General features: G+C 39.1%; 2 protein-coding genes across 4 annotated transcripts; one reads left to right on the top strand and one right to left on the bottom strand.

The window, feature by feature from the left end:
- The first annotated feature begins 30,893 nt into the window (after window positions 1-30,893).
- LOC311055601 (uncharacterized protein) lies at window positions 30,894-37,927 on the top strand. 2 transcript variants are annotated; one of them, XM_084071854.1, is made up of 10 exons: window positions 30,894-30,983; window positions 32,849-32,907; window positions 33,102-33,246; window positions 33,464-33,574; window positions 33,850-33,937; window positions 34,284-34,400; window positions 35,039-35,180; window positions 35,592-35,746; window positions 36,048-36,140; window positions 36,552-37,927. In XM_084071854.1, the coding sequence occupies exons 4-7, from the start codon at window positions 33,569-33,571 to the stop codon at window positions 35,173-35,175; spliced, it is 348 nt and encodes a 115-aa protein (XP_083927980.1). In that variant the 5' UTR covers window positions 30,894-30,983; window positions 32,849-32,907; window positions 33,102-33,246; window positions 33,464-33,568; the 3' UTR covers window positions 35,176-35,180; window positions 35,592-35,746; window positions 36,048-36,140; window positions 36,552-37,927. The 2 variants fall into 2 exon arrangements, with proteins under 2 accessions (XP_083927980.1, XP_083927981.1); XM_084071855.1 differs by lacking the exon at window positions 35,039-35,180.
- A 12,703-nt stretch (window positions 37,928-50,630) lies between these two features.
- LOC311055836 (histo-blood group ABO system transferase 2-like) lies at window positions 50,631-60,873 on the bottom strand. Of its 2 annotated transcripts, XM_084072102.1 has the most exons (10): window positions 60,762-60,873; window positions 60,613-60,658; window positions 58,616-58,639; window positions 57,687-57,746; window positions 57,099-57,149; window positions 55,205-55,240; window positions 54,920-55,054; window positions 54,727-54,778; window positions 54,252-54,509; window positions 50,631-52,281 (listed from the first exon to the last, which is right to left on the bottom strand). In XM_084072102.1, exons 1-10 carry the CDS (start codon window positions 60,769-60,771, stop codon window positions 51,898-51,900), a joined length of 1,056 nt encoding a protein of 351 aa, XP_083928228.1. In that variant the 5' UTR covers window positions 60,772-60,873; the 3' UTR covers window positions 50,631-51,897. The 2 variants fall into 2 exon arrangements, with proteins under 2 accessions (XP_083928228.1, XP_083928229.1); XM_084072103.1 differs by lacking the exon at window positions 54,920-55,054.
- Window positions 60,874-72,089: the final 11,216 nt, after the last annotated feature.

Here is a 72,089-nt window from a genome sequence, read left to right as displayed (position 1 = left end):
TTATATTAAATCTTAATGTTTTTGCCAAATATTTAGGAGGAGAATCACTGGTTTGAATTTCAACTAAATGTAAGTTGTATGTTAAACAAATTATTCCCCTACTTTATGGAATTGCTTTTCTTTTTTTAATTTACTTTATGAAATTAGTTTGAGCTTGTAAGATCTACAAGCTCAAACTAATTTCATAAAGTAAATTAAAAAAACGTAGATTTTCATTATTTTATTTTATTTATGGAATTTCTTATTTAGCATTTTCTTAAATTACATTATTTTGAATGTTTTTCTTTATTTTGTGACATTGATCTTGTAGATCGGCTATTTTCACTTTTTATAATGTTTTTTGGACATCAACAATATTCCAATATGTCATATCTGCTCCATTCAGAACAAACCAATGTCATTTTCAAATGTATTTAATACATTACAATGTTCAATGAACCGTAATCCACAGGCCAATCACCTGCTGGAAGCTTTGATTGAATACTTAATTAACAGGTTGCGGGGGGTGGGGGGGGGTATTTACTCATGACCCAAGAAAATGTGTCCACGACCAATTTTTGAGTCCCGACCCATAACTTGGGAAACAGTGGACAATTTGGTTCCATGTGTTTCCTTAAATATATGAGGTTCCTTTGAAAAATAACGTTTTATTTCTGTACATTTCTTTCTTTCTTTTTTATTGTAGGAAACTAAAAGGAAAAAGAGGAATATTTACTGACTGTAGCTGGTCTCAAAAACAAAGCAAAACTGGCAGAAAAAAAGACTCCCTCCACAAACTCCTTAGACGGAGACAAAGAAAAGCTATTTTTATTTTATTCGTTTCATGATCATAAAGTGCTCCAAGGGATCAAAGTGAAAAGTGCAGCATTTAGGTCATAGGACCATCGTCAGTGCTATATCATCAGATCTAATCATTTGCGGTTAAAGCTTCATTACGTCAGTCCACATCACATATGACCATAGTGTATGTCTGGTGTAGTGTAGTGTAGTATGTGATGTGGATTTATGTCGTTTCATTTGCAGGTAAAGCTTCATTATTCACGGCGGTCAGTAGGCGAGGCACTGACGATGGTCCTTTGACCCAAAAGTTTGCTGCTGCACTTTTCACTTAGCTCTTGGAGCACTTTATGAGCATGAACAAATAAAATGCAAATATATTTTCTTAGTCTCTGTCTAAGGAGTTTGCCTTAAAGTTGGTGTGGAGTGAAAACATGGCTACCTATTTATGGCCTGTTCATGACTTTTCCATGGCCAGTCATTTGGGATCAATAAAAGTAGGAAAAAAGGCTGTTATTCTAGTCCGGACTTGTCCTTTAACATGGCAGCCTTGTTAAGTGGATAAACTAAATTGGTAAATGGATGAACTGTGACGGGATAGATGAGGGAGGTCAAAAAGAGTTTTTTTTTGTGCAAATATTAATTTGAATATCTGTTAGTTTATTGTATCTTATCTGTATTTTGTTTTTCTCCTTTTTTTATTGTTGTAATGTTAATTATTGACATGTATTTTGGGTTATTGTTTTCCTGTTTTCTTCTTGGTCGTCATGACTTCATAGGCTTGTCAAAATTACATAATAGCATTAGTCTTTGATGGATAATATCATTGGAAATTATGTAATATTTGCACAAAAAATATTTCAGTTGTAATGTATGTTTTGTTATAACTTCCATTTACTGTATTTTAATGTGATGTTTTTTTTTTGTATTTATTTGTTTATTTATTGCTTCTTTTTTTATAAAGGCGCTATATCACTAAACATTACCGTATCTGATCTCAATAGGCTCATTATCTGTAACTGTACAGCTGTGCTGCTTCAGGAATTCTGTGACCAACAGCGTAGCTCATCATTGTTGTAATGTGAAGAGACTCATCTTCAGACTCCACCTCATCCTGTAGCACTTAGATGCATTTTGAGCTTGTAGATCTGCTATTTTCAAATGGCCAACGTTTAAATAGGGTTAATGTTTGTATGTTTTGTAGTAATAATCAAAATCTACAAAGTAACTAAAGGTTTCAAATAATTGTAGTGGAGTAAAAGTACAATATTTGCCTCTGAGGTGTGGTGGAGTATAAGTAAAAGTACTGAACATTGGAAATACTCCAGTAAAGTAAAAAATACCTCAGATGCTGGGTTCATTTGTTGACCCGGCATCCTATAGTTTCTATGTACAGATTATTAATTTATTATACCGTTTAGACTGATGCTAGGTTCTTGGTTTACCTGTGATCCTAGTTTGCTGAGACACTACACTGTCTTTGTTTTCTATGTATGTGTTTACCTTGTTTATTGTGAGTCACTCTGGACAAAGAGTATAGATGAATTGAAAAAAGTTACTTTACTGTTGAAATGTAAATGAGTGAATGTTACCATGTGATTTGTAAATAACATAAAAACAAAGGCTCTGGTGTGGTTCTCCTGGTTTACCGGGATGGGGTTCAATTCCCTGCAGTGCCCTACTCATAGTGTTGTATTTACCATTTTATATGGTCTGTTTTATTTATGTTCATAGTGTTGTATTTACCCTTTATGGTTTTATGTTTTATTCTTTATGTTCATTGTGTTGTATTTACCCTTACATGGTTTGTTTAATTCTTTGTTCATAGTGTTGTATTTCCCCTTATGTGGTTTATTTTATATTTATGTTCATAATGTTGTATTTACCCTTACATGGTTTGTTTTATTCTTTATGTTCATTGTGTAGGGTTGGGATCCTTCATTATCATTATAATTGTTGATGACCAAATGGACCATTACATGTCTAACTCTTTAGTGTACAAATGGAACCAAATGGACCCGTTATGGTGGTCCTCGAAATGTAAAAGTTTGAGGACCACTGGTATTGTAATGGTTTATCAGACGTGAAGTCCACACACCAGCTCTGACAGTGTGATGGATACGGTTCCAAACGCAACTACAAGCTCTTAGCCTGTCTCAAAGTGGGGTCCGGGGACCCCCAGGGGTCCTTGGGGGGATTTCAGGGGGTTCCCAGCTAAAGTAGTTAAGGTAGCATCATAAACATTTTAACCACTCTATCCATTTATATGTTTATCGTGCCACGCTGTGAGCTTGGACATCTGCTATTTTTTGAACATTTTCGAAGGCCCGCTCTTGTCCCCAGACAGCCAGGACGCGCTCGCCTCTTTTGCCGTTACCACGCTATGATCCCTGCCGAGACAAAGGGAAGATCTCCCACCACCCAGCTGGGCGGAGGGTTTTCTGCGAAAAAGTCCGGAATTCTGTGTACGATCGCTGTGCTGATGTCCAGAAGTGCTTGTCTGTCATAACTCCTTACCCGACGGTGTAGGAAAAAAAGAAAAGGCTTAGAAATATTAAAAAGGAAAAACGCTGCCACGCTGAGGAGTGTGTACGGAAGCAGCCTTCCCCCTCCATTGGCGCTCCCATATAATGATGTCACAGGTGTACTTTTTATAGAATGTCATATCAGAAGACAGAGCCTTCCAGTCAGAGCTCCTATGTCTTGAAGGACCCATGTCCGTGTTGATATGATTTATAATAACCACTAGATGGCATCATTACTACCATCTATGCCTTTTACCCTGCCAGCATACCATGCTATATATAGGCCACGCCTACAAACATTTGCAGAACTAGTATATACAAGAGACATGATGAATGCTGTGTGCTGCCAACTGCCAGTCTTAAATAAATGAACTTGAATGAATCTATGTTTCATCATTGATAGATAAAAACATTACATGGTACCAGGAGTGGTCACGAGTCGTCAAGATGGAAAGTGTGAAGCCGCCAGACGCTGTGAATTGGACTGGTAATGTTGACTACGAGTGGCGTTCATGCTGTACCTGATGGCTGTAGGACTGGATACAAAGGCGGATACAGGGAGGATTGCACTGCTTCTGACCGTCACGGGACAACAAGCCGTGGAAGTATACAACACATTTGTGTTCGCCGACGCGGAAGACATAGACAAGTTTGACGAGGTTGTCAAGAAGTTTGATGAACACTGTTCACCAAAGAAGAATGAAACCTTTGAACGGTATGTTTCGCTCGAGAATGCAACAGCCAGCTGAAAGTTTTGTTGTGTTTCTAACGGACTTAAAGCTAAAAGCTAGAACGTGCAACTTTGGAGTTGTGCAGGATTCTATGATCCGTGATCAGCTTGTGTTTGGCATACAAGATTCAAAACTGAGAGAGAGGTTGCTAAGAGAGACAGAGCTAACCCATGTATCGGCTGTGAAAATAAGCCACGCCAGTGAAATAGCCATGCAGCATGCGAAAACATTCGATGGAGACGCTAAAGATGGCGCAGAAATCGCCATGGTGTCACAGAAGACGTACAAAGTTCCGAGGCAGTTCAATCAGCGAATTCAATCAGACTTTTAATTGCAAAAGATGTGGTGGGCGTCATGCACCAAAACAATGCCCAGCATATGGAAAAATGTGTCACAAATGTCAAGGACAGAATCACTTTTCCAAACAGTGCTTTTCCAAGGGAAAACCAGGCAGAGGGGAACGTGTACACACAGTGGAGGAAAATGACCTGTGTGATTCCTTCTTTGTGGGCATGGTGACACAGGATGTGGACAACATGTCTGAAGAGACCAAACAGACAAGTGTGAATCGAGTGGAGCAGGACAAGTGGACCGAGCCATTGCACATAAATGGAGCTGTTATTGCTTTCAAACTGGATACAGGAGCAAAGGCTAACATGATAAATGAACTTCACATCAGGGACATGAAAGTGAAGCCACATATTCGTCCTAATCCAATTCCACTCAAGGCCTACAATGGACAACCCATCTCCACAAGAGTAATGTGCAGACTGAAGGTGAGAGTTAAAGGCAAAGAGCATCACCTCATGTTTGTAATATACTGCTCAAAAAAATAAAGGGAACACTTTGATCCCTTAATTCTTTTGAGTTTTTTCGTTAGCAGTATGTACACAGTTCATGAAAAAACTCAAAAGAATTAAGGGATCAAAGTGTTCCCTTTATTTTTTTGAGCAGTGTAGTTCCAGATGGACATGACTCACTGTAGGGAGATGAAGCATGTGAACTATTGGGTCTAGTGAAGAGGATGTATAGCATCAAAACAAATGCACAGAAAAGCGTAGAGACAATAGTGGATCAATATACAGATGTATTCCGAGGGTTTGGTGTCTTACCATACACCTACAAGATCCAACTAAAAGATGATGCACAGCCAGTCATTCATGCTCCCAGGCGGGTTCCAGCACCGCTCAGAGAAAAGCTGAAGCAAGAGCTTGACCGAATGACGTCACTGGGAGTGGAGGAGCCCACAGAGTGGGTGAATTCAAGGGTGTGTGTCAAGAAACCAAACCCGTGTGTGCATGGATCCAAAAGACCTCAATGGAAACATTAAAAGAGAACATTATCAGATTCCAACAAGAGAAGAAATAACAAGTGAAATGGCCAGTGCAAAGTACTTCAGTAAATTGGATGCTTCACAGGGCTTTTGGCAGATCAAACTGCATGAGGACAGCACAAAGTACTGTACATTCAATACACCGTTTGGTCGCTACTCATTCCAGAGAATGCCTTTTGGAATATGCTCTGCACCTGAAGTGTTCCACAGAACAATGGAGCACATATTGGAAGGTGTAGAAGGAGCACAGGTGTACGTGGATGATGTAGTGGTGTGGGGATCCACACTGGAACAGCACAATGAGAGACTCATCAAAGTGTTGCAAAACATCAAAAGGCATGGACTAAAACTGAACAGAGCAAAATGTCAGTTTGGTGTGGGAGAAATCACCTTTCTGGGAGACAAGCTTTCGAGTGCAGGTATCGAGCCTGACATCCGCAAGGTGAAAGCTATACTGGAGATGCCGAGGCCTGAAGATAAGCAAGGTGTGTTGAGAGTGCTGGGAATGATCAATTTCATTGGAAAATTCATACCAACTTTATCAACAAAAACAGTGCACCTCAGACAACTGTTACAACACAAGTGTGACTTTAAGTGGACTGACAGTCATGAAGAGGAGTGGAAAACACTGAAAACCATTCTCACAACAGAACCAGTGCTGACGTTTTTCGACCCATCCAAGAGGATAAAGATTTCCACTGACTCGTCCAAAAATGGAATAGGAGCAGTGCTACTACAAGCTGATGGAGATGATTGGAGACCTGTTGCCTACGCGTCAAGAACAATGACAATAACTGAATGTCGCTATGCACAAATCGAAAAAGAGTGCTTAGGACTAGTGTATGGATTTGAAAAGTTCCACAGTTATGTTTATGGCCTACCAAAGTTTGTGGCAGAGACAGACCACAAGCCATTAATATCCATCATAAAGAAAAACCTCAGTGAGATGTCACCACGCATTCAAAGACTAATGATGAAGCTGCAATGCTATGATTTCGAGCTGATATACACACCAGGTAAACACATAGTTATGGCTGATGCTCTGTCCAGGGCAACGACACTGAGTGACACACCAGTGAGCTCTACAGAGATTGATGTCCAAATACATGTGAACATGATTGCAAAAGCATTACCTGTGTCAGACAGAAAATCTAAGAAGATTGCAGCAGAAACTGAAAAGGACCCAGTACTACAGAGGGTCATGAAAAATCTGGAAGAGAACTGGCCAAAAGGTGAATGTCAACAATACTACAACATCAGAGCAGAGCTGAGTGTGATAAATGGACTTTTACTCAGAAAGAACAGAATTGTCATTCCTCAGACACTGAGACAAGACATGTTGAAGAGACTTCATGAGGGGCACCTCGGAATGGAAAAATGCAAAAGAAGAGCCAGAACAGCAGTTTATTGGCCAGGAATCAACACAGACATTGACAAGATGGTCTCGAGCTGTGAAATGTGTCTGAAACACCAGAAAAAGCAGCAAAAAGAGCCCATGATAACCACAGACCTACCTAATGTGCCTTGGCAGAAAGTGGGAACTGACTTGTTCCACTTGGATGGAAAAAATTATCTACTAGTCATAGATTATTTTTCAAATTATCCAGAGATTGCACTGCTTTCCAGCATGACAGCTACTTGTGTGATTACACATATGAAATCTATCTTCGCGAGACATGGAATTTGTCAGACTTTGCAAAGTGACGGGCCATGTTACAACTGTAAGGAGTTCCAGAACTTTGCAGAAGAATACGATTTCCAGCATGTAACCTCAAGTCCCCTGTATGCCCAGTCCAATGGTAAAGCAGAAAAAGGTGTGCACATAGTAAAAAAAACTGCTCAAGAAAGCACGAGAGAGTGGTTCTGATCCATATCTAGCTCTACTGAGTTACAGAGCATCACCACTAGAACATGGAATGTCTCCTGCTGAGCTTCTGATGGGACGCAGGCTACGAACCACGCTTCCTTACACTGCAAAACAAAAGAAGTATAACATCGTGAGACAGAAACAGAAGTGTCTGCAAAACAGACAGAAAGCAAACTATGACAAAGTGTCAAAAAGTTTACGGTTACAAATCATTTATAAAGGTATTTTATGACTATTCATGAATAAGACATGTATAATACATCTGTAAATGATTATTAAATCATTTGTAACTGATGTTACATAATATATACAAGCTATTGGTAGCTTTTTCATGTTTAACATATGCTTTGTTAAACATTCCTAAAGTATCTATAAATCCTTAATACATGTTATTATGTGCCCTATAGTAAAGTGAAGACAGTTCATCATTTACAACTGTCTGTTAATGTGTTTGTTCATGTTTAACATGCTTTGTAAAACATTCCTAAAATATCTAAGACTATGCATTATTATAATCTACCAGGAAGGCTGTACTTGTCAGCCATCTGTTAGCTCAATGGGTTGAGACGCAGTATTCATGATCCAGAGGCCATGAGTTCAAATCCCACTGATGTCATTCCTATGATTCTTTCCTTTGCAAACTGGCTTCCAGAAGATCAACTGAAAACTACCAGGAAGGCTATATTTGTCATCCAACTGTTAGCTCAATGGGTTGAGACGCAGTATACATGATCCAGAGGCCATGAGTTCAAATCCCATTGATGTCTTTCCTATGATTCTTTCCTTTGCAGACTGGCTTCCAGAAGATCAACTGAAAACTACCAGGAAGGCTGTACTTGTCAGCCATCTGTTAGCTCAATGGGTTGAGACGCAGTATTCATGATCCAGAGGCCATGAGTTCAAATCCCACTGATGTATTTCCTTTGCAGACTGGCTTCCAGAAGATCAACTGAAAACTACCAGGAAGGCTATATTTGTCATCCAACTGTTAGCTCAATGGGTTGAGACGCAGTATACATGATCCAGAGGCCATGAGTTCAAATCCCATTGATGTCTTTCCTATGATTCTTTCCTTTGCAGACTGGCTTCCAGAAGATCAACTGAAAACTACCAGGAAGGCTGTACTTGTCAGCCATCTGTTAGCTCAATGGGTTGAGACGCAGTATACATGATCCAGAGGCCATGAGTTCAAATCCCACTGGTGTCTTTACTGTGATGCTTTCCTTTGCAGACTAACTTCTAGAAAAACAAGTTAAAACCACCAGGAAACCTGTAACTCTCAGCCAACAGCTTAGCTCAACTGGTAGAGCGTCTGTCCAATAACATGACTTGACTTGACTTGAGTGGGTTCGATTCCCACTCGAGTCAAGTGTCCCTGGTAACTTGAGGCAACGGATAAATTGACTGATATCCTTAGTGATGCTTCCCTTTGCAGACTAACTTCTAGAAAAACAAGTTAAAACCACCAGGAAACCTGTAACTCTCAGCCAACAGCTTAGCTCAAGTGGTAGAGCGTCTGTCCAATAACATGACTTGACGGGACTTGAGTGGGTTAGATTCCCACTCCGAGTCATGTGTCCCCGGTAACTTGGGGCAACGGATAAATTGACAGATATCCTTCGTGATGCTTCCCTTTGCAGAATAACTTCTAGAAAAACAAGTTAAAACCACCAGGAAACCTGTAACTCTCAGCCAACAGCATAGCTCAACTGGTAGAGCGTCTGTCCAATAACATGACTTGACTTGACTTGAGTGGGTTCGATTCCCACTCGAGTCAAGTGTCCTCGGTAATTTGGGGCAACGGATAAATTGACTGATATCCTTAGTGATGCTTCCCTTTGCAGACTAACTTCTAGAAAAACAAGTTAAAACCACCAGGAAACCTGTAACTCTCAGCCAACAGCATAGCTCGACTGGTAGAGCGTCTGTCCAATAACATGACTTGACTTGACATTAGTGGGTTCGATTCCCACTCCAGTCAAGTGTCCCCGGTAACTTGGGGCAACGGATAAATTGACTGATATCCGTAGAATAACTTGTAGGAGTGTGCTGGTTCAAATCCAGTACAACCCAGGACCGAGCGGTCCTGGATTCGATTCCCACTAACGTCAAGTCCCCGGTTACCCTAAGTTACCGGGGGACACTTGCCTACCGGGGGACACTTGCCTCGAGTGGGAATCGAACCCACTCAAGTCAAGTCATGTTATTGGACAGACGCTCTACCAGTTGAGATATGCTGTTGGCTGAGAGTTACAGGTTTCCTGGTGGTTTTAACTTGTTTTTCTAGAAGTTATTCTGCAAAGGGAAGCATCACGAAGAATATCAGTCAATTTATCCGTTGCCCCAAGTTACCGGGGACACATGACTCGGAGTGGGAATCGAACCCACTCAAGGAAAGAATCATAGGAAAGACATCAATGGGATTTGAACTCATGGCCTCTGGATCATGAATACTGCGTCTCAACCCATTGAGCTAACAGATGGCTGACAAGTACAGCCTTCCTGGTAGTTTTCAGTTGATCTTCTGGAAGCCAGTCTGCAAAGGAAAGAATCATAGGAAAGACATCAATGGGATTTGAACTCATGGCCTCTGGATCATGTATACTGCGTCTCAACCCATTGAGCTAACAGTTGGATGACAAATATAGCCTTCCTGGTAGTTTTCAGTTGATCTTCTGGAAGCCAGTCTGCAAAGGAAATACATCAGTGGGATTTGAACTCATGGCCTCTGGATCATGAATACTGCGTCTCAACCCATTGAGCTAACAGATGGCTGACAAGTACAGCCTTCCTGGTAGTTTTCAGTTGATCTTCTGGAAGCCAGTCTGCAAAGGAAAGAATCATAGGAAAGACATCAATGGGATTTGAACTCATGGCATCTGGATCATGTATACTGCGTCTCAACCCATTGAGCTAACAGTTGGATGACAAATATAGCCTTCCTGGTAGTTTTCAGTTGATCTTCTGGAAGCCAGTTTGCAAAGGAAAGAATCATAGGAATGACATCAGTGGGATTTGAACTCATGGCCTCTGGATCATGAATACTGCGTCTCAACCCATTGAGCTAACAGATGGCTGACAAGTACAGCCTTCCTGGTAGATTATAATAATGCATAGTCTTAGATATTTTAGGAATGTTTTACAAAGCATGTTAAACATGAACAAACACATTAACAGACAGTTGTAAATGATGAACTGTCTTCACTTTACTATAGGGCACATAATAACATGTATTAAGGATTTATAGATACTTTAGGAATGTTTAACAAAGCATATGTTAAACATGAAAAAGCTACCAATAGCTTGTATATATTATGTAACATCAGTTACAAATGATTTAATAATCATTTACAGATGTATTATACATGTCTTATTCATGAATAGTCATAAAATACCTTTATAAATGATTTGTAACCGTAAACTTTTTGACACTTTGTCATAGTTTGCTTTCTGTCTGTTTTGCAGACACTTCTGTTTCTGTCTCACGATGTTATACTTCTTTTGTTTTGCAGTGTAAGGAAGCGTGGTTCGTAGCCTGCGTCCCATCAGAAGCTCAGCAGGAGACATTCCATGTTCTAGTGGTGATGCTCTGTAACTCAGTAGAGCTAGATATGGATCAGAACCACTCTCTCGTGCTTTCTTGAGCAGTTTTTTTTACTATGTGCACACCTTTTTCTGCTTTACCATTGGACTGGGCATACAGGGGACTTGAGGTTACATGCTGGAAATCGTATTCTTCTGCAAAGTTCTGGAACTCCTTACAGTTGTAACATGGCCCGTCACTTTGCAAAGTCTGACAAATTCCATGTCTCGCGAAGATAGATTTCATATGTGTAATCACACAAGTAGCTGTCATGCTGGAAAGCAGTGCAATCTCTGGATAATTTGAAAAATAATCTATGACTAGTAGATAATTTTTTCCATCCAAGTGGAACAAGTCAGTTCCCACTTTCTGCCAAGGCACATTAGGTAGGTCTGTGGTTATCATGGGCTCTTTTTGCTGCTTTTTCTGGTGTTTCAGACACATTTCACAGCTCGAGACCATCTTGTCAATGTCTGTGTTGATTCCTGGCCAATAAACTGCTGTTCTGGCTCTTCTTTTGCATTTTTCCATTCCGAGGTGCCCCTCATGAAGTCTCTTCAACATTTCTTGTCTCAGTGTCTGAGGAATGACAATTCTGTTCTTTCTGAGTAAAAGTCCATTTATCACACTCAGCTCTGCTCTGATGTTGTAGTATTGTTGACATTCACCTTTTGGCCAGTTCTCTTCCAGATTTTTCATGACCCTCTGTAGTACTGGGTCCTTTTCAGTTTCTGCTGCAATCTTCTTAGATTTTCTGTCTGACACAGGTAATGCTTTTGCAATCATGTTCACATGTATTTGGACATCAATCTCTGTAGAGCTCACTGGTGTGTCACTCAGTGTCGTTGCCCTGGACAGAGCATCAGCCATAACTATGTGTTTACCTGGTGTGTATATCAGCTCGAAATCATAACGTTGCAGCTTCATCATTAGTCTTTGAATGCGTGGTGACATCTCACTGAGGTTTTTCTTTATGATGGATATTAATGGCTTGTGGTCTGTCTCTGCCACAAACTTTGGTAGGCCATAAACATAACTGTGGAACTTTTCAAATCCATACACTAGTCCTAAGCACTCTTTTTCGATTTGTGCATAGCGACATTCAGTTATTGTCATTGTTCTTGACGCGTAGGCAACAGGTCTCCAATCATCTCCATCAGCTTAGTAGCACTGCTCCTATTCCATTTTTGGACGAGTCAGTGGAAATCTTTATCCTCTTGGATGGGTCGAAAAACGTCAGCACTGGTTCTGTTGTGAGAATGGTTTTCAGTGTTTTCCACTCCTCTTCATGACTGTCAGTCCACTTAAAGTCACACTTGTGTTGTAACAGTTGTCTAAGGTGCACTGTTTTTGTTGATAAAGTTGGTATGAATTTTCCAATGAAATTGATCATTCCCAGCACTCTCAACACACCTTGCTTATCTTCAGGCCTCGGCATCTCCAGTATAGCTTTCACCTTGCGGATGTCAGGCTCGATACCTGCACTCGAAAGCTTGTCTCCCAGAAAGGTGATTTCTCCCACACCAAACTGACATTTTGCTCTGTTCAGTTTTAGTCCATGCCTTTTGATGTTTTGCAACACTTTGATGAGTCTCTCATTGTGCTGTTCCAGTGTGGATCCCCACACCACTACATCATCCACGTACACCTGTGCTCCTTCTACACCTTCCAATATGTGCTCCATTGTTCTGTGGAACACTTCAGGTGCAGAGCATATTCCAAAAGGCATTCTCTGGAATGAGTAGCGACCAAACGGTGTATTGAATGTACAGTACTTTGTGCTGTCCTCATGCAGTTTGATCTGCCAAAAGCCCTGTGAAGCATCCAATTTACTGAAGTACTTTGCACTGGCCATTTCACTTGTTATTTCTTCTCTTGTTGGAATCTGATAATGTTCTCTTTTAATGTTTCCATTGAGGTCTTTTGGATCCATGCACACACGGGTTTGGTTTCTTGACACACACCCTTGAATTCACCCACTCTGTGGGCTCCTCCACTCCCAGTGACGTCATTCGGTCAAGCTCTTGCTTCAGCTTTTCTCTGAGCGGTGCTGGAACCCGCCTGGGAGCATGAATGACTGGCTGTGCATCATCTTTTAGTTGGATCTTGTAGGTGTATGGTAAGACACCAAACCCTCGGAATACATCTGTATATTGATCCACTATTGTCTCTACGCTTTTCTGTGCATTTGTTTTGATGCTATACATCCTCTTCACTAGACCCAATAGTTCACATGCTTCATCTCCCTACAGTGAGTCATGTCCATCTGGAACTACACTGCTCAAAACAATAAAGGGAACACTTTGATCCCTTAATTCTTTTGAGTTTTTTCATGAACTGTGTACATACTGCTAACGAAAAAACTCAAAAGAATTAAGGGATCAAAGTGTTCCCTTTATTTTTTTGAGCAGTATATTACAAACATGAGGTGATGCTCTTTGCCTTTAACTCTCACCTTCAGTCTGCACATTACTCTTGTGGAGATGGGTTGTCCATTGTAGGCCTTGAGTGGAATTGGATTAGGACGAATATGTGGCTTCACTTTCATGTCCCTGATGTGAAGTTCATTTATCATGTTAGCCTTTGCTCCTGTATCCAGTTTGAAAGCAATAACAGCTCCATTTATGTGCAATGGCTCGGTCCACTTGTCCTGCTCCACTCGATTCACACTTGTCTGTTTGGTCTCTTCAGACATGTTGTCCACATCCTGTGTCACCATGCCCACAAAGAAGGAATCACACAGGTCATTTTCCTCCACTGTGTGTACACGTTCCCCTCTGCCTGGTTTTCCCTTGGAAAAGCACTGTTTGGAAAAGTGATTCTGTCCTTGACATTTGTGACACATTTTTCCATATGCTGGGCATTGTTTTGGTGCATGACGCCCACCACATCTTTTGCAATTAAAAGTCTGATTGAATTCGCTGATTGAACTGCCTCGGAACTTTGTACGTCTTCTGTGACACCATGGCGATTTCTGCGCCATCTTTAGCGTCTCCATCGAATGTTTTCGCATGCTGCATGGCTATTTCACTGGCGTGGCTTATTTTCACAGCCGATACATGGGTTAGCTCTGTCTCTCTTAGCAACCTCTCTCTCAGTTTTGAATCTTGTATGCCAAACACAAGCTGATCACGGATCATAGAATCCTGCACAACTCCAAAGTTGCACGTTCTAGCTTTTAGCTTTAAGTCCGTTAGAAACACAACAAAACTTTCAGCTGGCTGTTGCATTCTCGAGCGAAACATACCGTTCAAAGGTTTCATTCTTCTTTGGTGAACAGTGTTCATCAAACTTCTTGACAACCTCGTCAAACTTGTCTATGTCTTCCGCGTCGGCGAACACAAATGTGTTGTATACTTCCACGGCTTGTTGTCCCGTGACGGTCAGAAGCAGTGCAATCCTCCCTGTATCCGCCTTTGTATCCAGTCCTACAGCCATCAGGTACAGCATGAACGCCACTCGTAGTCAACATTACCAGTCCAATTCACAGCGTCTGGCGGCTTCACACTTTCCATCTTGACGACTCGTGACCACTCCTGGTACCATGTAATGTTTTTATCTATCAATGATGAAACATAGATTCATTCATTAAGTTCATTTATTTAAGACTGGCAGTTGGCAGCACACAGCATTCATCATGTCTCTTGTATATACTAGTTCTGCAAATGTTTGTAGGCGTGGCCTATATATAGCATGGTATGCTGGCAGGGTAAAAGGCATAGATGGTAGTAATGATGCCATCTAGTGGTTATTATAAATCATATCAACACGGACATGGGTCCTTCAAGACATAGGAGCTCTGACTGGAAGGCTCTGTCTTCTGATATGACATTCTATAAAAAGTACACCTGTGACATCATTATATGGGAGCGCCAATGGAGGGGGAAGGCTGCTTCCGTACACACTCCTCAGCGTGGCAGCGTTTTTCCTTTTTAATATTTCTAAGCCTTTTCTTTTTTTCCTACATCTTCTGGACATCAGCACAGCGATCGTACACAGAATTCCGGACTTTTTCGCAGAAAACCCTCCGCCCAGCTGGGTGGTGGGAGATCTTCCCTTTGTCTCGGCAGGGATCATAGCGTGGTAACGGCGAAAGAGGCGAGCGCGTCCTGGCTGTCTGGGGAGGGCCTTCGAAAATGTTCAAAAAATAGCAGATGTCCAAGCTCACAGCGTGGCACGATAAACATATAAATGGATAGAGTGGTTAAAATGTTTATGATGCTACCTTAACTACTTTAGCTGGGAACCCCCTGAAATCCCCCCAAGGACCCCTGGGGGTCCCCGGACCCCACTTTGAGACAGGCTAAGAGCTTGTAGTTGCGTTTGGAACCGTATCCATCACACTGTCAGAGCTGGTGTGTGGACTTCACGTCTGATAAACCATTACAATACCAGTGGTCCTCAAACTTTTACATTTCGAGGACCACCATAACGGGTCCATTTGGTTCCATTTGTACACTAAAGAGTTAGACATGTAATGGTCCATTTGGTCATCAACAATTATAATGATAATGAAGGATCCCAACCCTACACAATGAACATAAAGAATAAAACAAACCATGTAAGGGTAAATACAACATTATGAACATAAATATAAAATAAACCACATAAGGGGAAATACAACACTATGAACAAAGAATTAAACAAACCATGTAAGGGTAAATACAACACAATGAACATAAAGAATAAAACATAAAACCATAAAGGGTAAATACAACACTATGAACATAAATAAAACAGACCATATAAAATGGTAAATACAACACTATGAGTAGGGCACTGCAGGGAATTGAACCCCATCCCGGTAAACCAGGAGAACCACACCAGAGCCTTTGTTTTTATGTTGTTATCTACAAATCACATGGTAACATTCACTCATTTACATTTCAACAGTAAAGTAACTTTTTTCAATTCATCTATACTCTTTGTCCAGAGTGACTCAAAATAAACAAGGTAAACACATACATAGAAAACAAAGACAGTGTAGTGTCTCAGCAAACTAGGATCACAGGTAAACCAAGAACCTAGCATCAGTCTAAACGGTATAATAAATTAATAATCTGTACATAGAAACTATAGGATGCCGGGTCAACAAATGAACCCAGCATCTGAGGTATTTTTTACTTTACTGGAGTATTTCCAATGTTCAGTACTTTTACTTATACTCCACCACACCTCAGAGGCAAATATTGTACTTTTACTCCACTACAATTATTTGAAACCTTTAGTTACTTTGTAGATTTTGATTATTACTACAAAACATACAAACATTAACCCTATTTAAACGTTGGCCATTTGAAAATAGCAGATCTAAAAGCTCAAAATGCATCCAAGTGCTACAGGATGAGGTGGAGTCTGAAGATGAGTCTCTTCACATTACAACAATGATGAGCTACGCTGTTGGTCACAGAATTCCTGAAGCAGCACAGCTGTACAGTTACAGATAATGAGCCTATTGAGATCAGATACGGTAATGTTTAGTGATATAGCGCCTTTATAAAAAAAATAGAAGCAATAAATAAACAAATAAATACAAAAAAAAAAACATCACATTAAAATACAGTAAATGGAAGTTATAACAAAACATACATTACAACTGAAATATTTTTTGTGCAAATACTACATAATTTCCAATGATATTATCCATCAAAGACTAATGCTATTATGTAATTTTGACAAGCCTATGAAGTCATGACGACCAAGAAGAAAACAGGAAAACAATAACCCAAAATACATGTCAATAATTAACATTACAACAATAAAAAAAGGAGAAAAACAAAATACAGATAAGATACAATAAACTAACAGATATTCAAATTAATATTTGCACAAAAAAAAAACTCTTTCTGACCTCCCTCATCTATTCCGTCACAGTTCATCCATTTACCAATTTAGTTTATCCACTTAACAAGGCTGCCATGTTAAAGGACAAGTCCGGACTAGAATAACAGCCTTTTTTCCTACTTTTATTGATCCCAAATGACTGGCCATGGAAAAGTCATGAACAGGCCATAAATAGGTAGCCATGTTTTCACTCCACACCAACTTTAAGGAAAACTCCTTAGACAGAGACTAAGAAAATATTATTATAATGTCCACAAAACTTACAAGTGTGAAATAAAATCTTGACTCCTCCAACCAATTTTATATTTTTGAAAATTGTAATAATGTAATCATTTACAGACCATAAATGGGTAGCCATGTTAACATCTTTATAAAAAATAAAAACCGGTTGAAGAAAAGACTCACTCCACAAAAACCTTATGGAAAACTCCTTAGACAAAGACTAAGTAAATATATTAGTGTTTTAATTTTTCATGCTCATAAAGAGCTCCAAGTGCTAAAAGTGAAAAGTGCGGCAGCAAACGTTTGGGTCAAAGGACCATCGTCAGTGCATCGCCTACTGACCGCTGCGAATAATGAAGCTTTACCCGCAAATGACAACACATAAATCCACATCACATACAGCGCCTATGGTCATATGTGATGTGGACTGATGTGATGAAGACTTACCTGCAAATTAATTATAAGTGACGTGAAATGATAAGACGAGACGCAAATCAAATTACGCAAAATGAAACGACATAAATCCACATCACATACTACACTACACTACACTACACCAGACATACACTATGGTCATATGTGATGTGGACTGACGTAATGAAGCTTTAACCGCAAATGATTAGATCTGATGATATAGCACTGACGATGGTCCTATGACCTAAATGTTTGCTGCTGCACTTTTCACTTTGATCCCTTGGAGCACTTTATGATCATGAAACGAATAAAATAAAAATAGCTTTTCTTTGTCTCCGTCTAAGGAGTTTGTGGAGGGAGTCTTTTTTTCTGCCAGTTTTGCTTTGTTTTTGAGACCAGCTACAGTCAGTAAATATTCCTCTTTTTCCTTTTAGTTTCCTACAATAAAAAAGAAAGAAAGAAATGTACAGAAATAAAACGTTATTTTTCAAAGGAACCTCATATATTTAAGGAAACACATGGAACCAAATTGTCCACTGTTTCCCAAGTTATGGGTCGGGACTCAAAAATTGGTCGTGGACACATTTTCTTGGGTCATGAGTAAATACCCCCCCCCCCACCCCCCGCAACCTGTTAATTAAGTATTCAATCAAAGCTTCCAGCAGGTGATTGGCCTGTGGATTACGGTTCATTGAACATTGTAATGTATTAAATACATTTGAAAATGACATTGGTTTGTTCTGAATGGAGCAGATATGACATATTGGAATATTGTTGATGTCCAAAAAACATTATAAAAAGTGAAAATAGCCGATCTACAAGATCAATGTTACAAAATAAAGAAAAACATTCAAAATAATGTAATTTAAGAAAATGCTAAATAAGAAATTCCATAAATAAAATAAAATAATGAAAATCTACACGTCTTTTTTATTTACTTTATGAAATTAGTTTGAGCTTGTAGATCTTACAAGCTCAAACTAATTTCATAAAGTAAGTTAAAAAAAGAAAAGCAATTCCATAAAGTAGGGGAATAATTTGTTTAACATACAACTTACATTTAGTTGAAATTCAAACCAGTGGTTCTCCTCCTAAATATTTGGCAAAAACATTAAGATTTAATATAAAAAGGTTATACTAAATAAATAATTTATACTAAGTTAGTACCAATGGATTGATTGGTCTTTAAAGCATGCTCTGAAAAGGCCCACCCATCTGTCCACTTAACACGGCTGCCATGTTAAGTGGTCAGATCCAGAATAAGGTTGAGAACCACTGATTTACACATTTCAAAGATCTACAACTACAGCAGATGAAAACATAACCCTATGGATTAACACTCTGTAAAAGAACATTTAATTAAATATCTACAACTACGGCAGATGAAAACCTAACCCTATGGATTAAGTACATGAGCAACATGTAATTAAGTTTCACAATTAAGATTGACATTTTTAGAGGAACTTTATTTTATTTAACACTTTTTTAAAGCTCTGTGGACATTGTTTTAATAAAAATCTGATAATGCTTTTAATCGGGTAAACGACATATAGATCATATTTGTTAGCAAAAAACAAAAATGTCCACAAAACTTACAAGTGTGAAATAAAATCTTGACTCCTCCAACCAATTTTATATTTTTGAAAATTGTAATAATGTAATCATTTACAGACCATAAATGGGTAGCCATGTTAACATCTTTATAAAAAATAAAAACCGGTTGAAGAAAAGACTCACTCCACAAAAACCTTATGGAAAACTCCTTAGACAAAGACTAAGTAAATATATTAGTGTTTTAATTTTTCATGCTCATAAAGAGCTCCAAGTGCTAAAAGTGAAAAGTGCGGCAGCAAACGTTTGGGTCAAAGGACCATCGTCAGTGCATCGCCTACTGACCGCTGCGAATAATGAAGCTTTACCCGCAAATGACAACACATAAATCCACATCACATACAGCGCCTATGGTCATATGTGATGTGGACTGATGTGATGAAGACTTACCTGCAAATTAATTATAAGTGACGTGAAATGATAAGACGAGACGCAAATCAAATTACGCAAAATGAAACGACATAAATCCACATCACATACTACACTACACCAGACATACACTATGGTCATATGTGATGTGGACTGATGTAATGAAGCTTTAACCGCAAATGATTAGATCTGATGATGTAGAACTGATGATGGTCCTATGACCTAAATGTGTGTTGCTGCACTTTTCACTTTGAGCACTTGGAGCACTTTATGAACATAGAAAAAATAAAATAAAAATATATGTTCTTAGTCTCTGTCTAAGGAGTTTTCCTTAAGGTTTTTATGGAGTGAGTCTTTATTTCTGCCAGTTTAATTTGATTTAAGGCAACACATGGACCCTGGTCCGCTGTTTCCCAAGTTATGGGTCGGGACTCAATTGTGGACACATTTTCTTGGGTCATGAGTAAATAACACCCCCCCCCCCGAACTGTTAAAGTATTCAATCAATCAAAGCTTCCATAAGGTAATTGGCCGTGGATTACAGTTCATTGAACATTGTCATTTATTAAATACATTTGAAAATGATATCCGTTGGTTCTGCACGGAGCAGATACGACATATTGGAATATTGTTGCTGTCCCAAAAACATGAAGAGTGAAAATAGCCGATCTACAAGATCAATGTCATGAAAATAATCAAACACATTCAAAAGAATGTATTTTAAGAAAATGCTAAATAAGAAACTCCATAAAGAAAAGAAAATAGAGTGAAAATCTCCAAGAGTGAAGATCTACAAGCTCAAACAAATTTCATAAAGTAAATAATTTAAAAAAAGCAAAAAAAACTAAAACTTACATTTAGTTGAAATTTAAACCAGTTATTCTCCACCCAAGTCATTGTCAAAAACAAAGATTTAATATAAAAAAGTGATACCAATTAAATAAGTTGGTTCCAATGGATTGATTGGTCATTAAAGCATGCTCTGAAAAGGCCCACCCATCTGTCCACTTCCAGAATAAGGTTGAGAAGCACTGATTTACACATTTCAAAGATCTACAACATCAAAACATAACCCTATCGATTAACGCTCTGTACATGAGCAAAATGTAGTTAAGTTTCACAATTAAGATTGTTTTTAAAGGGTTTAAAGGGTTATTTTATTCAACACTTTTTAAAGCTCTGTGGATTTTTTGTTTTACTTTCTTTTTTGAAATGACAACCTGATAATGCATTTAATCATCGGGTAAACAATACATCATATTTTTATCAAAAAAACAAAGCAAAAATATCCACAGAACTTACAAGTGTGAAATACAATCTTGACTCTTCCAAACAAAAACATTTAGAAATGTGTAATAATTTAATCATTTACAGACCATAAATGTGAAGCCATGTTAACATCTTTATACAAAAGGAAGACCGGTTGAAGAAAAGACTCACTCCACAAAAACCTTAAGAAAAACACCTTAGACAGAGACTAAAAAATATACATTAGTGTTTTATTTGTTCATGCTCATAAAGAGCTCCAAGTGCTAAAAGTGAAAAGTGCAGCAGCAAACGTTTGGGTCAAAGGACCATCGTCAGTGCCTCACCTATTGACCGGCATGAATAATGAAGCTTTACCCACAAATGACAACACAGAAATCCACATCACATACTACACTACACTACATTACGGTCATTATGTGATGTGGACTGACGTGATGAAGCTTTAATTGCAAATGATTACATCTGATGATATAGCACTGACGATGGTCCTACGACCTAAATGTGTGTTGCTGCACTTTTCACTTTGAGCACTTGGAGCACTTTATGAACATAGAAAAAATAGAATAAAAATATATGTTCTTAGTCTCTGTCTGAGGAGTTTTCCTTAAGGTTTTTATGGCGTGAGTCTTTATTTCTGCCAGTTTTCATTTGTTTTTGAGATCAGTCAGTAAATATTCCTCTTTCCTTTTAGTATCCTACAATTGTTTTACATGAATAAAATAAAATATTTAGAGTAGTAAAACGTTCTTATGTTTCAAAAGAACCCGATACATTAAAAACAAAAATCAAAGAAATTCCATTTAAAATATTAAAATAAGAGTAATGAAAATAGCAGATCTACAAGCCGAGCTTGTAGATCTGCTATTATCACTAGGTCCCAGGGAGACATCACATTTCTCTTTTGGGTCTCGAGCTAAAACGTTATGAAAATCTTTACACTGAAATGTTTACATTCCAGTGTGTTTTTGCCATTGTTTGTTTATTGATAATTTCAGATCCAGATTCAAACAGTGACTATTTTTCCTGGGGTCAAATAGTAAAATTAAAATTAATTAGCAAGCAAAATAGAACATGTGCTATTTCGTGAAAACAACAAATCTAAGCAATAAATTAGAAAAAAAAAAAAAAGAGGTTGTGAAAATAGATTTACATGCTCGTTGTGAGCTTGCAAATCTATTATCTTCACTAGTTTGGGTCCTGAGCTAAAAGGTTTGGGAACCTCTGCAGTGGCACAATGCCTGGTAGCTGTTAAATATAGAGCTTACACATTTTGAATGACATCAGTTATGACTGTAATGTTTAGAATGCAATCACACAGTTATGACTAATGTTTATTTTATTTTCCAGGAGTAATACAGTCTACAGTGACTGAACTGCCTCTTACACAGTGTCACAGTGGCTGCTAGCGGATGCCTATGAGTTCAATTCAAAGTTTACAATTTAAATGGTGCATTTATCTATAGTACCTTTAACCAAAGCACTTTGTAATGTGCATTACATTCACCAACATACTTACCAGGGGGAGAGAGAGAGATGAGAGGGATAGAGAGACAGAGAGAGAGATAGAGAGACTCGTATAATTTACATCATTTGTACACGATTGACATAAATTATACGAGGCGCATATGACGCAATGGAAGCAGCATTCTTTGCTTCATGTTCTCTGCATCAGTCTCAGTCCAGCATCAGTCCATTTCTTCATTATTCTCCTGCCAAATGACGAGCATTGTACGCAAACAACGTGAAACGAAGTCCACATCACATACTGGTCATATGTATCGTTTATATTATTATTATTATTATTATTATTATGTGATGTGGATTGACGTGATGAAGTTTTACTCGCAAATGACGGCACAAATAACGAGTAACTACACGTGATGCACATGCCGACATCCGTCACACACCTTCACATCACATACTGGTCATATGTGATGTGATTTGGCGTGATTAAGCTTTAACGCAAATGACGCAACCTAAAATCAATTGTGCCAATATTTGTCAGCAATACAGCAACAGCATGAATGACATTAGTACACAACATACAACACTATGAATGACATTAGTAAACAACATACAACACTATGAATAACATTAATACACAACATAAAACACAAGCAACAGGAATAACCAAAGTCATTAACCCTTTAAGACCTGAAGCCGATTCTACATGTCTCCTAACAGTTTTCTGAAAAACATAAGTTTCTATATCAGTGGTTCTCAAACTTTTTCATGTCAAGGACCTCCAAAATGATATGTATTTGGCCGTGGACACCCATCAAAATATTTTGTTCCAGGGACCCCCCCAGAAGCAAAGATTTGAGTTAAAAAATATTCGCTTTAAAAATATATATATATTCAAAGATTTGCACACATTTTCAAAAATGTTCAAAAATAACAGATCTACAAGCTCATAGCGTGGCACTCGGCGCTGCGCTATGAGCTTGTATATCTGCTATTTTTGAATAGCCAAAGTGTAAAATAAAGCTTTTTAGCTCAAATCTACAAATGACACAGTTTCAGGTCTTAATAGGTTAAATGCATATGATATGAATGATGGCCCTACATCTCTTCCTGTTCTGACCTACTGTAAACAACGGCGTGTACCTCGCCTAAAAGAAAAAAATGCCGACCGATGTGAATGACGAGCTATCCGCAAATGTCGTGAAATAATCACAAAATCACATAAATCCACATCACATTAACTGACCAGTAATGTGATGTGGCCTGACGTGATTTACTCGCAAATAACCTTAAACGGTACAACGCCAATCATATTACGTGAAACGACACACGACGTAAAGGACGACATGCATCACATACCTCCACATATGTTCATATGTGACGTGGACGTACCGTGATGATGTTTTACCCGCATATGTTGTGAAATGACACAACACAACACATACATCACATCAATGCACATCACATACAGCCCCCCTGTACGGTCATATGTGATGTGGGCTGACGTGATGAAGACTTACCTGCATATGACGGAAGCGACGTGAAATCAAATGTAATTTTTACCCGCATGTGTTGTGAAATGACAACACATACATCACATCAATCCACATCACATACTACACTACACTACACCATGGACTTATGTGATGTGGGCTGACGTGATGACTTACCTGCACGGATGTGACGTGAAATCCTGAGACGCGATGCAAATCAAATCAAAACGCTGGCCGTGACCCAATAATAAAAAAACACTGGTCCAGTCCCTTCTTACTTATTCTTCACGAATGACGGGCATTGAACGCAAACGACGCAAACCGCTGGCCCGCCACCCGTTAAATGACGCAACGCAAGCGGCGCTAAGCGAATGATGCTGATAGTGCACATTTTACGGTTAAAACTAAAAAAGGTTTACTTGATACTATGACAGGGCAAAAAAAAACTATATTTTTAACTTTATCAAAAATAGATAAAGCGCAAATAGGTTTAACTATGTGAGTTTGCTATGTGACCAAGAGCCACATATACTATACCCTGTCACTATATTATACAACCTAGTATACATATACTGTACCCTGTCACTATATTATACAGCTTAGTGTGAGCCTACATATACTGTACCCTGTCATTACATAAACAGCCTAGTATACGTATACTGTCAGTACTACAAATGGAACCAAATGGACCAGTGACGGGTCCATTTGGTTCCATTTGTACACACAAAAACCACACAAAGACACACTAGGGGGAAAAAAGTAATAACTTTATTAAAGCAAATAATAGAGAAGAGAAAAGAGGGAAAGTTAAAGTATGGAGGTCAGTTAGAAACCTTTCATGTCCAAAACTGTTACTTTTTAACCCATTGAGACCTGAAGCCGATTCTACATGTCTCCTAAATCTCAACAGTTTTCTGAAAAACTTATGTTTCTATATCAGTGGTGCTCAATCTTTTTCATGTCAAGGACCCCCAAAATTATATGTATTTGGCCGCGGACCCCCATCAAAATATTTTGTTCCAGGAACCCCCCAGAAGCAAAGATTTGAGTTAAAAATGTTAGCTTTTAAAAAAAAATATGTATATATATATATATATATTCAAAGATTTGCACACATTTTAACGATTTTTGAATAGCCCAAAGTGTAAAATAATGCTTTTTAGCTCAAATCTAAAAATGACATAGTTCCAGGTCTTAATGGGTTAAAATGGACACAAAATAAACTGTGTTCCAATGGATCCAATGTAATTATCATGATCTTTGCTTTGTGAGCTTGTAGATCGGCTGTTTGTACTGCTTTAGTGTGTGACACTGTAGTATGACCAAGTAAAGAAATGTATTTACAAAAAATTATGTTTAAATATGGAGATACAAGGTTTCTGCCCGACAACCAATGATAGACCGTGTCACTACTAGCACTTACCTTCAACAGCAGCCACGACTCAAACAGCAGCAAATGGGAAAAAAACACTAAGAAAGGAAGCAAATGACACAACACATCATTTGCTTTCTCTATTAGTTTGCACCGACCTACAGCACAGATGGATGTAAACACAGTGTTAATGGGGCTACATGCTACCATAATGATACCAGACATAAATCACATACCTCCACATCACATACATTTGTACACACAAACCACTAGTGAAGAACTAGTGCAATAGACAGGCAAGAAGAAAGAAATGTGTTTGTGAAAAGAAAGAAAGACAAAAATAAAAAATCGATCAAATAACTCAGACACAAAAGTGAATAAAAACAAATCATTTTGTTATTGCTTTATTAAAGCAAAGAATAGAGGAAAAGAGGAGAAGTTACGACCACATATGGTCGTATGTGATGTGGACCGACGTGACCAAAGCTTTAGCCGAACAATTACGTGAAACGATAAATAAAAATCACATAAATGTGATTTGGACAGACATTTGTCATTTGTGGCAACGCAAATGAGGTGAAACTATACGATAGACGACGCGAATGACGACATACATGGTATGGTAGCATGTAGCATGTAGCCCCCTTAACAAGCAGCAGCAGAAATCAAAAGGTTCCTACCTTCCTGCCATCTACAGACGTCTTCTTGTCAACTTCATGTTCTGTAAAGACAAGAAAAAGAAAACAAAAGGTTGAGTTGTGCCGGCCCTACAGGGTGACATTCTGGAAGCCATAGTGACATGTCATAACCTAGTCACTGACAGGCTGTGTCACCATTATGACATTTTACTTCATTAATTGTCACAAATAATTGCAATTAATGATTTAATTGTGTTTGTTTGGCATTGAACATAAAAAATATATTTTTAGCTGGCTTTTAAACTTCGTAAACAGGGCAGACATGACAAATAACTTAAATGAATGCCATAAAAAAAGCGATCTACAAGCTCACAACGTGTCGCGATCACGGCACGGTGTGAGCTTGTAGATCGGCCATTTCCTCCATTTTATGAACTGGAAACTATGACGATTTTATGCAAAATAATTGCAATTACCTCAAATAATTTGCGATTATGTAACCGGAAGAGTGGGCACCTGGGAAAAGTGGGCACTTCAATGTGTAATTGGCCATTTATTTTCCTCACATTCGGGTCACGTGACGTCTGTTTACGTCCTGGTTTCCATTAGGAGGGGATCAGTCTATTTTCTCCATTGACTTACATGCATTCTGCTCATCAGACACAAGCCAGCTAACGTCTTATTTCGAAAGGTAAAGTTATTCTAATACTGTGTGCTGTATTATTATCTTGTTTTCTTGATGATGTTATAGTTCTTTTACATCTTACCATTTGGAAATTGACTTTAATAGATAGATTGCGAATGCTACCAATATTACCTGCCTGTGTAGAACACATCACCATACAGTGGTGTAAAGTAACCAAGTACATTTACTCAAGTTTTACTTTACTGGAGTATTTACAATTTCCAGTACTTTTACTTCTACTCCACTGCATCTCAGAGGCAAATATTGTACTTTTCACTCCACTATTGCTTTGTGAGCTTGTAGATCTGCTATTTTCATAAGATTTTTTTATACATTTGAAAACTGGGACATTCTACATAATAAGTACATTCCACTTTGGTACCTTAAGTAGCCTACATTAACATTTTGATACCAATACCTTTTACTCACGTACATTCTGAATTTCTGACCATACATACATTCATACACACATATGCTACAAGTGAAAGTCAGAAATTCAGAATTTACTTGAGTAAAAGGTATTGGTATCAAAATGTTAATGTAGGCTACTTAAGGTACCAAAGTAGAAAGTACGCATTATGTACATATGTAGAATGTCCCAGTTTTCAAATGTATAAAAAAAATCTTAAGAAAATAGCAGATCTACAAGCTCACAATGCAATAGTTGAGTGAAAAGTACAATATTTGCCTCTGAGATGCAGCTGCAGTGGAGTAGAAGTAAAAGTACTGGAAATTGTAAATACTCCAGTAAAGTAAAAATACCTAAGAAATCGTACATAAGTACAGTACTTGAGTAAATGTACTTGGTTACTTTACACCACTGTATGGTGAGTATATATATTGGCATAAAAAGGAAATGCTAAAATAAGCCTATGTGTTTTACACAGGCAGGTAACATTGCTAGCATTCTCAATCTATCTATCAAAGTCAATTTCCAAATGGTAAGATGTAAAAGAACAACAACATCATCAAGAAAACAAGATAATAATACAGCACACAGTATTAGAATAACTTTACCTTTCGAAATAAGACGTTAGTTGGCTTGTGTCTGATGAGCAGAATGCATGTAAGTCAATGGAGAAAATAGACTGATCCCCTCCTAATGGAAACCAGGACGTAAATAGACGTCACGTGACCCGGTGTGGGTTAGGCTTATACCCAGATAGCAAAATATGGTTATTCAACGTTGAATTATAGTGGTTAGGGTTGATTTTTGGTTACGATTGAAGACTGATGGTTTTTCAACATTGAATCACTGTTGTATTGCAGTGCAAAATTCAATGATTGAAATGCCAACATTGAATCAGCGTTTAATCTATGGTGCAAATTCAATGATTGTGATGCCAACATTGAATCAGCGTTTTATCTATGGTGCAAATTCAATGATTGAAATGCCAACATTGAATCAGCGTTTAATCTATGGTGCAAATTCAATGATTGAAATGCCAACATTGAATCAGCGTTTTATCTATGGTGCAAATTCAATGATTGAAATGCCAACATTGAATCAGCGTTGAATCTATGGTGCAAATTCAATGATTGAAATGCCAACATTGAATCAGCATTGAATCTATGCTGTTTGCCTTTTTCTTTTCTTTTTTCTTGATGGGGGGAGGGGGGGAGGCACACCCCTCCTCACACCCCCCCTCCCCCCATTTAATGATTGAAATGACAACATTGATTCAACGTTTTATCCATGCAGTTTGCCGTTTTCTTTTCTTTTTTTCTTGTTGGGGGGAGGGGGGGCAACCCCCTCCTCCCCCTCCCCCCTCCTCCCATTTAATTATTGAAATACCAACATTGATTCAATGTTGAATCTACACTGTAAAATCCAATAGCTATCTATACTTAAATAAATATAAGTTAGCTTTACTCATTTGTTACAATACTAGGTTTAATCAAGTAACGTGTACTAAAAAATACAATTTACTTATTGTTATTAAGTAAAGACATCTTTGTTTACTTGCCCAGAATCAGTAACATTTAATTGCACTGTGTTTAGTACACTCTTAAAAATGCTGGGTTATTTCTATAAACACATTGCTGGGTTGATTTGGCTGGGTCATAATTATGGGTTATTTGGGTACTGTAAACTGATGGGTCAAAGGGGTTATTAGGGCTTCAATTGCCTGCCTGGGTTATTTTTAACCCAGAGGTTGCTTTATTCATTTTCCCACTTGTGAATCATTCTGATACCTTCTTTTTGTCACTTCTCACATGAAAACACAAGGTACGTAACCTATATTTTATCACTATATTTGACCTATATTCATATAATGAGGGGGATCATTATAGGGATCTGTATTAATTGTAATATGGTACAATACTGTGCAAAGTATACACTGTAACAAATTTCTGTAATTTCTACAGTAAAAATGTACAGTAATTTACTGTTCTGTCATTTTACAATGTTTAACTGTATTTTGCAATGCATCATGGGAAAAAAATCATTACAGAAACTTGAACATCATCATCATTATCAGTTATTATCATCATTATTAATTGTATCCTTCATCTTCTTGTTTATGCCCCAAAATGACTGAAGAGCTGATCGATAATCCATTGTCCGATTGTTTCGGCGCACCCTAGGGGCCGAGACAATAGTGAAAAACTGTTTGAAAGGAGTAAAAACTAAATTGGACACCAAATTCTGGGTCAGCGCGTCGCCCCGAACGCGAACATATAACTCCCCTAACACACGGCCTTACCGTTCTCCTTAATTGGCTAGGGTCCAATGTCAAGTTATTATATGCGCAATAAAGCAATATATCTCGATACGATACGTTTTTCGAATCCGCCTTTCGGATATGTTGTACAGCTTGCCAAGACGCACACGTGGATGTCTTGTTTGTCCCGGTACGACACTCCTAAGTTGACCTCCTACACTATCGGAAGGCACATAGAGTCTTAAACCTTAAGACCATACCAAAGGACAAAGTCAGAAAAAAAAAAGTGCCGTACTGGGACAAACAAGACATCCACACGTGCGTCTCAGCCAGCTCTACAACATATCCAAAAAGTGGACCCTAAGTCCTTATCGTATTCGAGATATTGAGCGAGATAGCGAAGCCGTAACCATAGCCAATTAAGGGATAATTAAATCATGATTTGATATGAGGGTTTGATGATTTCAAATTTTAGCATTATTTTACATGTAGATTTGGAAAAAAAATATATCGGGGTTATCACGGGCCTGGAACACCCTAAAACCAACCAGAAAGTGGCCTTTTGAGGCACTTCCTGTTTTCCGAGAAAAATATAACTTACATATTTGGAATCAGCGTCATCACATTAGTCTAAAGCCAGAGTATCGAAGAAAAATACAATTTCTAAAAATGTAACGAGGGTTGACCTTTGCAGTCTTTTCGCTGAACTTTGAGCTTTATCAGTGTCTAAAAAAATCAAGGCTGGTGCCAAAAAATCTGGCTTACTCTCAATATGGATGGAGAGAAGTTTTAGATTTTTAAAAAATATCTGGAGCGATTAGTTCCAGATTTTGTGCTCAACAAAATCTGTTTTTTATTCAAAAGTCAACGTCCAATCTTTTTGGTGAGCTTTTGTATTTCCCAAGGTCATAGAAAATCGAGACCTATCCCATTCGATTCAGCGTCCTTTTCTAAGTCTGAAAAAGTTTTTTTTAATTTAAAAATAAAATATTTAAAAAAAATGTGAGAAAAGCTAGACTTTGAACTATTTCAAAAATCTTTAACTTCTTATTAAACAATTCTAGACTATTGTTTAACCTACCATTCAACTCTAAATCATCTAAATAAGAGGGTTGAAGGGTCAAAATAAAATAATGATAATAATAATATGTTTGTGAAAAAAGCTTCAAGTTTATGAAACTTTAACGCTTGTTTAAGCCACTTTTTAAGGGTCATACAAAATCAAAACCTAGCCCATTCAATTCAGCGTCCTCTTCTGAGTCTGAAAACATGTTTTTTAATTAAAACAAAATATTTTAGAAAAATGTGAGAAAAGCTAAACTTTGAACTATTTCAAAAATCTATAACTTCTTATTGCAGATCGGCTATTTTCTATTTTTCTCTCTTTCTTATATTATTTGACAATTTGGCCAATGTTTGACCAGTTTATAGTATAGTTTGTTGATTACTTGTATTACAGTCTTTTTCTTTGATTTGTTTTCATTTATTTTCTAAGGTATTAAAATTATTACTTAAATTGTCAGGGTCTCGACCCACAGGTTGAGAACCGCAGACATCCTTCATGCACAAGGCGGACAGTGTTGCCAGATTTTGCGATAGAAATAAGCAACCAGGTCTATGGAAATTAGCCCAAAAGAAGCAACTATGACTAATTGAAAATAGCCAATCTACAAGCTCACAACGGGTTGCGATGCGACGCGCTGTGAGCTTGTAGATCTGCTATTTTAAAACAAAACTCTTATCTGGAAGAAAATGTGAAAAATTAGGAATATTTTTGAAACATTTTAATACGAATCTTTGTATTGGGGGTCCCCCCTGGCATAACATGTGTTCAGATGGGGGTCCGTTGATTGGATAATAGCCTATATATTAATCTGGGGGTCCTTGACATGAAAATGTTTGAGAACCACCACTGGTTTAAACGACAGTAAGGAAGCAAGCCCAAAAAACTTCACAGAAAAAGAAGCCCAAAGTCGCTTATAATAAGCGGATATGGCAACACTGAAGGCGGAGCTTGTTAGTTTTGAAATCACACCGGAAGGCAGAGGAAACGGCTGTTGGCTGAGAGATTTCTTTTCAAACCGGGGTGCTTTCGTGTTTACTCCTGTACTAGATAACAGGTAAGTTTAATTAGTTTATGGAATTAAAATGTTATCCAAACACGGTCGTACACGGTTACATGAACTAACACGTTCATGTAACCGTGCACGACCGAGTTTTAGCCATGGTTCACACGACGCTCGTCCTTTCACGAGCCTCATAGCCGGAATTTCAACCTGTTTTTTGCACTTTCAACCCGTACATCAACATAAATATTCATACTTCAACTATAAAGTGCTTACCCCACGGCCACGAATGTTACAATTTTAATCGGGTGTGTCTAAGTACCCGCATCTTCCGTATTGTTGAATAAAAGATATTTTAATCCGATCGGTGGCCATTTTCTCATAGTTGTAATGCATGTGTATAATGTAATACACCTCCCAACCGACGGTCGCGTAGTTTAAAGCATACAGAAAACTCGGAGAAAATGGCCACCGATCGGATTAAAATTACTTTTATTGAACAATACAGGAGGTACGGATACTTAGACCCTCCCGATTCAAATTGTAACATCCTTGGCCCTGGGCTAAGTGCTTTATATTTGAAATCTGAACGTTTATGTATGGGTTGTAAATGTAGAAAACGTCATGATATGATCATGTTTCAGGACTAACGGTTTATCAACCGCGTTTACATAGAAAGCAATGTGTTTTGCACCATTTAATATAAATGTATGATGTTACAATGCGACCAGGCATCCTAAAACGTTAAAATATGATTCAACTTGTTAGTTGTAACATTAGCTCTTAAAATAGAGCTAATGTTGGCCACATATCCCTTTGGTGAGGCCACATTTGTTTTGACTGTAATTATTATTTTATATATGAATCTTGTTTTTAACCTACAGTAAAAAGTAAAATAATTTAATTAAGAGACAGAGAGTACAAATGGTACCAATGTATCCTTAAGGAGAATAAATTAACATTGAGGATTTTAGTGTGCAGACAAATTTGGTAATCCGTTTTTTAACTTAAGTTTTGTTTTGCAGACAGTAGCTAACAAAAGCAGGTAATGTTTATCATCAAAGTGGGCTCCAGGGACCCTCAGGGGTCATTGGGGGGTTTCCATGTGGTTCCCAGCTAAATGAGATTATATTGCCTATTTGAAAATGGCAGATCCACAAGCTCACAGTGCATGGTGATGCGTTGTGAGGGTGTAGATCAGCTATTAAAAAACAGTATAAACAACATTTGTGGAATATTTTTGAAACACTTTTGTAAATCTTGAGTCCTTAGCCAAGTACATACTAATTAGGGGGTCCTTGACATGAACATGTTTGAGAACCACTGATTTCATTTGTATAATATGAGTTCATTAATCAGTATGCATTGTGAAACACTTTGCCAAGTTCATCAGAAGAACTGGTTATCACACACCTTCAATTAACCCATTAAGACCTGAGGCCGATTCTACAAAATGTCTTCTAAATTTATTTGTTTTTAACTTGTGTTATTATGTCAGTGGTTCTCAAACTTTTTCATGTCAAGGACCCCAAAATGTATATGTATTTGGCCACAGACCCTCATCTCAAAATATTTTGTTCTAGGGACCCCCAGAAACAAAGATTTGAGTTACAAATGTTCGTTAAAAATTCAAAGATTTGCACACATTTTCAAGATTTTTCTAAAATAACAGATCTACAAGCTCGTAGCGCAGCACTCGGTGCCACGCTATGAGCTTGTATATCTGCTGTTTTTGAGTAGCCAAAGGGTAAAATAATGCTTTTTAGGTCAAATCTAAAAATGACACAGAATCGAATGCACTTAAAAAGCGCATAACCATTCAGTGTTCAATTCAGGGATTTGAATCGTCATATATTTGTAACAATGATTACTGTCTCATTTCATCGTTCTTTGACAAACTTCTACCATCTATTTAACAGGCCGTCACCAAGAAAGCCCTTGCCTTAATTTGGATGGTACTACAGTTGGCAGTGGCTATGTAAGTCATCAATCAATCAACACAAAAAGGAGAACACTCCATACACACACACACACCTAAAAGAAATGTGCTCAAAGTTTTTCCTAGTGCACAGTCACACGCACATTTTTGGATTGCTCCTTAAAATCCCATGTAACCATCTTCATGGTTTACGCCAGGCAAATTTAAGCTGAACCTAATTGTCTCTTTTACAGGCAGCTTGGTACACACCTGGCCGGGGAAAAAAACCTGCTACAGACTTCCTGGAGGAGCGATTGAGGAACACCAGGAAGCGCATGAGAAGGCTGAAACGACCACACCACCAAGAACCAGAGGAACAGACCGTCCCTAGTACACCAGGTAATACTAATAACCAATGTTAATGATCCCCACCAGGCTAGATTGGACAGATGCAAGGGATTATATTTGCGGTCCCATGACTCTTCTGTCCATCATCTTCTAAAAACTAGTCTCAGGCACCGCTGGACCGATTGGCGACTTTTCACACACTCCAAGTAGGCCAGAACCTCAAATACTTGAAATCAGCTATAATGAATCTGTACTTATCATTCAACAGAATCTGATGTGCCTCCTGAAAAACTTATTGAAATGGTTGAATGGATGAAGGTCAATAGGTGTCCAGTGTCCCAGGTTGAGGACTACATGAATCAAACATCTCTACATGGAGGCATCTATTTGACTGATACTCTGCAATGCACTACAAGTTTATGTTTAACCACCTAGACCCTACAATATATACTTTGTAGACAGGAGTCCACAGGGTTCTACTTGGTCCACTCCTTTTTTCTCAAACTGTTGTCACACAATGGTGTGTTTATCAAAGAGCTTATCTACAATACCCTACTGCTTGCATACACTCTTATAAGTAGACTCATAAGTGATTTTATTTTAATTTTCTCATTTTACAATTGTTTATATAATGTTATGTTCTCTTCTGTGTAGACCCAATCCTTCGATCTCCTAATCTCTCCACCTGGTGTGGAGAATTTGATTTGTGGGATTCCTCAAGAGGAAGAACTGCACACTTCAGGTGGGGGTTTCATTTAACATAATGGTTAAATAAACAATAATGAACTGTAACTATGTTTCTTAGCAGGTGCTGAGGTTATGAGTTGGGTCTCTTGGATTCTTTCCTGCTTTCTTCACTGTCCTCTGGTCATAGAGATTCTGAAGGGCAGAGCGCTTAGACCCCAAGGCGGTTACCCTCGGCACAACTTTGGGGTTTCACATAATGATATCTGGGTGGTTTTCTATCAGCTGACATGAAAAGCATTCTCTGACCGGGTCAGCCTGTGACTGAGCACTTGGTGTTCAGATAAAACTTGTATTCTGACCATGTGACATTGGTGTAAAATCACTCCTCTGTGTTTGTATAGGTGCACAACACATGCAGTTTGAGTCAGCCTGGGCCCTGACCAGAATCCCCTCAGCTACCTTCCTGCCAACACGCACTGTGCCCATCTTCATCTGTCTACAAGGACATCCGGGAACAGGTTAGCACCTTTTTACCCACGAATAACAGAGCAACATAAGTTTAGTTGGGAATTAACTGTCCAATTGAACTATCAGGGCGACATATGAAAATATGCTTTAGAGGAATGTCTGGTGCTGTATGCAGTTTGGAACCCAGGATGTAAGGTGATGGAGACCATTACACAAGAGGTGTATATATGGAGCTGACTAATTTGTTTGCTGATTCCATGATGACACATTGAGGTTAGACACTCCATAATTGGGCGTAGCTGCATTTGGAACTCCTTATATCAGGGGTCTTCAACCTTTTCAGGCCAAGGACCCCCTAACTGAGAAAGAGATGAAGAAGGGACCCCCACTATATATTACATAAAATTGTGTTGCAGATTAAAGCTTTTCATAGATGTTGGATTCATGTTAATGTGTATTGTCAGACATTTAACGACTTAAACCATCAATACTTAGTAAACTTTCACTCTGTACTTGGTCTGCTCTTTTTCCCCTCTTTGCCGAAAATAGCCGATCTACAAGCTCGCAACGCCTCGCGCTGCGAGGCGTTGTGAGCTTGTAGATCGGCCATTTTCGGCTAAAGTTGTCCGTAGAATAGGGATGCTATTGTTCAAGTGGTTTGTATAAAGAAACAATGATCTTATCACAGAGATTTGGCCGACCCCCTGTAGCAACTCTGAAGACCCCCTAGGAGTCCCAGACCCCCTGTTGAAGACCCCTGCCCTGTTATGGCTGACTCATGGTGACATGAGTGTGGCATGGGGGATCTCCTGTAAGCCATTTTAATATAGGTAATTGTCTGATCACAGTTATGAGAAAAAGCGTTCATCTGTATACATTTATCTATTGAAGAATAGTGAAAATAGCAGATCTACAAGCTCGCAACATCTCGCAAAGTGATGTGTTGTGAACATGTAGGTCGGCTACTCTCACTATTTTTCAACATTTTTAAATGCCTGGCCTGTTCTGGCCATAGTACATAATGGTATTATTGGCCCCGGTCATTGTCAGTCATTTCTTTTTTGTTTACAAAGCCTAAAAGTCGGAACCGAAATGTAATTCGTCCAATGTTTAATGCCAAAACGGTTACATTGTTGATCATAATTATTTGTATGACAATTAACCAAATGTTTTCCTAATTTACACACTTTTTCAAATGTATTTAGTCACTGTATTTTGTTCTGTGGTTTGCTGTGTTGTAGGCTTATGCTGAGTTTAACAGGATCGCCACCACACACCTAGAGACAGACTTCTTTGATGCTCTGGATCGCTATACACCACAATTGGTCACTATCTTAAAGTCCAAGAAAGGTGCCATTAGAGATAAATTATCCGGAATTGTGCAGCAAATTGATGGGTAAGTCTACAACATGCTTCTTATATTTGTAATTATCATGACTAAGTTTATGTACAACCTATTACCCCAAATAGTACTTATGCTTCCCGGCTGTATTACAGAGTGTTAAAGTATTGCTAACTATTGATCGTTGTTGATAACTAAATGCTGTGGATTGTACTATTTTTAAATCACATCTCCAATCAGCAACTGTTCTCTGCAACTGTTCATCAAACATATATTGTGGTGTTTCATGCTGTAACTGTACTGTAACTTGTGATGGTCAGATCTTGAACTTTATTTGTTCATTATCCACTTGTAGAAACCCGACGTGACCGCGCTGGGTAGGCTTGTTCTCCGAGGCCTCCTTCTTCTGCTTGGAGATGACCACAGCAGTTTCTACACCACTGTCTTGGTAAGTTCTCATAGTTACACCTTAAAGGTCCAGTGAAATTACATTTTCGTAAATTTTATTTTGAAGTTTCAGTCTGAAACGGCCTTGCAAACCAATCAGAAGGTTCAATCCCTTCAGGCTATAGCACGGTGGAATCTCACTCACATGGTGTGCAGTGTAAGTGTTTGTAGCCTGCACTCACACGTTGCTCAAGGGAGAGAGAGATGGCCACTATGCAGAATGTTTGTTACCAAGTTGCTTATTTCTAGCCTAAAATGTTTTCAGATACATATTTTACTGTGCTGTTTACCATGAGTAATATACTGTCAAAAACAGTAGGCCAACCAATGTTGATAAAACTTCTCAATGCAGATGTGTGTGAAGTGTCTACATTTCCCTGTTGTAATGTTGTTTTTGTTTGGTTCTGTACAGGATTGTGACAGCGAAAGTGAAGACGCCTGGTCAGAGGTATCGGTCGGATTGCTGACTGTGAGCAGTGAAGATTCACCTCCCTCAGATGGTGTCGACCTTCAGCCAGTGTCAACAGCCATCATCCTTGAAGGAGGTATTGTGATGGATAATTTCCATAACCTCCCTCAAGCACCGTGCCTGCTGTCTAGCCTGACGTATGCACTCAATTTGAAGTACCCTAATGATATGAAGAACATATTGAACTTTATTCAAAGAGTGATGCTTGGCTTGGGAAAGGAAAAAACTACCCCCCAAACTGCAAAGTCTTAAAAACCTCCTGTCATTTTAGAAAGATTGTATAGTGGATAACTGGTAGGCAGGTTGTCCTCAGCCCTCCTTTGTGACAGTAGACTAAAATGCATGCATTTTATTTTTCTCATGCATGAGAAAATGTTGTAAAGTGATAGGAGTTCTAAATGAAGCCACTTTTATTCATTTTAAGTACTTTAGAGCTGCAAATTATTAAGACTTTGAATGTAATACCATTAAGTAAAAGTAAGGCACTTTTTTGAAATTGACAAGTGTTCACTTGTTCATGTGTGAAATAATGTACTCTTTCAAACTGTAATGGGGCTGTCCACACTAAGCATATCACTTTTGTCAATCCTATCGTTGTAGAATTATTTAGTTTAAATACAGTGCAGACATGATCATTTCAGTGGGCAGTTGCTCATGTCTTCCAGAGTTCCAGCAAATCACTCATTTTGTCATCATCAACACAGATACTGTTCGTCTTTAGTTGTGTTGAACAGGAGGAGAAGGATGGAGGGGCTACTAGGCTACAATTGCAGTAGCAACACAGAAATGTGTGAGGAATTAATTAGCATAATGACTTTGTGGACGAAAAGAGGTTCACAATCATTGGCTACTCTAAATTCTATAAAATAAATTAAAAATGTGTACATATAGTGCTTGGTGTGGATGGCCCGTTAGGCTTTATTAATTACGCCATTTGTATTACTAGAGCACTTGTCAGTGTGTTTTGTCAGACCGTTGGTTTAGTCTGCAAAGTTAGTACACGTTTGGTCATTATAAGCCATGTTGGGTATTGTTTTTGTGGAATCGCTTGTAAATAATGGTGGTTTGGTTTGTAATTTAAATTTGCAGATCAATTATTTTCAAATAGCATTTTTATATAGGTGTAAAGTGCTCATGTGGCATATATTCACTTACAAAATATCCAAATGCTTGCAGACATTTTCACGATTTCTTTCATAAATAGCAGATCTACAATCTTCTATATGTTATATATTTCATCTGTTAAATCATAAAAACAATGCTTAAAGCAGTTCAAAGCAGGTCTAAATGCCTTGGTTCAATAAATGTGAAGATTCAAATCATATTGTCTGTCTTTATTCTTATATTTTCACATTTTGGGAAATGTAAGGTAATTTTGAACAAGATGTAGCCTTACAGTATATCAGCATACACATAATTTAAAATGTACATGCAGATTACCATTAGGTTGTTGGATGATCAGGATCAATATTGATTCCTAACATGATTCAGTATAATCAATTTATAAATTAAATCAGTGTTCGATTCCTGATGTTGATTCAACATAAAATCAACTAAAATGTGCATGCAGATTACCATTTAGATGATGGTTGAATCAATGTTGATTCCTAATGTTGATTCAACATTAAATCAACTAAAATGTGCATGCAGATTACCATTTAGATGATGGTTGAATCAATATTGATTCATAACGTTGATTCAACATAAAATCAACTAAAATCAGCATGCAGAATACCATTTAGATGATGGTTGAATCAATATTGATTCATAACGTTGATTCAACATAAAATCAGCGTGCAGAATACCATTTGGATGATGGTTGAATCAACGTTAATATAGTGTTAGTTAGTGGTTGAAACACAAACGTTGAATCAACAAAGATTAGGGTTGCGATTTCAGTACAGTTTCAACGTTGAGATCGAACGTTGATTCAACCGTTATGGCCGCCTATTTTTCAACGTTGATTCACCCATATTTTGCTATCTGGGTAGTGACATAATATATCTACAATTGCTACAAAACCTGTCGCCTACAGCCACTGTGGGCATAAAACAATACGTTGAAGGGTACGTTTAGGTCTGATAATGATGTACAGTACACATGTTCACATCATGTATACTTTACATCACTTAAGACCATTTAGCAAATTCTTAATTTGTTTAACATTTGAGAAACAAAATTAGCCAATTTAACAAAGACGTGCCCACTATTCCTGTATCAAACACCATTTTCAAGTAAATACACAATGCTTAGCATTTAATCCAGTTTTAGAAACAACTAAACAGTGGCTCTTAAATGTTTTCATATCAAGGACCCCAAATGAAAATGCATTTGACCAAGGATTGGGCCTCTTCCGTACTTTCCTTCACAGGTGTTACAAATGATACTAATTAAGAGTGTACAGATGGAACCAAATGGACCCGTAATTTGTTTCCATTTGTACACTCTGAGTTAAAGGGATATTTCATTTTCAAAAAAAACTTTGGGTCATTTTATCGTCTACTCAGGCTTGTGTGAGCCCCCCAGACCGTTTTTAAGTTGCTTGATTCAGTATTTAGACATTTGATATTCATTTTATCAGACACGCCCCCTTCCTATAGAAACCCATATTAACGTCAAACTCCATTTTTAGCATGCTAGATAGTAAGGGGGCGTGTCTGATAAAATGAATATCAAATGTCTAAATACTGAATCAAGCAACTTAAAACGGTCTGGGGGGCTCACAAAAGCCTGAGTAGACAATAAAATGACCAAAAGTTTTTTTAAAGTGAAATATCCCTTTAAACACCCGTGGGCCGTTTGGAACAGAGCCTTCATTAGCATCATTGGTAACACCTGTGAAGGGAAGCGAGCCCAATTTATTTCCAATATGGAAAATTCCCAGTTTGTGCCCCCCTCCTACAATGGTGGTGTTAGTGAAATTGGTGACCTTCAGAAAACATGCGACCATCTCGTTGGACTTCACATAAAGATCAATGTCCAAATCTAAATAACCACGGTTTTGTTTATTAACCAAGCAACTGTTCATAAACAGCAGTGATTTACTGTGTGTGTTTGACATTATGTGAAGTCCACAAGATGGACACATCTTTTGTCAGGTCACCAATTTCTCCATAACACTGGAGGCAGAATTTTGAGGTTTGGAATTTGGCTTGAAAACAACCACAGACAGTCTTGGTTCACCTCTCAGCCGTTTGACCAGTGATTCTCAAAGTGTGGTCTGATAACCCCCACAGCTTATCAGTCATCAGTTACCATGAGTATAAACCCTAGGGTTTATACTAGACCCGTCACAATTATTACGTAAATGCCTAATTGCAATTATTTTTCGATATCAGAATTAAAAATGTATTTTGCATAATCGTCATGATCATTACCATGTTAAAAATGTTCATATATTTTCAAACATTTTCCAAAAATAGTGGATCTACGAGCTCAAAATGTGTCCCATCGCCACACGTTTTGAGCTTGTAGATCGGCCATTTCCACTCGGCTAATTCCACTATTCATTTATTTTTTGAAAGTATAAAAGTAATTAAATTATGTATATTATTTGTCATATCTGTCTGGTGCAAATGTTGTTTACGAAGCCCTAGAAGCCAAAACTAGATCAAATTTGTATTCATAATGTGCCAATGTTCAACGTCAAACACAATTAAATCGTTAAATCGCAATCATTTGTGTGACAATTAATCATCAACTTTTCTAATGGTGACACAGCCCTAGTTTATACTGGCCAGGTGTGATCCAGGTACGTACCGTGTGGGGCCTTCCACCGCTCGGTTGAAGATAGCTGGTATTAATAGAGCCGCGTAGGTTGTATGGCACCACGTCCCGAGCACCGTACGCCTTGTATCTCAATGGAGAGCGTTCGTTGGCACCGTTATACGTTTCAGCTCTCAGGGCTCGTTGCTGCGTCGACTCCGTCGAAGTTCCATCTTCCTGAACCCTTTGTCCGAGTTACAGACACTCTATTACCAGCTATCTCCTGATGACTCAATCCATCCAGGACCTTCACTGTAGAACTCATACACCGAGTCAAACCCTGAGTCATAGCTAGGAGTCATGACTCAGGGTTTTTAACTCGCTGTATGAAGTAGATTTAGTCCACTCTGCAGGAGGTCACATGATTAACCTGTAAGACACACATATATATACCAACATTACACTCTTTTCCCCCACATTTTATATATTGTAGAATTCATAATATCAATAAGATTGTTTAAAAAAAGAAATCTACAAAAACGACATTTTTTTTTTTCAGTTTTGTTGGGGTTATATGTTAGTTTGTGTTGCTATTAATTTGTTTTTAAACTCACTATTTTTCAATTATGTGATGATAGAGACTTAAGGAGTAGTTCACCCCGAAAAAAAATCTTATTTTCGATCAATTACACACCCCATGAAGCCTTGAATTCATGGATTTGTTTTGTTTTTTGTCGCATTCCTAGGCCAATAATTTGATGACCGGGTGTATTTCCGGTAGGAGACACAAAGAGTCTACTTTGTGTCTCCTACCAGATACTTTAGCATCTTTCCACCGGTAATCAAATTATTGGCTTAGAAATACAAAAAAAAAAAAAAAAAAAATCCATGAATTCAAGGCTTCATGGGGTGTGCAATTGATAGAAACCAAGTCATTTTTTGGGTGAACTACTCCTTTAATACTGCAACACAACTGACAATAATAATAAAATAATCTACATTGTATATGTAAGTATGATACACACAATAGCAACAAACATGTTACGTTCGCTGCCGTCAGGGTAATCGCCATATTCTAACCTTGTGTTTTCTTCATAAATGAACTCCCTACTTGATCATACTACAGCGTCACATAAAAGCAGGGACGTACACAGATAGACTCTAGGTGGTGCTAGAGCACCTGCCCTTTGCCCTCTTGACCAGAAGTGCCCTTTTGAAGGAAAAAAAAGATTTTTTTTTTCAGTTTACAGCAGGGGTCTTCAACAAGGGGTCCGGGGCCCCTAGGGGGTCCTCAGAGTTACTACAGGGGGTCCGCCAATTCTTTATGTTATATGATTTTTCTTTTTACCATAACCACTCGAAACCTAGCATCCCTTTTCTGAGGAGAACTTTAGCCAAAAATAGCCGATCTACAAGCCCACAACGCCTCGCAGCGCGAGGCGTTGTGAGCTTATAGATCGGCTATTTTTGGCAAAGATGTATAGGTGTAGAGGGGAAAAAGAGCAGACCAAGTCAACAAAAAAAAAGTATAATTTACTTGAGCACCTGCCCCTCAAAATGTCTGTGCACGCCACTGCATAAAAGCATCAAAAGTAGCAGATCTACAAGTAAGACGCGCGAACGCTGGAAGCGAACGCAGTTCTATATTTCAGCCACACTGTAGTAGTGAACTCTGGCGCACTCTAGCGGCTGCACACAGGTAGTGCAGCTGCTATATTTCAGTCACGGAGTTTTGAGTCACATGGGGGCGCGAGCCAATGAGAGCGTGAGTCACATGGGGGCGCGGCTGCACACAGACTGCACACAGACAGAGACACAAGCCGAGCCGAGTTACATAGTAGGCTCCACTTGGGCGGAGGCGTTCGCAACAAGCTCAAAAGGCAGCGCAAACATGGAATAAAGATAAATAAAATATCATGACTGAAACTGTAATGAATTATCATGATCGCGTTGCTGCTGTTCTACAGCCGACCGGTTGAAGAAATCACAGATTGAGGCTTTAAAGGGATAGTTCACCCCCAGGGATTTCTATCGATCAGTTCACCCCATAGAGACTTTCATTCATGGATATTTTTTTAGTTTTTGTCTCATTCTCTAAGCCAATAATTTGATGACCGGCAGCGGTTCCGGTAGGAGACACAAATAGTCTCCTTTGTGTCTCCTACCGGAACCGCTGCCTACCGGTCCGCTGGTCATCAAATTATTGTCTTAGGAATGAGACAAAAACAAAAATATATCCATGAATTCAAGTCTCCATGGGGTGACTAGTCCATAGAAAAAAAGTCATTTTGGGGGTGAACTATCCCTTTAACCTTTGCTTTTTTACATTCATGTTTATGGAAGATGCTTCTAAATATACATTCTATTGCAAGGTTGATCACTTCGAACACTTTGATCTTAAAATAACAAAAAAAAACGAAAACATTTATATTTATTTATTTTATATATTTTATGAAAAGTATGAAATGTGAAAAGTGCTATACAAATAAAGTTTCATTAATAAAGTTTCATTATTATTATCCTCCATCTTGACATTCTTGAACACTCCACAAAAATAGTGTTTGGCATATTAGCTCCATGTTAATCTCAAACATAAATGTATGAATTCTAAATAAAAAGGGTGCCGAGTTCTATGTAGTTTTTCTTAACGCCCTTACTGCTCCATAAATATACACACTAGCAACACATTAAGTATTTAAGCCCAAAGCCACGGTTGTTACCCGACCATACGGGTCGTTTGTGTTCCGTAATATTACGTAAAAGTTTAATAAATAAGTGTTTTAATTCCGTCTGTGTCCGAACGCCGTTCTACTTCTTCGTTTACATGGAGTGCAATACCTGCGCTCGCCTGCAGCAGGTGAACGCTGGTATTACACCCCATTGTCAACCAGGAAATACAATGATGTTCATTAATGGACGGAATTAAAAGATGTATTTATTAAATAACACGCATTATTAACTAAACACCAACAACCCGTATGGACGGATAACATCAGTGGGTTTTAAGATAATCACTTCATAGTAAGAATTTATACATTAATGGAGACGCACGAACATAAACGTAAAACAACTCAATATCTGCTGTTGCAGCAGCAGGCGAGCGCAGGTATTGCAACATGTAAACGAAGTAGTAGAACGGCGTTCAGCCACAGACGGAATTAAAACGCTTATTTATTAAACTTTTACGTAATATAACGGAACACAAACGACCCGTATGGTCGCGTAACAACCGTGGCTTCGGGCTTAAATACTTAATGTGTTGTTAGTGTGTACATTTATGGAGCAGAGAGGCCGTTAAGAAAAACTACAATGAACTCAGCATCAATCAAACAAGTCTCTGACCGTCTTGGTCCCAGACTAAAGTTCTTATAGATTCAGTGGTGGAAAAAGTAATTAAATTCTTTACTTAAGTAAAAGTACCAATACTGCAATATAAAAATACTCTGTTACAAGTAAACGTCCAGAATTAAAAATGTACTCCAGTGAAAGTACAAAAGTATTGGCATCAAAATGTACTTAAAGTACCAAAAGTAAAAGTACTAAATATTTGAAAATAGCCGATCTACAAGCTCACAACGCGTCACGATGTTGTGAGCAGCTATTTTCAAATAGCCTAGGTATAAAATAGGGCTAAAGTGGTTAATGTATGTTTTATAATATCATAATTTATATCTGAAAAGTAACTAGAAGTTTTCAAATAATTGTAGTGGAGTAAAAGTACAATATTTGCCTCTGAGATGTAGTGGAGTAGAAGTTAAAGTATTGGAGATTGGGAAATACTCAAGTAAAGTACAAATACCTCAAAATTGTACTTAAGTACAGTACTTAAGTAAATGTAATTAGTTACTTTACACCACTGCAGATTATAAATGCACAGCGTCTATGGCAGGGTTAGATCTACAAACCCCTCACATATCAGTGAGTGTGGTTAGGTTTAGTCAGTGACCATTTGGAACAATGTTTGTTTGATGCGTTTCATCCTCGGTTGTAAAACAAGAATATTCCAAATGTTTGGTCCATTTGGTGTCATAATTCACAAACAGCCTTAAAACCCCAAATGCTTAACTAATAATAGTGCTAATTATCGGCGGATAAAAACGTGTGTTAATGATCAAACATTAGTTAAATTACCTGATTTAGCGTGGCCATGTTACAAACCCGAACCAACAAGCCGTTGTGCGCCTGCGTTCTATTATTTGTTTACTAACATTGAGCCTGGACGCACAGGTGATTGTTTCACGCAATCAATTCCCAACCTGTTTCGGGGTGCACTGGTTTCAGCACACCCCAACCCCCTCTTGTGTGTGTTGGCTAGTGAGACGCGTCCTAACGAGACCTGATATAATGGGTTTCGTTGCGCGCATACTGGCTGCGTGCAGCCAGTGTGACGTCGTCTGTTAAGGGGTCTATTCACGTCCGGTCTGGAGCCCCGCCTACTGGATCCGGTAGTATGTGTTGAAGCGAACCCTTTTTCTACCCCTTGTTTTTCAGTAGCGGGGGGCGGGGGGCGGGGAGCGGGGGGCGCCCTAGTCCCTACGTCACATCCTAGACGGATAGCTCCGCCCACACTGGGCGAGCGCTGTCAGTGCAGCGGAAGTCGATGCGCAGACGGCTTTGTTGTTGAAGCCCGACTGACGCACGCTCATGAGAAACAGCAGAAATGAAATCTGGCGAAAACAGTTGCGTGCATTAAACTTTAAAGGAAACATGCAGTCTAAATATATAATAAATATCCATTTGCCTAATTCACCACTACTTTTGCGTTTGAAACTTAGTATTTCTCTAAATATTACACTTTCACGACAGCCTAAGTATAAACTGTTATATTAGATGAGTGAAACAGCTGTCTCACCACTACTTTTGCGACTGTGTCTCAACGTGGTTTTACTGGTTAAATTAAAAATAAAATTTGCGTTTGAAACTTAGAATTTCTCTAAATATTACACTTTCACGACAGCCTAAGTATAAACTGTTATATTAGATGAGTGAAACAGCTGTCGATACAGTCAATATAAGTAAATCATTATATGATGATAGCCTTATGAGTAACTTTTTTATAATTTCGGGACATTTTGTTATTTTGCACAACACCTTTGTACAACGAAGTATAAAATAGGGTTGATTAAAGTGTTTAATCAATGTATTTGATAGAAAAAAATCTATAAACATTCTTTTTTAAAGAATGCGGTTCTATGAATTGGTCCATCATCATCAAGATGATCAACATTTTTTTTTAAAGAATGCGGTTCCTCATAAGTTACTCATAAGGCTATCATCATATAATGATTTACTTATATTGACTGTATCGACAGCTGTTTCACTCATCTAATATAACAGTTTATACTTAGGCTGTCGTGAAAGTGTAATATTTAGAGAAATTCTAATCAACCCTATTTTATACTTCGTTGTACAAAGGTGTTGTGCAAAATAACAAAATGTCCCGAAATTATAAAAAAGTTACTCATAAGGCTATCATCATATAATGATTTACTTATATTGACTGTATCGACAGCTGTTTCACTCATCTAATATAACAGTTTATACTTAGGCTGTCGTGAAAGTGTAATATTTAGAGAAATTCTAAGTTTCAAACGCAAATTTTATTTTTAATTTAACCAGTAAAACCACGTTGAGACACAGTCGCAAAAGTAGTGGTGAGACAGCTGTTTCACTCATCTAATATAACAGTTTATACTTAGGCTGTCGTGAAAGTGTAATATTTAGAGAAATACTAAGTTTCAAACGCAAAAGTAGTGGTGAATTAGGCAAATGGATATTTATTATATATTTAGACTGCATGTTTCCTTTAAAGTTTAATGCACGCAACTGTTTTCGCCAGATTTCATTTCTGCTGTTTCTCATGAGCGTGCGTCAGTCGGGCTTCAACAACAAAGCCGTCTGCGCATCGACTTCCGCTGCACTGACAGCGCTCGCCCAGTGTGGGCGGAGCTATCCGTCTAGGATGTGACGTAGGGACTAGGGCGCCCCCCGCTCCCCGCCCCCCGCTACTGAAAAACAAGGGGTAGAAAAAGGGTTCGCTGTGTTGAACCCAATGTACATACGTGAACGCATCGTTTCCGTTTCCGTTTTCTGACCGGATCTTCATCTGGCAGACAATTGATCACAATCAGTTTTCAATCATCATCAACACTGATCACAGGCAGCTGATCGCAACAAGGTTGCGTGTGTGCGTGTGTGCGTGTGTGTGTGTGTGTGTGTGTGTGTGTGTGTGTGCGCGCGCGCGTGTGCGTGCGTGCGTGTGTAAGGTATTAAGGCAATTAAAAAAAGTGCCTTTTTATAAATAAATATTGTATTGTGTATAGCCCAGTGTTTCCCAAACGTTTTATCTCGAGACCCTAAATGATATATCTCTCCCCAGGACCCAAGCTAGAGAAAATAGCAGATCTACAAGCTCTTGTAGATGGGCTATTTTCACTGCTTCTCAAACATTTGTTTTCTAATTTATGTTATATCTTTAACTCTTTCTTTTTTATTCATTCATGAAATTATTTTTGAAAAATCATTGAATTTCGTGGCCTTGCTAAACTAATGGCCTACGTCATTTTTTAAAGTTTTTCAGGAAAAATAAAAAACTGATCCAAAACAAAACTATATGATATATTTCTTAATCATTTCACCCAAAATGTTTATAACACATTATGACTATTTAAATAGAAATAACACTGTCTGTCAGTTATGTAACATAAGAGATTTAAATAGGTTTAAATAGGATTAAATATGACTTTTAAAAAAAAGCAAAAAACATTTTCTCACTGTGTGCTTTGAACACAAACCACCACCAGAGGGCGACACCACTCCTTTAGAATCTATCTTAAATCCACTTGAAGCTGTCTCCACCAGGCCTGCTTCATGTAGGACCCTACAGCCCTGGATCTCAAACTTTTTCTTGTCAAGGACCCCCAAATTGATACATATATGGCCGAGGACCCCCGTCTGAAAATGTTTTGTGCCAGAAGAGAAGATCTAGTTCTATCTAGTTTGTTTTTAAAAAGTAAAGTGATTCAAAACTTTCCAATATATTGTCGATATATTAAAACATAATCTAAAAAAGCAGATGTGCAAATGTACTTTATTTATTTATTGTTAAAGCTCACTACAAGCTCACAACATGTGAGCTTGTAGATACTCTTTTAACTATTTTAGATTATAAGATTTCCTGTAGGTAAAAAGGGTTTATTTACCTGTGACCCGTAAAAGAAGAGTGGCAAAGGAGCTCTGTAGACTGACTCAAATAAAATGTATAGAATAAAAGTATCATTAGTACGTTCACTATAGATCAAAACCTGCAGTGTGACATGTCTCCATAGACTGTTAGAATAGAAGAACAAAGCAGTGATCAGAGACACTTTATTCACAACAAGTCTATTTATACTGTGTCTTAGATCATCACAAACCCTCCACCACACATCACATCACATCACATCACTGGCTCTCTGTTGTTCACTACACTGTCTGTCCATCACTATCAATATATAAAGTACACTACAGTGTCCATCACTATCAATATATAAAGTACACTACAGTGTCCATCACTATCAATATATAAAGTACACTACAGTGTCCATCACTATAAAGATAGAAAGTATACTACAGTACAATACCAGTGTCCAGTGTAACTATAAAGACATAAAGTACACTACAACCCTACAGAAAGTTAAAAGATAATACGAAGTAAATTACAGTGACAAAATAAAGACAAAGTATACACTACAGTGTCCAATGACATAAAGGCATAAAGTACACTACAATGACACAATAAAGACATAAAGAACACTACAACCCTACAAAAAGTACCCAAATTGACCCATTGATATGCTGTGTTTGGATCCAGTGTGATTGGACATGAATATTGTAAGAAATCAGCTCTGCATGGTCCTGGGCTCCGGTGATAGCGACAGTCTATTCACTGTCTCTGAGACGTTTGTCCCTCCCTCTTTAAGAACGTCCTCTAGTTTGTCTCTCATCTTGGACACACGGCCACAGTCACGTCTTCAAAGTATCTCAGAGGACGGACATTGCTGTGGAGATTCACTGATCGTTGAGAGGGAGGTGGTGTAACTGTGTAGAAAATGGATGTGATCCAATGAGAGCGCTCAGTAAAGATGGTGTCACTGTCCTCCACTGCTCTGTCAGCACAGTGGTTGATGGACTCCACCTCCTGGTGAAGCACCTTCAGGTCTTTCTCTCTCTCCTGGATTCTCTGCTGGATGTTCTGCTGACTCGTATAAAGTCTCTCTGTCTCTCTGTCTCTCAGTCCGTTCTGCTGCAGCTGAGATTATAGTTTTGTATTTTTTTTATTTCTTTATTTTATTAAGGATCCCCATTAGCTGGTGCCATAGCAACCAGCTAGTCTTTCTGGGGTCAACACAAAAAAACATACAAAAACAATTATTACAGTTGTAAATATAAACGTATTAAATGTCAGTACTCAACACACGATACATTATGTAGCTAACAAATATGGAAACGGAATAGATTGAAGATAGAAACGGAATAGATTGAAGAGACAGAGAGAGAGACATGGAAACGGAATAGATTGAAGAGAAAGACATGGAAACGGAATAGATTGAAGAGAGAGAGAGAGAGAGCCATGGAAACGGAATAGATTGAGTCATGTTTTTTGCAATTCAACTTAAATGAGTCTGCATCAAGTGAGGCTTGAACCGGCAACATTGCGTTCGTGAGGCACTCTTAGATAGCTGCAACACTACCTATAGTGCTATAGCTTTATCCAGGCTGTTATTGTCTGTTGAGGATCACAAACTCTTGCCTTCTGTCATGACCCAAGCCCCTGTTTCACTATAACACTAAGATCACTCGTTCACAAACCATTTACCAATGAAGAAATTGTACATCTCCTCAGAACCAAAACGAGTGAAAGTAGCCGATCTACAAGCTCACAAACCATTAAAAGTTGTCAGATTGTACATCGGCTATTTTCACAATGAAGTATGTTATACATTGAAAAAACATACTCTCATTGCTATCTGAAAAGTTGTGAGATTGTAGATCAGCTATTTTCACAATGAAGTATGTAAAAAACACTCAATTAAGTATTTCATGTTATCTTTAACAATTGCAGATGTATTCATTGATAGTCATGTTGTGTGAAATGCAACTTAGATGAAGTCTGCACCAAGTGAGGCTTGAACCTGTGACCTTGAGGTTGTGAGACATACACTTAAGCGGGAAGCTATAGACGGGTTTCCTGTTAGTAAACATGAGAGGAATATGACCGCGCAGAGGAGGGGGAAGCCTATGGGTGCGTTTGGAAATTACGCACCGGAGCACACTCGCCTATTAGTTTGTATTGGCCAGTGCGCTCACTGCCGCTCAGGGCTGTATTTTCGAACGCGCCTTTCACCCGGGCATGCGCAGATTGCGCATTCTGCTCTGTGATGACGTCGCGCGGAAATCCGTCTATTGGACCAACAGACAAACCTCTGAAAAAAGAGATCACACTGATTATACAGTTTCACGCCAATAGCTGAAAAATCCTGGGTTTAAGTGTTTTTCAAACTGCTCAAGATTGCGGACAATCTAAGGGCGGTGCTTACTGGTCAACGTGATGGATGTGTTCCTCATTAGTCAAGGCACATGTGTAAGCAGGTCTAATGGCTGTCGGCCAAACGAGGCATGACTTTTGCCTGTTTAAAGTTTCAATTTTCAAAAAATTGCTATAGCGCCCCCGTTTGACCAATTGGAGTAAGATTGGTTTCAGTGATATTTGGAATGGCCCTTTACATTTCTGCAAAGTTTCAAAGAATGGTAAGTCTGCATGTATGTGTTAGGGGCAGATGAATAATTGTCATAAAACTGCAATATTCATTGGCTCATTAAAGATTCATTTTTTCACTTATGGAAAATATTTTGCATACGTTTGTCAGAATAGGTCCAAAGTTCATGTGTAAAACGTTTCGTGCAGATTGCTCAAAAATCCCAGGAGGTTTTAACTGTTTTTCATATAATTCAAAATGGTGGGAGATCTAAAGGTCAGAGGTCAAAAGTCAGAGTGTGAAAGTTGTTCAGCATGAGGAGACGCATATGTGTATTGAAGTTTCATGGCTGTAGGTCAAATAGGGCATGAGTTGTACCTGTTCAAAGTTGGCATTTTTCAATTGAGTGCTATAGCGCCACCTTTTGACGAAAGATTGTGAGAATTATTTCTTGATCGTTTTTCATGACCATCTACCATATGGCCGAGTTTCATAAAAAGCGACAGCACGGTTCAGCCAGAACTGCCAAAAGTGGCAGAAGAAGAAACGGAATAATGCCAATAACAAAACGGGTCCATGCTGGAAGCCTGGCCCCGTAAATACAGAAGAGGAGAAAAAAAAAAACATTGTGACCATGGGATCTTAAAGCTGCACTCAGTAACTTTCATGTCCTATCCTGGATTCTACCTGGGTCCTCCATGCAATTGCTACATTTTTGACCAAGGACCTACTAGAGCAGACCTGCTTGCTCAGGGGAAAAAATGAATTTTGACCTTCAGGTAGTACCACTTTTCAACCAGTAGTGGTCCTACCACACACCAGGATCTACATTTCTCAATAGAAGAGCAGGGAGACCAAATGGGAAGCACAATAGAAGACAGGGAAGCACCAGATGACAGGGAAGCACCATAGGAAGCACCATAGATGACAGGGAGGCACCATAGGAAGCACCATAGATGACAGGGAGGCACCATAAGAAGCACCATAGATGACAGGGAGGGAAGCACCATCAGAAGCACCATAGATGAGAGGGAAGCACCATAGGAAGCATTTTCCATTGTGTGGGTCCAATTATTCCCTTAAAAGGGTCCCTGGCTAAGCCTTATCTGCCTTAATATATCACAATTGCCCTCCAACTAATTAAAATGAAAACACCTGAAATATTATATCTATTTCAGAAATAGTTAATATTTTACTCAAGCGGGACAATGACTGTCACAAGTTGATGTCATTTGCCCATGTCTGGTCAAGCCCTACGGAATTTATGGAATGCATGTGCAAATAAAAAACAACTAGAAACTTCCTAAGGTTAATATGAGCATCACATCAATATTTTAAATGTTTTATTAACACATAACAGTATGTTTGTGGTGATGATTGGTTAAATAGGTAAATGAAAGTAGAATTCTTCCTCTTTTCTATGTAAATAAACATTTATATTTATTTACTTTATTTTTATTATAGTTTATAAACCGTATGTGCAGTTGTCATTTTATCGTAAATCACCTACAAAACAAGCAGAGTTGCCAAAATATGAATACAATTTTACAGTTTCAACTGAACACTTCCAGTTATTTTTGTGAAAAGGGCTTGACACTGAAATCTCATCACAGTAGTGTGTGTGTGGGTTTGATCTAGCCTGGTAAACCACCCCCCTCCCGGAAATCTCATTAAATGCAAATGAGATTTCAAATTTCAAATTAACCTGCACTTTTATTTCTACATTTATTTATTTATCATTGTATTTATTCCTTTATTTATTTTCAATATGGCAGCTCTGGCCCACCATAGTTTCCTTGACCTCTTCATCGTAATGATCTTCATGAGTCCATTTTTTTGGTACAGGTTCAAATGTTCTCCCTCACTTCCGTCATGTTCTTGCGTATGGTGGCGTAGCGGATGAACTTTATTTCACTGCCTCCCGTGCCCAGCTCTTCATCCCAGAGGTACTCGGGGGACAGGACCTTGGTGGGCTTGTTGACCACCAGGTATCGGTTGACGTGGCTCTCCTCCTGCCACTTGGCTTCCACTCCCACCAGCTTGTCTGCCTCCAGGTTGGCCCGGCAAGCCGTGACCAGCTCATGCACCTCGCCCACCGCTCCTCCAAAGAAACCCCCAGCATAGTAGAAATCCCCTTTGCCGTTTGGGATGTAAGCAGTAGATGTATCGTGTCGCTCGTAGCTGAAGTTGTCTCGTTCACTTTTGTGCAGCCAGGGATTAAGGACGGCCACCTGGATATAGATAAATAAAATTAAATGTTCGATCTGGATGATAAACAATTTAGATTATCTATTATGACATGTTCACCACAGATATATTCAGTGACTCAACTCAATCAATGCAGAATCGGCCCTGGTTGTAAACAAATAGAGTACCAAGAAAACAAAGTGCTACGTGCTACAAAGTAACTAGGAAGTAGGTAGATATCAAACCTAGCATCTGCCTAAATAACGTACTTAGCATCTGTGGACAAGCAAACAGCATCCACCTACATACAGTACCATAGCTTGCATCTTAGACAACAAGTAGTGATACAAGGTATTAGGAGTGGTAGGGGGTGAGGGTGTATGAAGTAGAGGTGAGTTTTCAAAATAAGGCAGCAAATGGGAAATGCATGCTTTCCTGACAAAGGAGGAGAGGAGATTGAGGCCAGAGGTCATTCCACAGCTTGGGAACCAGGAGGGAAAAGTATAGGATACTTGAACGTTGGCTTGTAGGGAAGGGATGGAAAGATATAGTGTTTGATAAAGGTTGTGGATCATATCCTGGAAGTAGGGTGGGGCTGTGCCATTGGTTACCTGGTAGGTCAACACCAGTGGTTTGAAGGGAGTGGGAGGTTATAGACCACGCATGCTATAATGGCAGTTGTAGGTAGCCTGGTTCCTGACCATAGACCCCGCCCACTCTCTGAGTGAGCTCCTCTTGGTCTGGCATTATAATGTCAGCCTATGGCTTTTCGCGATCGAAGAGATACCTGACAAATCAGAGTCGGAGGTGGGAGTGGTCTAACGACAAGCCAATCAGTGAATATCTGCTAAAACAAGCTGTACGATGACGTCAGATGTAGGCGGATCCGTGAAGCTCTTGTGAACGGTTTAGGGAAATTCGAATCCCCTCCCTCTGGTAATCGCGGACACTGCAGCCAATGTCAGACTGAAGCTCCACGCAGCTTCTGTCTGATAATCAGGCTAAGTTGTAGGGGTTTGAGAGAGCATGCAGGCATACCAGCGTTTGTCCTTATTGTACAAAAACACCCTCTTTTTACCCTCAGTCATCTTGAAAACTGAAAAATGATGGTATAGCTTGCCTTTGTTCTGCCTGTTCAGTATTTTTTGCTGCAATGCTTCCAAATGTGTACACATGTTGCTGGTATGAAGCCCCAGAGCATTTCTCAAATCTTAACACATTTACTGCCAATCCCGAGATATCTCGGGACATTAAATCCACCCGTTACCCGCGGATACCGAGATATCTCGGGATCGTCTTTTTATGTGGTTTGATAACGAAAACATTTTTTTTTGGTACCATCCTTGATTTTTTTTTTTTCCCCATGACGCTTCCGACCCATCCTATGAGAAAATTTCCGACAACCGTTTCCGGTTCGTTTTTTATCCTGAAAAAACAGTTTTTCCCTGGTTTTGGCTAAAGATCATGGTTTTCAAACGGTTTAAAAAACGAATGGTAAGCTCCGGTTGTATTTTCTTTTCTTTGATCGACGAACGGTTATCCTCTTTGTGTTTAAAAACGATCTGATAGCCGATCGGAGGCTAAGCTAATCTAAGATGGCCGGTGGGGAAGGCCGGCAATCACGTCACAGCCAAACGGATATGACGTTTGCAGCCTGTTTTAGCCGCTGATACCACAGAAGAAGAAAAAGAAAGAAAAGCCTAAACATTATGAGGGCTCGTACGTCCGTCGTTGCTGTTTATAAACACCATCCGATCGCGGATTTTAATGGATATAAAATGTTTGTGAACGGTTCAAAAGGCTATAAAACTCAAAACGCTGGCAGTGGGTGACCTTATGAATAAACTCTAGCGGTGAATGTGTTAAAGGTTAAATATTTCATGATTTTTTATTTATTTTATAAGGCAGAAAATAGAGGGTTAAGAGCTTCAGGATTATTTGACTTGATAGATATGGCATCTCTCCAATAAATCATCCAAATTCAATCTCCCCCTCTCCATTTTCATGAACTCACCAGCCGACCAAGGATCTCAGCACCAACACGGCTGTGGAACTTCATGTCGACATCCACACAGTATATGTAGTCGGCCTCGTAGCGTATGCGCTCCTCAATGGCCTCCTGGATGAACTGCATTCTCCTCATGGAGATCTCCTGCCAGCGGCTGTATTTAGGTACTTTGATGATATGGAGCTGTCTGCCTGCTGCCATGGTCACACTGGGTACGGAATCAGGCTGGTCGGTGAAAACATAGAAGTTCACAGCCAGTCCCACCTTCAAAAGTACATGGACGGATTAGCCAAAATAGGATGTTGGTTGAGTTCATCAAAACATGTTTCCCGAATGGGATACTTATTGATAATGTTTGTTAAAAAAGAAGGCCAAGTATGTCAAAAGTTCATCAGATAACAAGAGGAACCCCATAATTATGTTTTAATGATATGGACATGGATGGATATGGATATGGATTTATGTCCTCCTTGTGTCTCACCATGTAGTGCTGCTCTGCTGTCTCTAAGAAGTCTTGTAGATAACGGATATATCTGAATGAAAAGATGAGTAAAAATGTAATATTTCACATTGGAGAACATGAAAAACTATCCCTAAAACTGACGTAGCTTGGGAGTGTCTCGCTTAACCAAAGCAACATTACCAGAGAAGTGCAATATATATCATGAACTTACTTGGCAACTGCAAACACAGTGGTTGCAATGACAATATTCTGCGCCTTGGTGGCCTCATCTATGATGACAGGGTCAAAGGTGCCATCCCAAACAATAGGTGCCAGCCATGGAGTAACTGTTAGAACATCTTGTCGCCTTCAACGACAAAACATTATGGAGCAAAGTAGATTCTGTTGCTGTGCTGATTAACTGACCCAGAGATTTTTTTGTTTGAAAATATCTTTCTCAAATATCTTTTGTCTGAATATCTTTTGTCTGATGTACAGTCTACTGTACTGTACTCACCTCGGCTCCATGATTTTAGCCTGTTGGGTGTCCTGCCTGAAACATAAAAAAAATACATTTAGAATTGGATCCCTGAAGTCTCACATAAGACCTATAGAGCTGGGAAGGTTTACGTTGCGTGTAATGTTCTGTATTCTGGACAATCTCTGGAGGAGAGAGAGAGAGCGAGCGAGCAGATGTTGCTATTTCACCTGCTACAGGCTGCAGATACAAATACAATTCAAGTGAACAAGGGTTTGGCTGGACTTTACACTTGATTTTAACATTTTCATAAGTACTTCATGTTTTCAATCGCTAGTTTAAAGTCTTTTTTTCAATTATCATGATATGAGTTTAGTAAATGATGGTCCCATTATTTTTTTAAATTAATGATAAAGTAGGGTATGCTTCTAGGGCTTCTATTGGTCCTACTGAGTGAAGACCCGCCCTCGCTGCGGTTGCAGCTAATAGCAGTAGTTTCTGTTTCTTTTCGGGACCGGAAGTTCCAAGATGACGGATTTGAATTCGCAGAAAAAGTGGCTTCAAACGGGTCCGTAGAAACCAATAAGTCACGTGACGTTTCCCTTTGTCCATATTTTTGTACTGTCTATGTGACAGAGTCAAACTCAGACTCAAGGTATATACTGTATGTGTCAAAATGTATGTAGTGTGCTGTATACTTTGCCCATTTTATGTGGATTGTATATTGTGGTTATCTCCCATTCTAGGGTGGTTATTTGCTCCCGTTCCTGTACTTTTTATTGTCATCTGACATTATAGCTATTTCTCTTATACAGTACGGTGCACCACACATTGGGACAAGTAGTGTGGACATAAGTGTGATTTTTTTTTTGTAATGATTTTTTGTAATGATGATTGACAGTCTGTGGTCGCTATATAATGATGTGTGTGTGCATGTCATAACTATGGGACCCCGATGAAGGCCCTGGCCTGAGCCGAAACACGTTTTTTAAACTTTGCCAAGCCATGACCTAATAAAGGCTTTTTAACTTTACTGAACGAGTGCCTTGGATTCTTCTTAAGTTTTGACCTACAATTGAATCCTCTCCAAAGAGCACGTTTCAGTTTCTGATCATTACGGACCCATGCAGGGCTTCCTCGTCTCTTAATTCAACTCGTCAGTGATTGTTCGACGGACTCCCATCGGAGGAGTGAAGCCGGCTGGAGCCTCCAGCCCAGTATGTTAAAAAAAACTAACCAAACAAACCCCAAACAAGTACACAACACACATCGCTTCATCTCTCTCTCACTCTTTCCTTCTTCTGGCTCAAAACCACCTCTATGTTTTTGCCTCGACAGCGTTACAAGTGATTGCTGAGTTGTTGTGAGTACCTCTAGTTCACTTTGTTGCCTACATTTTTTTATTAAAAAAAATATTCATATGTGTATGTATGTGTATATAGAGAGAGATCGAGAGATCGAGAGATCGAGAGATCGAGAGATCGAGAGAGAATTCTCTAACTAACATCAGTGTGACATCACCAACATTGACACTACAGAACCACAGGAAGCCACACTGTTAATAGGCCTTGTTAACAAAACATCTACTGCAGTGTGGGCAGGTAAGATACAGAGAGGATATTGTGATAGTGGCACTAACCACATTCTCTTATTGCTAGCTGGCTCAACTGGTTTAACCAGTTCAATAAACATATCTTTGGTGGCAACAATTTACTTGAATAGTTGTGTATGAGGCAAACATGTACTGTAACTACTGGAATAGTTGTGTATGAGGCAAACATACTGTAATATGTGCTTAACTTAACCTGTGAACTTAACAAGACAATATCTGTTTTATCTTTGCAGACTGCTTGAGAATGCACTTATATCCAGACTAGGAAACACTGAGAAGTTGAAAATGTACTACTCAAATCCAGCAGTTTAAGCAGCTTACCATTTTCCCACCACTAGTCTCTCTGGTATGGGTCGCCATGTCAGGTTCACACTAGCAGACAAAAAAGCAGACAAATGTGGAAATGGCACAGACATGCATATTTAAACAGCACAACCGGCTTGCCCACATGCTCAGTAAAAAAATAATAATAATAATGTATTGTTGAGAATGCAGGTCAGCACCAACAGTGTGAAATTAAATATAAGGATCCTGGTCGACTAGAGCTTTGCCTTTTGTACACTTTATAAAGACAGTAAGATCCTGACCACTGTAAGCTGCTTTCTATATCATAGAGTACAACAATATGAATGAATGTATGAATAAGAATCCGCCAGTCTTGCGTATTGTTAAGACATTTACACATCAGAGTGTCTGTGGATACCCTGTCCAACATCCTTGAATATGTTTGCGGCTTAGAATAATCTACTGTACTGCAATGTTTTGTTGTTGTGCAGTACATAAGAGAAGACTTAATCATATTGCATTTAATATCACCCATAAGACAAGTTTCTCTTTCTTATTCTTCCTTCTTATTTTCTGCCTCTTGAAATCATTCCCCTTTAGAATTGATCAGTTTAAAGAGCTTACCATTCTCCTATAGGCTGCAATATCGGCTGCAATATCAGGTTTCCAACAGCAGAGGTCCCACTAGCAAAGCAGACAAATGTGACAATGGTCAAATGTTGACATGGACATTTAAACAGAACAAATGCATACAACATTGATGACTAAATCTAAAATGTACTTGTTCATGTTTAGTGAAACAGAAAAACACGAATACGGCCATTATGACCTACAGCATCTAATAAGAATTCAATGAATGAAGGACAGGTCAGCACCAGTGTGAAAGGAAACAGTCAAGGATCCTGGTTGACAAGAGCAGTTGCTTTTGCACTTTTAAGAACTAGAAAAAGATCTCACCAGGCAGCAGGCCTGGAATTTCATCATTTTAGTGGCTCGGCCACTCGGCCCATTTCCTTTAGGGCACAAAGGCCAAATACCAGGGCAGCAAGGCCATCAATTAAAACAATGACTTTAAGTCCATGGATTTAATTGTATGTATTTGTATACATAGTATTACTGAAACTGTATTTCACAAAATAATCTATTGGTAAAATTACCAATACTTGTAGAAATGTTGTAAAAGGTTCAAAAGGTTGGACTGATCAGAGTCACTTCAGTGATGCATCCTGACCCATCACTGTAGTGCCAATAATCATGATAAAGCACACCGTCTAGTGCACTGTTTCGCAAACAGTGGGTCGGGACTCGGGACCCACACGTGGGTCGCGGACACATTTTGGGTCGCAAGTAAATACCCCTTTATTTTTTGTTGCAGATCTGCAAGCTTGTAGTTAGGCTATTTTCACTAGTTTGGGTCCCGGGGAGACATCGAATTTCTCTTTTGGGTCTCGAGATAAAAAGTTAGGGAACCACTGCTCTAGTGTAATATTGCTTCAATTAAAACTGTAAGGGGAGTAGTGAAGGAATTTAAAGACATCTCTGCCACTCCTTACCTCAAACGTGATGAATAGAGGAACCTTTGGAGAAATAAAGAAGCTGGATGAGTCATACACCCACCAAGTACAGTAAATAATTGCTCACACCCATGGATTAAATTCGATGGCATTGTTTGCTTTTGATATTGACACTATCTAATGTTTTGTTTGTTTGGATAGTTTCACCAGTGGTGTTTTGTATCTGAATGATTTAAATAGGCTAATGGAGAATGCTTGTTAATGCAAGGAATTGTGATCAGAATGAGGTGTAAATTCAATCCACACAGCCTGATGACATTTGTTAGAAAATACTCACACAACTAGAAAAGTGGCGTCTAAAGTGGCGTCAAATGCAAATGAGATTTCCGGAAGGGGGATGTTATACCAGGCTGAGTTTGCCTACCCAGGGCCCACAATATTTGGAAAGCAGTCATAGCCAATTGGAATGGGATCTGAAAAATCGGACTTGTATATCTTGATCACATGGCCCCAGAGATATTGTGTACCGATTTGTGTGAGTTTTGGACAAAATCTGTAGGAGTAGTAAAGTGGGTTTTGAAGAAAAAATAATCTGGCACAAACAGGGCCTATAAATTGTGTCATGATCCAAGGAATCCAGGGACAAAAAGATGTTGATTGGTGACCTACGGTTCAAGGAAACGTGAATCGGTCTGTTATAGCGCCACCATGAGGCAGATTTGAAAAACGAGACAAAATGTTCACTGGTTGTAGAGATGGTGGTTGCAGAGAGTCAAGTCAAGTGTTATTTACAAGGCAAAGGCTTGTGGCCAGGGGACTGACTCTTCCTTTGGTGTGTCGCCTAGGTAACCTCATCCTCTGCTCTAGTGCTGTTCCCTAAACCAAAGCACACACAGCTATAAATAAATAACCCCCTCAAGGACCCCTGGGGATCCCCGGACTCCACTTTGAGAAGGACTTTTGAGAGTAAATATTCAGTTTTCATCAGTGGAAAAAGACATGACTTGACATGAAACAAAACTCATTGTGATCTTATAATGCAAGCTTTTTCAGAATTTGTTACAGATAAAAGGTGTGCTGATAATAACTACAAAAGTATGCTCCTTGGAGTAGATCTTTGCCAGGTGGGTTGGCTGGCTACCCAAGGCAGACAAGTTTTTGAAAGTAATTCATAGCCAATCGAAATAGAATCTGAAAATGTCTCGATCACATGACTCCAGAGATAATGTATACCGATTTGTGTGAGTATATATATATATATATATATATATATATATATATATATATATATATAGAGAGAGAGAGAGAGAGAGAGAATTATTTAATTATTATTATTATTTTTTAATTATTATGTTTTCTTACTGTATATCTTACTATATATAAAAGTATATTATTATATTGAGTCAAGTTACTAGCCTATCTATTCTATTCCAGAACTTGTTCTGTGGAAACTAATCACTCCAACTACACTAAAGTGGTTGGCAATTTGCATGGCTCTAATCTATCTTCCTGAACAGTCTGTAGCATCCAAAGCTCAGCCTACAACCCAAAGCAACCGGGGTAGTAATTGCAGTGGTGACTGGTGAGGTGAGAAAATACTCAAATGTTTTACTTAAGTAAAAGTATCAATACTGCAATGTAGAAATACTCTGTTACAGTAAAAGCCGGAATTCAAAATTTACTTGAGTAAAAATACAAAAGTATTGGTAAGAGAATGTACTTCTGCTTATAAGCGACTTTGGGCGTTTTTTTTATAGCTTGTTTCTAAGTGTAGTTGCTTATTTGGGCTTGCTTCCACATGTTTTAATTATTATTTAAACCAGTGTATTTGTACCTATAACCCCCATCTGAAAATGTTTTGTGTCAGGGGAGCCCTGTAGCTAGCCTGGTACCCCAGGCTTCAGGGGGATGGCATAGGCTACCCTGTAGCTACCAAATGTGTTGTTGTGCTGTTTCAAATTATGCTTATTTCTCTCACAAAATCTGGCAACACTGCCTACAAACATTGCAGAAAATGATGCCACTTAAAAACTTACCAACTGAGACAAAGCAGTACTGGTCCAAGTAACAGTAGAACATTTCCTTTAAACAATAAATAACAATTAATATCCTGATAATATGACACTTGTTTTTTAAAGGCTAAGTAAATGAATCGTAGTAACAATAGAGTAAAGAATCTACTCACGTTTTATCATATTCGATTGAGTCAAATAGTGGAGAACGAGAGGCAATGATCCATTAAGTAGTGAACCTGTGAACGCCTGAACCGACTGACAGCTTATTGCAAACAGGCGCTGCAAATTGTATTTACTCCACTGCGCCCTCTACAGATCTGGTCAATATAAATTACCATTGACCAGATTTGTAGAGGGAGCAGTGGAGTAAATACAAGCATTTCCGTCTGGCGGACATATTTTATTTTCTGCCCAAAAAGTGTATTATACAGAGAAAGTGGGGTCCTGAGGCTTTCAACCCTGGAGAGTAGACTTTCAGCAACACAAAACTGCCTTTGTTTCCGTGAGGATAAAAGTAGTTTTGTTCATTTTTTACTAAAGACGTAGCTGTAGAATACAGCTCTCGTAGACGTATTTATGATTCTGACGTTTTCAATCTACGAGAGTTATAGGGTTCACGCCCATGGGTACAGGGACTTTCTGCACTATACCCCGTAGACACTCCAACATGTACAAATTGAAAATAAAGGTGCTTACCCCCATGCCCCAAATGTTAACTGTCTCTACGCGGTAGTAGTTTAATGTAATAATCCATATCTTTCAATAAATAGGCGTTTTAATGCCGTCTGTGGCCGATTCTGTCGGAAGTTCCCAATGGGCGGTAGTGACGGGTAGTGACGGGGCGCATCCGGTGAAACCCGGAATTACACTAAATGGAAACAAGAAGTAAACGAGGGTGAAAAAATGGCGTTCGGGCCACAGACGATATTAAAACACTTATTTATTGAAAGATATGGATTATTACATTAAACTACTACCACGTAGAGACAGTTAACATTTGGTACTTGGGGGTAAGCACCTTTATTTTCAATTTGTACATGTTTTTGGAGTGTCTACGGGGTATAGTGCAGAAAGTCCTTGTCTCCATGGGGCGTGACCCCTACAACTCTCGTAGATTGAAAACGTCAGAATCATAAATACGTCTATGAGAGTTGTATTCTACAGCTACTGAAGACGGAGACCTCTCACAGCAGTGGAATTTTCGGTCTATGAGCAGGGCGGCGCGCCTGCAGGGCCAGTTGCACCACCTCACACTAAGTTCAAACTTAACCTAGTTATAGCTTAAACCTTAAATGGCTTTTAAAAAAGCCATTTAACCCATTTAGCCGGGAAAGTATCTGTGTCATTTTTAGATTCCTTTGGCTATTCAAAAATAGAAGATCTACAAGCTCATAGCGCGGCACCGAGTGCGCTATGAGCTTGTAGATCTGCTATTTTCTGTTTTTAATGTGAAAATTTGTGCAAATCTTTAAATATATATATATTTAAAAACAATATACATATTCAAAGATTTGCACTCATTTTCACGATTTTTCAAAAAATAGATATACAGATAAACAGATTCTCTCTGTTCAGTGTATGTTTGTGCAGAGACCTGCAGACATCCTGTGGGTGCCGGGGAGCCAGAGCACCCAATGAGAAAGCCGAGCACCCACAGGAAATGTGTCGGCCGGATGACTATTGTGTGATGCTTTGTAACGTGCACAGGATGCATGATGTACCCGCTCTGATACCGTGTGTTATTGTGAACATATTTATGTCATTCAAACTCTCTCCCTGTAATCTGCAAAGTCCTTATACCAGTTATGGTTTCATCGTCAGCCAATAATCAAATTGTATGACTTGAAATGTAGTTAAAAAAAAAGGTCCTTTTGCACACCTACTGGGACAGGTGTGTAGGAGCAGGCAGCCAGTGCATGAGACAGGAAAGAATGATGATCGTGCACACTGTCTTCACTTACAGCAAAAAAGTATTTTATTGCGAGTACGATGTTTCCAACTGACATTCATCAGGTATTTCTGATTAAGGGGTTAAAACTTGGTTGATGTGAGTGTGACTTGTTGTTGAGTACCCTACCCACCCAACATAAATCGGCATCCATGCCTGCAGAGATGGTGGTTGCAAAGAGGCAAGTGTTGTTTGCAAGAAATGTTGTTCTTTGTGACCACATCCTCATGAGAGCAGAGGATCATGTTTCATACCTACCCACACGCACGAGAGCAGAGGATGTTTCATATCTACCCACAGGCACAACCGTTAACTTTAACCGTTAACTTGAGGAACCAGAACTAAATACTTTTACTCCTATACAACCATACAAGATGTACTGTAACAAAGAGGCGAGCGGAGAAGGAAGCCAGAAACATGCTAGTGTGAGAGCAGAAGTGTGGAAAAAAGAAACAGCCAACCTAAAAGTACTTCTTAGAAATGTACTTGAGTAAAAGTAAAATATTTGTCTCGGAAATGTACTCAAGTAAGAGTAATAAGTGTCAAAAAAATCTAATACTCAAGTAAAGTACAGATCCTCAGAATCTGTACTTAAGTACAGTACTCAAGTACATTTACTCTGTTACTGTCCACCACTGGCTATTAGTATTATAGAGATTGCTGGATTTTCAAATGACTGTGTTACTTGAGGACAGAAGGAGATCAAGTTCTACCAGCAAGGTATGGTAGCTAGTTGTGGTTTCCATAGGGTGAACAGGTATTCTCTGTTGATGTTACTCATCAAGGCATGCACATGTAACAATGAAAACAAAGACACACACTACACGTGTAGCTTAGTGTGTGTCTTTGTTTCCATGCCAATGGAACACTGGAACAAGGAAACAAAAAGATATAGGCTTACATGATGAGTGATTATAAGGGCATGACAGGATTTTGATTGCATGCATCAACAACTGCAGTGATGGGCATTAAAGGGAACTTGGCAAGACATTTTATTTGACTAGATTTCATGATTATGACATTTAGCTTGACGATTAATTGTTACACAAATAATTGCTGTCACTGGCTTTTGGGCTTCGTAAACAAAAGTTGCACAGGGAATATATAACAAATAACGTGACTTGAATTGACTGCCATATTTAATTACCTGACTTTTTAATTGTTAGTAGCTGATCTACAAGCTCACAACGCTGCATGCTTGTACATTTCCGCTATGTTATGAACATTTTTCAACATTGAAACAATTATGAAAAATGATATGCAAAATAACAGCGATTATCACAAATAACTGCGATTAGGCAATTATGCAATTATTGTGACAGTCCATTGATCCCTACAAACACAGATAACCGGAAGAGTGGGCACCTACAGGTAATGTGCACTTCAATGTTTAACTTGCACACTTTATATAGAGTGTTTGCTGTTCTTTCTTCCTGAGTGGTTCCTGATCCTTCTTCTGGTCCTCTGTATCCATGTCAAAGTCAATAGTACCTTTCCTAGCTGAGCTTCCACTCGTCGCTCTTGTCCATCAGGTCGGAGGTGCGGCACGCCAGCTCAGCGCTGAACCTCTTTTTGTCAATGACCATGACCATTGTCTGTGTACAGACATGTTGATGACCCCTACCTAGGCTGTAGCCTTATGTAGATTATATATTTTTATCAGAGTAGATTATATATTTTTTATCAGAGTAGATTATATATTTTGATCAAACAGACGGACGAACGGACGGACGGACGGACGGACTGTGAACTTCTTACGGATGGCCTTGACGTATCTCCCCGGCCACTGGTGAACAATGCCCGATACCACACTGGTGATCAGCTTCCCCATATTAGAAGGTCTCTGGTGTCTCCTTTGTGAGCATATTAAAGATCGTCTCTGTGTTGGGGACTCTGCAGGGAACTCTTAAGTCTTTCTATCTGCAGCTCAGCTCAGCGTAGATGTCATAAAGAGTGATTCCCTTCTTGCCATAACCCTCTCTCTCCAGCTCCTCTGCAAAGGTGTCAAGGTCCACTTCTAGGAGATGCTCCGGGTTCTCCAGGATCTCGTCCAGGGCTCCCGCCAGGCTGACGTCCTCTGCCAACTCGTCCACAGCCATCTTCCGAGCCAACTCGTACGTCTCCGGGTGGAACCATCCAGAACCACGAGTCTGTGCTGTCTCCGAGTGACGCAGTGTCAATCTTGATGAAACCGTCACAGTTGATGAAGACCTTGGGCCCCATGTGACACATGGCGACCAGCTGGGTCCTGTTTTCCGCACAAGTGTTGTTCTGCTTCAGGATCTGAAAAGACACAAGAAAACTAAATTGGTTGACCTGCAGAACCAGGCACACTGATATAGCAGTATAGCAGGTATAGTGATAAGTGATTGTTCATCTTGACATAACATGAATGCCCAATGATCACACTCCTTGAGGAGGTGAGAGCCCACCTGCACACAAACTGGACCAGGCTCTGGATGTAAGGATGGGCGATGTTCACATCCACTCCCACCAGATGAATTCACAGTGGAGAGCAGTCCGTTGAGCAGTTCTTCTTTCACTACATGCTCCTGATGGGGGAAATAAAACAACACAAACAAAAACAAAGAGACAGGTTAACATTACAGAGTTATTCAATTAAAGGACTTTACCATAGTAAACAACTGTCTATTCAGAGCATTAGCCTCCTACATAAACACTGACCACTCTTCCATAAATGGCTTTACGTGTAGATTTCATTATAATTGAGTTAAAGTTTGCTAAAGATCATTGCGAGGTTAGTAAGTCATGAACATTTGAATTTTCTCTAAGGACTATTTTCAGCAAGACCTTTCAATTCAATCCTCATTTTAAAATCCATCAAAAGGCAATACTATTACCATAACAATTTGACAAAAGAATATTTGTGTCATTGATATTTAGTTTGGTGGATTATTTATCAACTAATAGTCTCTGTTGATTTCCATACAGTACTGAAATTAATGGAATCCTTTGACTTCCTCGATAATCAATCGGCAGTAATGTCAATTATACTGTGAGTCATAGTCAGTGGGCTAAAGATGCCACACCAGGTATGGCCCTAGTGATGTCACGTGACATTCTGTATAGAACATTCTAGAGTGGAGGAAGAAGTGTATATATATTTATTTCAAGTAGCAATACCATACTGTAAAAGTACTTTGTTTAGTCAAAGTCCTGCATTAAAAATCTTACCTAGTCAAAGTGCTTGCACCAACATATACTTAAAGTAGCAAAATTAAAAGGACTCATTATACCGAAGGCCAATTTCAGAACCATGTTATTGGAATTACTGGTAATTAACAACTTTAAACCCTATTTTATACTTTGGCTATTTTCTGAAATTAGCCTGGACACAGGGACAGACAGAGAGAGAGGACATAGATGTCTGGAAACATACTTCTTTAAGCTGTGTCATTGTATTTGCTGTGGGTGTTGGTGTGGCTGGGCTGACTTGACTTTCAGGTTTATAAAGATTATTTTGGTGAGTTGACTGAATACATGCAGGGCACAGTTCTTCAGTGCTAAAACCTGTTGTTATAGGCTCCTTATAAAGGCTCCTCGGAAACACTGATTGTGTGTGTGTGTGTGTGTGTGTGTGTGTGTGTGTGTGTGTGTGTGTGTGTGTGTGTGTGTGTGTTAGAGGTGTAACGATATAGTAACTGCATCGAAAAATCGTTTTGAATTTTCAACAATCTACTATATCGATATGCAAACAGCTAAATATCGTATCGTTTGACTTTGTATCGTATCGAATCGTTTTGCAATGCAAATAATCGTATCGAATCGTTCTGCAATGCAAATAATCGATTTTATCAATACTAAGTACTTTTAAGAAGAACAAAAGAGAAAGAGTGCTTTATATCCAGTATCCAGGTATTTGTTTTTCACACATCATTTTTGGGTAAATAAATAGTTACTATATCGATTTTAAATCATTGAATCGAATCGTATCGTTCTAAATTAACCTGTTCTGTATCGTTCATGTATCGTATCGACTAAATCACTGAATCGAAACGTATCGTTCTATATTAACCTGTATCGTTCATGTATCGTATCGACAACCAAGTATCGTGATACGTATCAAATCGTTGTTAAAACGTATCGTTACACCCCTAGTGTGTGTGTGTGTGTGTGTGTGTGTGTGTGTGTGTGTGAGAGAGAGTGTGCGTGCACGCGGTCACTTGTGGGAATGTCCTATTATTTGCACACTGGTGATGCTGAAAAAGCTCTGCTTTATTCTTATTGCGTCGTCAACGTTTCGATCAATCACATCTTCATCAGGACATATACATGGGAATAGGAATACACACATATGTTTATATAGGTCACCATCTACACACTGATGTTAATCCCAATAGGGCAAGTGAGGTCAAAACAGTCAACTCAACTCATCAATTGGCCAGCTTTACAAAAAAAAAATAACAGTGTGCATCCCTGAATCCAAACAGCAACAAACATATTTACATTTAAAGTATCTCAAGACTAATACTGTACATTATATATATCAGGTAAAGGTAACACAGTGACAAACTACAGTATAAGACTCACATGGGCAACATAACATAGATGGCCTTTTGACCATCTCAATCCGGCCCGCCAAGTCCAATTTTATTTTTAAATGACACCCCCAAAGAATCTACATTCAAAAAGGCTGCCACATGGTAATGGTTTTGAGACAAATTAATTTAACTTGACTCCAATTAATAGTAATTGAATATTTACCATTTGAGTACAAACCTGCATTCCTCCATCCGTATGTATGAAGTAATAGTCAAACAGTCTGCCTGGAGTACATACACCTCATCAATAGATTGTTTCATCATAATACATCAAATGCATAAAAAATAGTAATCTAATAATAAACTAGAAAAAGTACTCCTCGGAGCACAGGTCTCCGCCAGGTCAGGTAGGTTATTGTGGCCTCCTGGTGGCGCTATAACAGGCCAATGTTAAAAGGGTGGCATTTGTCCCTCAACATAGTGTGAATGTGCGTGGACAGTTTGACCGCAATCGGACGGTGCGTTCATGATTTGCGGAATTTTGTTCAAAACATGCCACTAATGCAAACTTTAGATGTCAATCTTAGCCAATCAGGATGGAATATGAAAAATCAAACACAACCGTCTTCATCACATGACTATAGAGATCATGTGTACCAATTTGCGTGAAATTTGGATAAAATGGGACATAAAAAAATGTGTTTTACATAAGTCTGCCTCCTGGTGGCGCTAAAAAAGGCAGATGTGAAAAATGCATGGCAAAGGTTTTTCCTTGACCTCTAAGGAGTGCGCATACAAAGTTTTACACAGATCGGTGCAGTTATAGTTAAAAACACAAATCGGCCTGTAATAGCGCCACCATGAGGCTGATTTGAACATTTTCAAATGCCATTTCTTCCTCGGCCTAATGGGAATGTGCATGCTAATTTCACGGAAATTGCATGCTGCGTTCATGATTTGAGGCATTTTGTTCAAAACGGACCAATCCTGCACACTTTGGAAGCCAATCTTAGGCAATCAGGATGGAATATGGGAAATCGGATAAATCCGTGTTGATCACATGACTATAGAGATATTGTGAACCGATTTGTGTGATGTTTGGACAAAATCTGTAGGAGTATACTCTCATTAAATGTGTTTTGCACATATCGGCCTCCTGGTGGCGCTATAACAGGCCGATCTGAAAAATTCGGACAGGTCGGACGGACACACGGACGGAGGGTAAAACATACTCTCGCCATGCCTTTCGGCCTGGCAGAGACAATGATGACAGATGAATGAGTGTAATGTAACACTTGTGTATGTGTTTTTACCAAACTCATTGAGGTAGTATTAAAACGGCATTTAATACTAGCCTTAGCCTACCTCTAATGGAAAAAAAACGAGAGAGAAAAAAAAAGGCAGAAAAAAACGCCCAGCGCCTGCCTGGGGATTGAATACTGGACAAACTTGTTATGTCAGAACAATGACCAAGCCGTGAAGCCACAGCCAAGGTCATTAACATACAGAGGACCATCACCATTCAACTCTACCTGAGAGAACGCATCACAAATCCGGTAAAACACCGCTGTATGGAGAAGTATATGTCAATTGCGTCTTTCATCTGGAGGAGTATAGAGAGGGCTGCATTGCTCCCCGCACCCCGCACCTCCACCTCCCCCCACTTTGTAACCAGTGTTGCTGTTCTAATCTTGAAAACTAGAATCCACTTGTCAGAGGGTGTGACATTCGTAGGATAACCAGCGATAGTTAAGAGCTTGCGCAGCGCAAAATAATTAACACCAGATGTGAACGCTTGACTGTGTGTGTGTGTGTGTGTGTGTGTGTGTGTGTGTGTGTGTGTGTGTGTGTGTGTGTGTGTGTGTGTGTGTGTGTGTGTGAGAGACAGTTTTAGTCCGTTTTTTGGTGCACAACACAGCCCTCGTTTAAGTGAATTGCTTTCACCTGCTGTTGCTGTTTAAAGCTGTACATCTTACCATATTGTCTCATATTGTAGGTCCTACAATATGAGACAATATGGTAAGATTTACAGCTTTATCTTCCCTGAAACTAACAACCAGTCCTGTCTTTGCAGCAGGCTCATGAACTGCCTTGAGGACATCAAGTGTTGCATGGCACATACCTTTGTACAGCTGCAACAATGAAGGCAAGCTGGAAGTTGTCCTGTTTGGCTACCACGGTCGCTCCATCACAGGGAATAACGGTCTTGGCAACCCAGGGACGCAGGAGGGGGGAGGGGGGGGGGGCTTGAACATACTCAGTTCCATGGGAGGGGGGGGGGGGGTATCCCACCCACCCACCCACTTTTGGGATGAAGAAAAAAGAAAAAGAAAAAACCTCTACACTTCATGGAGTACATTTTGTGTACCGAATTAACCAAATGAAAGTAAATTGTGATGCGTGCGCACACGCTGGGAACGCACATGCGTCCCCTTCGGTTCTAAAATGCCCTCTGTGTCCACACTTGTTAAACCTAATGTGAAACACCTTGGTGATATGTTTGATTCTGCCTTTAAGTTTAACAAGCAGGTAAAAGCAGTAGAAAAGAATCTGGGTTTTTTTTCTCGCTTCGAATCGTTTGCAAAATCAAGCCATTTTTCTCTAACATAGACCTTGAGAAAGTCCTCCAGTCCATTTTTTGGATTGGGGGCTCTCTATATTGGGGCCTATTTAGTTTTAATTTAATTAAGGGTCGAGCTCTGGAACAGTGGGTATCAGTCGGCCCATTTTTCTAGAGGCCCCCCCTGATTCTTGGGCCCCTGGGCCTGGGCCCACTAGTATGATGTCACAGTTATTAACTTTACATTTCTTGTCACATATAAAGAGCTTAGTAATGCATGTAAATAACAGCTCCAAAAGTCATACTGAAGAAATAGCCTAAACATTCACACAAGATGTGACAAGAAAGAAGCGATCATCATACCTTTGAAATTAGTGTTTATCCCTTTAGTTTACCTTCACACAGGGGCGGACTGGTCATTTGGCATACCGGGCATATGCCCGGTGGGCCGCTGGGCCGGTGGGCCACCCGAAAAAAAAGGATTATTACGGTAATTTCCGGGTCGCGCGGCCCAATTATTGGTTACGTTAAAGGGGCTACACCATGAATTTTAACTTTTTCTTCTTTTTTGTGTGTTTTTGGTCTCCCCTACCTCTCTTCTATCCTCAAAAATACCCCAGTTTGAACACTCAGGCTTTCACAGCAAATCTGGGGTTTTCTGTAAATTGGTCTAAAAACAGGCCAAACTGAATTGTTTGGGCTAGTTATGTCACTAGCCCGAACAATTCCTCCCGTTTTTCAGTTCCAACCAAAAAAAAAAAAAAAACTTTTTAAAAAAAGAAATATTTTTCTTATTATTTTTTTTTTACTTTTTCCACACAGAACCAGGAGATAACATGCATACAAACTGGCTCAATAGTGACCCGTGCCAAACAGGACAATGTGGTATTGCAGGTGAAAGTGCTTTATAAGCCAGAGAGAAGTTAGTTGGAATGAGTATATCTGAGGCTCAAACCGTTTGAAAAATATGATATTAAATATTATTTATTTTTTTTAAATTCATGGTGTAGCCCCTTTAACGTGTGGGTTTAGGTGTAATTTACACAGGGTCGCTGGGCCGGCTCGGACCAAAATGCCAGGGCTGAATTTTGGTCCCAGTCCGGCCCTGCCTTCACAGAGGACAAATATTCCATGCAATACTCTGTGGGGAGAAATGATGACAGATAAATTAGTGTAATTATGGAATTAGCCTGGAGGTATGAGTGCCTGTTTGTTTAGATGCTCTCTCTCTCTCTCTCTCTCTCTCTCTCTCTCTCTCTCTCTCTCTCTCTCTCTCTCTCTCTCTCTCTCTCTCTCTCTCTCTCTCTCTCTCTCTCTCTCTCTCTCTCTCTCTCTCTCTCTCTCTCTCTCTCTCTCTCTCTCTCTCTCTCTCTCTCTCTCTCTCTCTCAAAGACCTGCACCAGTGCGAAGCCCTATTGAAATTGCAAAGATTATTCTTTGCAATAAATGAGACAGCCATAACTCCAGTACCCAGCATCAAAAACCTACAAAACTTCATAGGCAGCTCTACCACAGATTTAAGCTAAAGACCTCACTAACCGCTTTGTAGAAAGAGGCTACAACCAAGCGGACCAGACGCAGCATACCATAGAGCTCTACACACTGACAGAACGTCCCTACTTTAATACTAAAATATATGCATATTCCCCTCTTATCTCTTTCAGATGCTCCAGAAGCCTCAGAGACTGTGAGCACAGGTCTCCGCCAGGTCAGGTAGGTTATTGTGGCCTCCTGGTGGCACTGACAGCATTCATGATTTGAGGCATTTTGTTAAAAACATTTGTTTTGCTAAATTAGACCTGCTGGTGGCACTAATAACAGGCCAATGTTAAAAGGGTGGTATTTGTTCCTCAACATAGTGTGAATGTGCGTGGACAGTTTGACCGCAATCGGACGGTGCGTTCATGATTTGCGGAATTTTGTTCAAAACATGCCACTAATGCAAACTTTAGATGTCAATCTTAGCCAATCAGGATGGAATATGAAAAATCAAACACATCCGTCTTCATCACATGACTATAGAGATCATGTGTACCAATTTGCGTGAAATTTGGATAAAATGGGAAGGAGTAGTATAAAAAAAATGTGTTTTACATAAGTCGGCCTCCTGGTGGCGCTAAAAAAGGCAGATGTGAAAAATGCATGGCAAAGGTTTTTCCTTGACCTCTAAGGAGTGCGCATACAAAGTTTTACACAGATCAGTGCAGTTATAGTTAAAAACACAAATCAGCCTGTAATAGCGCCACCATGAGGAAATTGCAAATCATGACGGTGCGTTCATGATTTGAGGCATTTTGTTCAAAACAGACCAATCCTGCAAACTTTGGAAGCCAATCTTAGGCAATCAGGATGGAATATGGGATATCGGATAAATCCGTGTTGATCACATGACTATAGAGATACTGTGTACCGATTTGTGTGATGTTTGGACAAAATCTGTAGGAGTACTCTCAATAAATGTGTTTTGCACATATCTGCCTCCTGGTGG

This window comes from Gymnoscopelus microlampas, assembly GCF_963454915.1.
Source record: "Gymnoscopelus microlampas genome assembly, chromosome: 11".
Lineage (NCBI taxonomy): Eukaryota > Metazoa > Chordata > Actinopteri > Myctophiformes > Myctophidae > Gymnoscopelus > Gymnoscopelus microlampas.
Note: the sequence above shows the minus strand (reverse complement) of the source record. Positions and strands in the feature narration are given on the sequence as shown.

Excerpts from the sequence above, each read along its gene's own strand:
- LOC311055601 (XM_084071854.1), top strand. Across the intron at positions 33,938-34,283 it reads GGAAGAACTGCACACTTCAG|GTGCACAACACATGCAGTTT; the intron begins GTGGGGGTTTCA and ends GTGTTTGTATAG. Across the intron at positions 34,401-35,038 it reads ACAAGGACATCCGGGAACAG|AGATTTGGCCGACCCCCTGT; the intron begins GTTAGCACCTTT and ends ATCTTATCACAG.
- LOC311055836 (XM_084072102.1), bottom strand. Across the intron at positions 57,150-57,686 it reads TTGCAGCCTATAGGAGAATG|TGTGAACCTGACATGGCGAC; the intron begins GTAAGCTCTTTA and ends TTTGTCTGCTAG. Across the intron at positions 55,241-57,098 it reads AGACTAGTGGTGGGAAAATG|GCAGGACACCCAACAGGCTA; the intron begins GTAAGCTGCTTA and ends TTTATGTTTCAG.